Source organism: Aristolochia californica, unplaced genomic scaffold (genome assembly GCF_029961685.1).
Source record: "Aristolochia californica isolate CCGP_79_NKW_82.1479 unplaced genomic scaffold, dmAriCali1.0.hap1 SCAF_14, whole genome shotgun sequence".
NCBI classification, from domain to species: domain Eukaryota; kingdom Viridiplantae; phylum Streptophyta; class Magnoliopsida; order Piperales; family Aristolochiaceae; genus Aristolochia; species Aristolochia californica.
In genome coordinates, this window is record NW_027181815.1 from 8743787 (window position 1) to 8803300 (window position 59514).

Sequence of the window (59514 nt, forward strand, 5' to 3'; positions counted from 1 at the left end):
CGGCCTCCTGGCTTCTCTTCTCTCTCGGCCTCCCTATTTTCTCCCTCTCGGCGCACCGTCGGAGCGTCGCCTCCGTTGCCGTTGCCCGCTGCCATCGCCGTTGCCAAGATCGCCGCAGAGGAAGACGAAGACGATATTTAATTTTTCCTAAGTTAGGAAAAATTAAACATCGTCATAATTCGTTTAATTATCCAATTAATTAAACCATTAGTTTTTCATTTTTTTTAAATATATTATTAATTAATAATATTTAAAATGTATATTATGTTATTGATAAATTAATATATTTATTTATTATGTATTTATTTATTTTTATTAAAATAATGAGTTTTAATGTTAAACTATATCTTATGTTATTACAGAATAATTTATTTATTTATTATATTCACTTATGTTATTTTTAACTTTTTTATTTATTTTAAATAATTTATTCTAGCCACACGTAATTAGTATATTAATTTATAATAAACTATAATCATTAATTGGTTTAATTATCCAATTGTTATAATTAATTAAACCATAATTATTGTTTTAATTTATAATAAATTATAATTATTAAGTAATATAATATAATTTTTCATTAATTAAGATATTAATATATTCTAATACTACACGTTAAATCACTTATAATTGTAGTAACCACGCTTATTTTTGTTAATTATATGTTTTGATATATGTTCTATTTAAGTATATTATAAAATATTACTTATTCTCTTTTTTATATCATATTTTTCATTTGGGGGCACTAACACTGGAATCTGTTTTCCAGCCACTTGAACTCATCTATACTAACACCTAAACATGAATTGAAGTGGAAGCAATTCATCTCACTTCAATTCAATTTTCCACTTCATTTCCACTTCATTGTGGACTAACCCCCCCCCCCCCCCCCCCCCCCAAAGTGGGACCCACCATGGTTGCATGAGCTAGTGGGACCCATCATGAGAATGAGAGTTGCCAAGAGGAGTCATCACACGAGCTAACATGAGTTGAAAGATTTTAAGATCAAGTAGGACCCACAATGATAACCACGAGCTGGCATCTTTATCATATGGTCACGTCCTCATAGAAGAGGTTGAGTTTGAGTTATGTTAATCTTCTAATTATGTTGAGTTATTTTATTATGATAGACTTATCTTTAAGAGTTATAGTTTGAATGTAATTAGGAGAAGGTAGTTTAATTGTACTTGGACTCTACTACTTTCCTCTACTATAATTGTGCTTGTACTCGGAAATAAATCATCAAAGTAATGTAGTTCTCCACTTCTCTCTCGTGAAGAGTTCTTCTCTTGCCTAAACTCATTCTTCTCTTTTTTTCTCTTCTCTCTTGTCTACCCGAGAGTTCTCTCTCCCTTTCCTTTTTTTCCCTCTCTCACCTTGCTCGAGATATTAGTAAAGGGGTCCTAAATTCAACATGGTATCAAAGCATCAAATTTAGAATCCCTGAGTCAAAGGAATGCTCTAAGAAAGTATGATCAAAGCTACTCATAGAAGACTTTTTATGACGCAAAATTGAAGCTCATGAGATAAGTTTCTTTGTTTTTTATATTATTGATTCATGCTCTTGGTTTTCGGATATTAGAAGATGGTTTAGAGATGTTTTTATGACTCTCTTCATCTTATGAGATTATGGAAATATATACATCTCGGATTAGAAGAAGTTACCAAATCAATTTTATTGGTTTGGAATTTTTTTTTACCAAGACTAGTTTATATTGAGATTTATGCATAAACGGTTATAATTTTGTTGGAACAAGATTCCCTGATAAAGAAGATTGGTATTCAGCCTATTTATGAGTGATTTTCATTGAATTTCAGAAATATGATTACTTGGCTTTTATGCTCAAAATTGAGTTGGTTCAAGAAATCTACTTGGTTTTTTTATTGTTATATTATTAGAATTTTTTTAAAATTGAATTGCCTATTATGACTGAAGAAGTCACAAGAGTGATATACTCAAAATTACTATTATACCCTTACGAGGGGTATCAATTTCATGAGCTAGTCCACATCGGTACGCAGGTTTCTTATAACAAAAGACCTTCTGGGTCACCTCACCAACCGTGGACTACCTATTGATGAAGATGATATTTTTTTAACATGTGGTTAAAAATAATACTTGGGTTATTAGTTGGCTTATCAACAACATGGAAGAACATGTCTCCAACAATGTTATTCATCTTGATACTGCTAAACAAATTTGGGAGACATGTGCTAAGTTGTATTCTAGCTCCGACAACTTACACAGGCCATATGATATTCACCAAAGAATGTTTAACACTAAACAAGGAGAAAATATCCATAAATATTTGGCTCACTTTATAGGTCTTCTTCAACAATGGAAAATAGCTCAGTCTACCTCCACGGATGTCTCTGTCCAAGACAAACAGAATGAAGCCTTAGTCACTACCATATGCCTTGCAAACATTAAACTGTATCTCGAAGTTGCTACAAGTCAACTTCTTAGCGCTTGAACTATTCCCCCTTTTGATGATGTATGTGTCACATTACTTCGTATTCCAGACACTTCTTCTTATACTATTGAAGTATCATCCGCTATGTACTCCAGGAATAGGGGAACATCATCCGTAGCAGCCGAGGTCGTGGTAGAAATTATAAAAGAGGACGAGAAAGAGGGTGCAGGAATGGTTCTGTCAGAACAGATGACAAGGAATGCACTAAATGTAGGAGATATGGCCATACTATAGATACGTGCTATTACAAGGAATGCACCTATTGTGGAAGATATGGCCACACCATAGAGACATGTTAGAAAGTACATGGCAAACCAAACTAGACGAAGGCTAATCAAGCCTTAGTAAGTGATACAAAGGAGGATCGGGCTACTACATCAACATAAAAGAAAACCCTTACCGATGAGGAGTATGATTTATTCCAAAAATGAAAGCACTGATGGGTTCTGCTCCAAATTCCTCCTCAATTGTTGCTGCTACCACCGCTTCAGGTATGCTATCTACCTCCTCTTCATCCTGCGTAATTGATTTAGGGGCCTCCGAGCATCTCTCAGGTAACAAAAATTTACTACACTCAGTTTCTCCTTGTCTCTCACATAAATTTGTTACCATAGTTGACGACTCTCAAACCAAAGTTCAAGGGAAAAGATCCACTTCTATTACACCATCACTTCCTCTCACATATATTTTTTTTGTTCCTACTTGTCCCTTGAATCTTTTATTTGTTAGTCAACTCACAAAATATTTTAATTGATCCATCACCTTCTCACCCCATTTCTTGTGTGTTTCAGGATCTTATAACGAAGCAGGTGATCGATGGAGGCCGTAAACAAGGGGGGTTCTACTACTTGGCCTTGCCTAAAATAAATATTATTTCAACTAGTGAAACTGAGACAAGTCTACAGCACAACCTGTTGGGACATCCATCTGCACAATCTCTTCATCGTCTTTTTCCTACTCTTAAATAAAGATCAGAGTTAAATTGTGGAGTCTGTCAACTGAGCAAACACTAGAGGACTACATACTCACCTCATCTAAAACTTAAAAGTATTACTCCTTTTTCATTGATTCATACAGATATATGGGGACTTTTGAGTGTCTCAAATATTTCCCGAGTTAAGTACTTTATTACGTTTATTGATGAATGTACTCATACCACTTGGTTATTTCTCTTTAAAGAAGATTATGAATTATCATCCATATTTAAATTCTTTCATGTTATGGTACGCACTCAATTTGGTCAGAAAATAAAAATACTTCGGTCTGATAATGCCAAAGAATATACTTCTAGAGACCTTGACTCCTTTTGTCAAGAGAATGACATTATCCATCAAACATCATGTGCCTACACCCCTCAACAAAATAGTGTAGCAAAACGGAAGAACCATTATCTTCTTGAGGTAGCTAAAAATTTACTATATACCATGAAAGATCTATACTTTTATTTGTCACAAGCTATTCTTACTGCATGTTCTCTTATAAATAGGCTACCCTCTTCCGTTCTAGGTAATAAATCTCCATACTCGTTAATTTTGCCACATGATGATCCTTTTTCACTTCCCCTTGAAAGTCATCGAGTGTCAATGTTTTGTTCATATTACCTCCCCACAACACAATAAACTTGATCCCAAATCTATCAAGTGTATCTTTTTAGGATACTCTCACACAGAAAAGGGTTATGTTTGCTACAACCCTACTCTCCAACGTTTATTTGTGTCCTGTGATATCACTTTTTTTAAGACTCTTCATACTATTCTGACAATGTTACTCCAGGTCTATCTTCAGTACCAAATTCTCCTTGACCAGTTGTGCCTCGTGCTTCGAAAACTGCTCAACCCCCAGACACGTTGGTTGACACCACACCTACAGTGTTTACGGATCCCACCGAGGTAAGTACATCTTCTCTAGTTGTTTTTGGCCCACAATAGGATACTTGTCCCATTGCCGCATGACAAGAACCCATAACTTGCATAAGGCCCTCTGCTTCTCACCCCATATCCAATTTTGTGTCTCACCATCGTTTATCCCCTTTATGTTGTCAATTTCTTTCATTTATCTCCTTCATATCAGTCCCACAGTCCTATCAGGAGGTTCTAAAAAATCCAGGGTGGTGGCAATGGCCGAATAAATGCATACACTATATAAAAATCAAACATGGGCTCTAGTCCCTTTTCCATCAGATAAGAAACCTTGTTGGAAGATAGGGCCCAAGCCCACACGACCAAGGAAGACCCACATATCTAAGAGTATTATAAGATGAGCCAAATGACCAAGGAATGCCCACAAGATGGGCCCAAGAACATAAGAAGTAGTACCCACTATGATTACCACAAGTTGACATTCTTATCACATAAGTTGGAAGATCAAGGATTCACAAAGGCATCTTTATCTTATGATCACGTCTTAGAAGAGTTCTAGTTTGAGTTATGTTTGTCTTTTATCTATAGTGAGTTATTTAATTATGCTAGGATTTATCTTTAAGTATTAGAGTTTGGGTGTAATTGGGACAAACGTAGTTTTATTGTAGTTGGACTCTACTACCTTCCTCTATTATAAATAGAGGTTCATGTACTTTGATTATGATAAGTTAATGAAGTCAACAAAGTATTTCTCTTTTTTCATAAATTCAACATGGTATCAGAGCTAGGTTCTGTGAGTTGACTTAGTCAACCCATAGAGATAATGAGATCCTTTTCTCTAAACCCTAAACCCTAAGTCTAGATTCGTAGTTATTTTTTCCAGTCTCTACACCTGTAGTTCGCTTTGCATTTTCACCTCTATCTTGAGATTTTCATATTGCAAATTATATATTGACGAAAATATATTTGATTTTACTTTCCAAGGAAAATTGATTTTTTTTCAATCGGAGTCATCTACAACGATAAATCTATATTTGAATGAGCGAAGGTCAGATTGCAAAAGAGGTTTGAGCAACAATAGATAACTTAAAGTTCCAAGGTACTTGATGCCATCAAGAACGAGAGTTTATATGGAGATATATAATATATATATATATATAAAGAAATATATGTAAGTCTATTCTCTTACATATTCAACCAATTTTCAATCGGATTTATCTATAAAGATAAATCAATATTTGAAGCAACGAAGGTCAAATTGAAAAAAACGTTAAGCAACAGCAGAAAGCTTCAACTTTCGAGGTATTTTATGCTATAAATAACGAGACTTTATATGAATAATTATATATCAAAAGAAAGATATGTAAGTCTATTTTCTTACCTATTTAACCAATTCTCGATCTGAGTTCTTTATAAGGATATATTGATCTTGAAAGAATCAATGGTCATACTAGAAAAAAAGGAGAAACAATGCTTAATTTGGCCAGATGACAGAGACCGAAATCTATCAGATTATTTATCTTCTGAAAATTATATTTTATGAAGAGAAGTTATAATTGGATGAAAGGTATTTAATTTTAGTTTCAGAATGAGAAAATTTTATGTCAATCTGATCTATATTTAAAAATATATTCGCATTGGAAGAATCAAAGGTCATGCTGGTATTCTGTTGCATTGAAAAATCCAAATTTAAGCCCATTGTTTTGCGTCATTTTTTGAGTTGCTATATTAGGAAAATATCTCACTTCTCCCTGGTTTGAGGGCTTATTTATACATCTATGTTATTTGGGCTTATTTATACATTTATGATATTTGGGCTTATTTATACATCTATGATATTTGGTTCAAGTTGGGATCATTATCATTACCTCCCAACTTGAGGGGGAGAAATAGAATAAGCACAAGAAAGAGGTATTTTACTCTATATGTTGTGGGTATGTTTATGTAACCAAAATATTCAAGGAAGGGGGAACCAAAAAAGATGAGGTTTATGCATCTAAGAAGAAATTTTTATATTGGATTATTTCACGGGTTCTTTTACAAAGTTTATTATTTGGTTCGTGTTATATGTGTTGGAAGATGGTCGTGTTATATTCAGCTACAACTATTATGTTTCTTTGGGGACATTATTATTGAAGAAGAGGTGGTCTCATACAATTATTTATTTGTCCCCATAAAAAATATAAAAAATGTCAACGGTTGGGATTCCATGACGGAGGAACTTATTACCCCGTTAAAAATATAAAAAATGTCAATGGTTGGGATTCCATGACGGAGGAACTTAATACCCTGTCAAAAATATCAAATGTCAACGGTTGGGATTCCATGACAGAGGAACTTAATACCCCGTCAAAAATATCAAAAATGTCAACGGTTGGGATTCCATGATGGAGGAACTTATTATTACATCTATGTTATACCCCCCCTGAATTGGCCAGCTGGACCTCATGGAAGAAAGCACCAGTGTGAGGGGGAGTGTTGGAAGATTGGAGGATTGTCATTTTATATAAAAAGATTATATACATCATTTGTAACAAGCTAGAAGTTCTTGATGTTCTCTCACCCCCAGCTTGAGGGAGAGTATTGGAAGATAGGGCCAAGCCCACACGACCAAAGAAGGCCCACATATCTAAAAATATTATAAGATGGGTCACACGACCAAGGAAGACCCACAAGATGGGCCCAAGCACATAAGAAGTAGGACCTACCATGATTACCACAAGTTGACATTCTTATCACATAAGTTGGAAGATCAAGAAGGACTCACAAAGACATTTTTATCTTATGGTTACGTCCTAGAAAAGTTCTAGTTTGAATTATATTAGTCATTTATCTATATTGAGTTATTTAATTATGCTATGACTTATCTTTAAGTATTAGAGTTTGCGTGTAATTTGGACAAAGGTAGTTTTATTGTAATTGGACTCTACTACTTTTCTCTATTATAAATAAAGGTTCAAGTACTCTGATTATGATAAGTTAATGAAATCAATGAAGTATTTCTCTTTTTCATAAATTTAACAAACCTGTCAGTTGCAAGCAGGTTTTTATAATGAAACACAATCTAAACGGGTCCGTTGCTTGCCTCGTTGCTAAAGGTTATATACAATGTTATGGAATTGATTATGAAGAAACAGTCTCTCCAGTGGTCAAAATGAACTCGGTACGTGTTTTATTATCTTTGGCGGCTAATTCTTCCTGGCAGGTATATCAGCTTGATGTGAAAAATGTTTTTCTTAATTAGGATATCAAGGAAGAAATTTATATGCCTCAACAACCTGGTTATGTGGTTGAGGAGGAGTCAGTATGTCGATTGAAGAAATCCCTTTATGGTCTGAAACAGTCTCCTCGAGCATGGTTTGAAAATTTTAGCCAAGCTCTCATACGGGCTGGATTTCACATATGTTCGGTAGATCACTCTGTATTTATTAAAAACACACCTAAAGGCAAAGTAATTTTGGCAGTATATGTTCATGATCCCCAGGGCATCTAGGAAACCAAGGAAAAAAATGTGCAGAATTCAAGACAAAATATCGTAGACAACTTAAATATTTTTTGGGTATTGAGTTACTACAGTCCAGACATAGGATTGTACTTTCTCAAAAGAAGTATGTCCTTGATCTACTGAAGGAGATATAAATTATGAGGCGTAGACCAGCAGAAACCCCTATGGATTCAAATACAAAATTATGTGCAGGTACTGGAGAAGATGTAGATATTGGAAAATATCAAAGAGTTGTGGGAAAACTTATTAATCTTTGTGTAACAAGGCCAGATATATCATATGCAGTAAATGTGGTAAGTCAATACATGCACAAACCACAACTTAGTCACTGGCAAATCCTAAAAAGAATATTACGACATTTGAAAGGAGCTCCAAGAAGAGGGCTTCTCTATAAGAACCATGATCACTTCAACATAGAAGGATTCTTAGGTGCAGACTGGGCCGGATCCCCGGATGATAGAAAATCTACTTCGGGATATTGTACAATGATTGGAGGGAACTTGGTTACATGGAGAAACAAGAAGCAAAATGTAGTTACACGGTCTAGTGTAGAAGCAGAGTACAGTGCCATGACACACACGGTTAGTGAGCTTCTATGGATCAAATCCCTCATCATTGAACTGAGATTTTATAAAGAAGTTCATGTGGATCTATATTGTGATAATTAGGCAACAATACATATCACATCAAATCCAGTCTTCCATGAGAGAACAAAACACATTAAAGTAAATTGCCACTTCATATGAGAAAAATTCCAAACCAGCATATTATCTCTCAAACATATATCTTCACAGAGCCACCAAACCAGTCACTCTTAAAATCTTGTCCACCATCTGCAACAAGTTAGGCACTTATGATGTTTTCTCACCCCCAGCTTGAGGGGGAGTGTTACAAATTGGGACCCACCATGGTTGCACGAGCTGGTAGGACCCAAATGAGAATGAGAGTTGCCAAGAGGAGTCATCACACTAGCTGACATGAGTTGGAAGATTTAAAAATCAAGTGGGACCCACAATGATAACCATAAGCTGACATCTCTATCCTATGGTCACGTCCTCATAGAAGAGGTTGAGTTTGAGTTATGTTAATCTTCTAATTATGTTGAGTTATTTTATTATGATAGACTTATCTTTAAGAATTATAGTTTGAATGTAATTAGGAGAAGGTAGTTTAATTGTACTTGAACTCTACTACTTTCCTTGACTATAAATAGAGGTGCTTGTACATGGAAATAAATCATCAAAGTAAAGTACTTCTCCACTTCTCTCTCGTGAAGAGTTATTCTCTTGCCTAAACTCTTTTTTTTTCTCTTCTCTCTCGTCTACCCGAGAGCTCTCTCTCCCTTTCTTTTTTGTTTCCCTCTCTCACCTTGCTCAAGATATCAATAAAGGGATCCTAAATTCAACAAAAGTGAATTAGATTACACTATCACTTGATCCGCATGCGTTACTACACCACCAGGTGCCAGTTCAAGTGGTTCATCCACTTGAACTCACCCATGAGTAAAGTGAGCGAAATAAGATTCCTAGTGAAATCCTGGTTCATCCACTTGAACTCGCGTCTCTGCTCGTGAAAGTGAATCTCACTCTCGCTCTCGCTCATTATTAATTAGTGCACCAATTAATTATTACGTGTAATTATTGTATTAATTTAGATTAAATTGTAATTCATTTTAATTAATTAATAAATTATATTATTTAATTAATTAGTATATTAATATATTTTAATACTACATTAAATTACTTATTAGGGTAGTAATCATGTTTGTTTAGGTTAATTATTTGTTTACCTATATGATCTATTTATGTGTATTATAAAAAATAACTCATTCTCTTGTTTACACTACTTTTTTTTTATTTTGGATACTAACACAGGTAAGTATTTTCTAGTGCATTTTACATTTACCACACTAACACTAACAAGTGATGATCACTTTCACTAGCACTAGGTAATTCACTTTGACTTACATTAGGTAAGTGCACTAACCCACCATTAGTCATTTTCATTACTCTGTATAAATTAATTAAATTGATATGCCCTTACATTTGGAAGACATGAACTGGTGTTGGACAAAATGATTTTTTATTTTTGAGAGGGCATATTTTATTAAGGCTCGAATGCAACAAAAATACGTTCACGAAAGGGGGGTCATTAACAATGAGAGATTAGAGGGTTATTTTCTCCTTGACTAGATGATCCTGCTTCTTAAATAAGCTGGCTTGGTCGGTCTTGCTTGTACCTACCTTGCAGGCCAAGTTTCCCAGGAAGTTCAAGTGATCGGTGACTCGACTTGTAGTCTGACTCGTAAAATCGGGACCACGAAGTATAAATGAGTTCTTTCACGCAAAGAATAAAAGAGTTTCTTTCACGCAAAGCATGGCAAAGCATGGAGTTGTTTTCCCGCTCCAAAAACCTCTAGTTTTCCACACTACGACCTCCACTGGATCTCGCTTCCGTTCTCTGATACACTCGATGCAATCGTTGTCACTTTCCTCCTCATCGCTACGAAACGTTTTACAGGTAATGTCCTCCATGTCCGAATCCGCTTCTCCAACGCTTAGGACCGTCACCATCTCGTTTCCGGAGCTCAAGGTATTATTCCGTTGGACGAAAGAATGATGAGTTTTATTAGCCTTTTTTTCTGGATTACCAATGCATGTTTTCTTCGAGGAGTCCGATCATTCTCATAGTAACTTTTTCTTGAATTAGGATAAGGACGAAGATTTATCGGAGAAGATCGAAAGGGGGTTTGGACCTGATGGATTGGGGATTATATCTATTTCAGATGTACGTAATTGAGTTTTTCATCAGTGTTCTTGCCGCTGGGATTCGTAGGTCTTGTCGTGTTTGTTGTTGTTTAATTTAGTTTCTTCATGAACATCCAAATAACGTTCTTACTGATCGTTGACCTCGGGTTTATTAGTTTTCAATTGTCACTGTCAATACCAATGTCAACCATTCATATTTATGACATAGTTTAAAATTTTTAAATGGTTTTGTTTGTATGTATTTCAAAGATTATTGCGGAATCTGGACTTACGTATTTAGAAAACTTAGACTGAAGTTTCCCGTTAGCGCATCAAATTGCTCGTGGTTGGACTTCTGTTATGTCATTTAATAATTGGCAGACTAGCAACTGTGGGCATTTTTTTTCTTCAAGTTGTTGATCTGAAACTTGTACTTGAAGGAAACAGTGGGGTATCATCCCTTTAATTTGCTATATTAGCTTTCTGATTTAGCCCTTGGATGGAACTGTTACAAAATTTTGTGGCTTCTGGAGTTGTCAGATGAGGTTATCCCTTTATTTCAGTTTTCTCTCAATTTTATTTTAGTTTAATAAGTAGAAATGTGACAGTGGTCTCATTTCCCTCCTACCTTTGGGCAGATGACTTTCATTATTCGACTTACTATTTTTATTCCAAAACCTATATAAATTTTTTTAAATATTGTGACAATGAGAGATCGAGAGAAGATGGAATAGTCTGGCTTTCATATCTGAGTCTCAGAAATATAGGCATTTTGAAGACGTCCATCAGATTATGAAAATGTTTGACTCCTTTAAAAGGGCAGCTAGCTTGTTGCAGCCTTCTCAGAGCACTTGGTATATAATATCTTAATAGGTTCGCAACAACAAACTAATTTTACAAACTTAGCTTATGTCAACTATGAATGAGTTTATGAAAATAAGTGTGCAGTATGTGAATGATTCCTTGACAAGGCCAGCTAGCTCGTTGAAGCCTTGAATTGGGCACTTGGTTCAGAATATCCAAGTAGGTTTTCAACGACAAAGTAATTTTATGAGCTCAGTTTATGTCAAGGATGAACATATATATTCTTTCCTTAATTAATTGACCTTGTGACTGCTGTGCCTATATGCTTCTATCTTGAAATTTCTTCCCCTTGCTTCATGGTCTTGTCACATGGACACATTAAATTGACAAACTATTCTGGGTTTCTGTTGTCACACATCTCTCCCTTTGGTGTAGGTTCCTGGTTTTCCTCTTTTACGTCAAAAGCTTTTACAGCTCTCCCCAAAGTATGCATCTCCAGTTTTTGTTCCTAGATGATTCAAAACTTAATTCTGTGTCTGTAACGCACTGTAAAGATGTAACTCTAGCAGTTTTGTGGGTTTTGATTCAATGATTTTATTTACTAGATTAGCACATCTTCCAGAAGAGGCCAAGAAAGAGCTTGAAGATCCAGACAACAGGTAACTATTTATTTTTATCACTTAAACCTAGAATTGGCTGTTCTGATCAATCCAACTTCTGATCTTCAGCTATCAACAATCTCTTGTTGTTTTGGGGTGCCTTAAGTTCTGTTCTTCTCTGTTTTGTTATAATCACATCCTTCTAAAAAAAAAATTCTGATCTTCATTTGTTTATCTTGTAATCCCTTTTAACCTTAATCAGAACAATGCCAAGGGCCTGCTTATCCAAAGGGGCAACCATAGTTTAGCTGAGACAGTGACATGAACATGGAACAAAGTGGAAGATGGTTGTGATTATAACAATAACAAGACATGTTAAGGCAACTAACATGATATTCAAGTTCAGACATGATTTTTTGAACATTCAGGCTGAATTTAGGATTCAATTAGCATCCAAACTTTTCGTGGTCGAGAATTTTGAAAGACTGCTCGTAGAGCTGTTTGTTATGTTTCTCGTAACATTAAATTTTGTGAAATTAGAAATATATGCTGATCTTGAACTTAATAGCATAGAGCTTGTTATGTAATTTTTTAGTACACTTCTGGGTGGTGTATCCTTACTTCTTTACCTTTGTAGGTATAATTTTGGATGGAGTCATGGGAAGGAGAAGCTTGAATCTGGTAAACTAGGTAGGTTTTTCTTTGTTGCTTCAATTTTTTGTTTTAACCAAGTTCCTGGTATCTTGTGAAGGGTTTACCACTGTTATGAAGTTAGATTAAGATTAGAATTGACTAACTTATGGATATCGATAGCATGTTACATGTTATCTTCTCGTGTAAATTATGCAGGTAACTTCTGCATTTAATTTTCTTCAGGGTAAATCTCAGCCTAAATTCAGACAATTGTATCTTACCAAGAATCATGGAATTTTCCTGTTGAGATAATTATTGATTTTGGTGCTACTTTGGTAACTTTGAGGCTGGGTGTCTTGCGAAACCAAGATATCATTTCTCAATATACTGAGAGACTGTTGTGAATGGGTGTTTTATCATAATTATTTTCCTAACTTACTTTTTTTTCTTCTAGTGAAATGTTTTCAAATCTTAGCAACTTTGCTTACTTCAACTTAACAGAAAGAAGTAATAAAATGATTTAATTTTTTGCATATGGTGCTTTGAAGTACAGATGTTTTCAAAGGATCATATTATGCCAACCCAATTCTGGACATACCAACAGCTGAGAATTCCCTCATAGAAAGGTAAGCTCTGTTTTATCTGCATTCCTAGAATAGATCTAATTTGGTTTTCTTTATGTTATCTTTTCTAATCAGTTTCCAATTTATGAATCCTTTTATGTTTGTTCCTTAGTGTTTATGGATTTGGCAAGTTTAGTCTTCTTTTTGTGTTTTTTCTTTTCCCTCCTTACAGTTGAAGTTATGGTTTCTTTTTATGGTTCAGAATGGTTGGAAGATTGGGAAAGGGATATAAATGTGGCAAAAATATTGAGAGCAATTGCTAGTAAGTTGGGGCATACTCTATTATGATACATATAAATAAGAACTGGAACCAGGTTCTAACATTTGTGATACTTTATGCTAAACCATCAAAATAGATCAGAAGAGTGTGTTTCTCATTGAGGCTCTATGAATGCATAGTTACCAATGTTTTTTTAGAGTCTTTTGATGTACTCAGATAATTTCATCGAGGCACTCCTGTTTGAGAGGGGTTTGGCAGTTGTTTTCTGCTAGACTTCTAGGGAGAGGTTCTCTTCCTCGCACTTCACATTTTTGGCAAGGTAGAGGACTTATGTAGGATTATATCCCTCATAGTATTCATGCTTTTCAGTGCCCATACCCTGGCTGCTTCCCTCGCTTGGGATGGTGTTCCCCAACAAGATCTTATTGCATAAAATTCATATTCATTAGATCTGTTTATATGTCTTACTTTCCATTGCCCCTTTTCTGGAAGGTTTTTTTATCCTTTTCCTCCATTTAACGAAATCTCTTTCTCATTGTGTGCAAGAAGAGAAAAAGAAGTTTCTTCATAATAATCTCCTGCTCTTGTCCCTATAACATTCAGATCACGTCTACTTTGCCTGCATTCTTTTTGGCAACTTCTATTTGCTTCTTATTATGAATAAATCACGGGCACTGTTTTTTGAATTTTGGGGTGAAACCCAAATTGAAGTTTCCTAATGTGGGGTCATTGCTTCAAAATCCCCATTCATTTTTGTTTTTATTTTCTTCTAAAATTTGACCAACTTTTGTGTATTAGCATCCAATGGTGTATATCTATATATTTTCAGTCAAATGCAGCTTGCCTACAGAAAATGATCTCATTTTGCATGTAAACATGTGCATTTTATCTTGATGCATATATGATTATTCATAGCAGCTAACCCGGTATCTGCTATTTTGGTCTAGGTATCCTTCATATTGTCGCCCTAATATATGGCCTAGAAATTCTTTGCCTGAACTTGAAGTGGGTAAGTGATCTTCTATAAAGAATTCAATACATGCATCAAGCAATGACATCCTGCTTTAATAACAAAATTATTTTTCATATTCACATGATTTAGTTCACTGCTTGAAAGATGCATTTTAACCTTTCAGAAAGGAGTTCTGTTGAAATTCTGTTGTTTCCCTCTCTCAAGTGTATAAGGTGTTTTCTGTTCATCACTACCAATTATTTGTTGTGGTTGTTGATGTTAAAAAATTAAAACAAAGTTCTATGGAATAACCATAGTTTCTAGAGCGGGTCACAGAGATAAGAAATGTGACATGAAAACTCATGAGAAGCACAAAATGTTTTTGAATGTTCATGAGAAACACAAAATTAGCTGTCAATTTAGGTACAAATGAGAAATAACTAGAATTTTTCTATTTTTTTCTTTCTGTCAAAGAGGGTCTTCCCTCCCTCTTTAATTTTCTGTAGTTTTTTTCTTTTGTCTCCTCTTTTGTGTCCCGTGTTTGCATTCCTCCCCTCTAGGGTCCCCCTTCTTAATGAATTCTCCTTTCACGCTTGCCTTAAAAAAAAAAAATACTATGAATTTTAAAGAGTAGAAACCCATTCAAACATCATGAAAGGATAGGGCACGTGAAAAGGGAACCTTTGGAAAACTTGTAAGGGATGATGAGAAGCACAAGGAATCTTGTAGAATCTCATATATTTCTTAAGTGATTAATTTTGCTAGGACATGGTTTGTTCAGAATGTGTTGTGCTGGGAAAACCGGTATTTTTGTGAAAAAAATTAAAAGAGATTTTGAGGTGATGAGAGGGTTCAGATGAGGTTTTTCAGAAAGAATGGGAAAAAGATATGGAAGGAAGACTCTCGACTTTTTTAAAAGGGGGTCAATCGCCTTTAGATTTTAGCCAAAGTGAGATTTAATGTTCATTACCTAATTTCAAAGAGCAAAAAAATGCTACCCTTTGTTGCCCAATTTGCCTCATCTGAAAATATGCCTAAATTTAACTACACACCCCTTCTCGTCTATAATTACCTCTTTACCTCTTTAACAATTATAAAACACCCCTATAGTCCCTTAGCCTGCGTATTATCCTAGCAAATTTTGATTTTGATTGGTAAGATCTTTTAAAGAAAAAGCCAGATACAAGAGAAGAAAAAAAATAGTACAATACCTCACAGAGGTCAGATGTCAACATCCTCTCTTGCATGCATCTGCCTAACATTTGACAGGGCAGGGGGTGTGAGTCCTATAAATAGCTAGGTTCCTGCATTTAAAGTTAAAACTGGTAAATACTTTCAAAGATTTGTATATGTATCACTAAATTCTCTTGAATCTCTAATGATTTGTATATGACCTTCCATTTTGGGTTGTGCAAGAGGCTCATTTCAGAAAGTGTTTGTATGTTATTCTGATATTGGAGGTTATCTTCCTTCAATAATTAACTTAAAACTCTACAACTTTTATGTTTTATTTTAGGTGTGAAAATGCTTAGCATAGGTAATTCCTATTTTTCAGTCATAAGAAAGTTATTCTTGGAATGATTTCTCACTTGGCACTACATTCAGAGTTTGCAAAACCCCTCCCCCCATCCCTAAGCTTATTTCTAAGCATGGTCATGTTTGATGATTATGAGTCCTGCCATTATTGGTTACCAATGTCTCTGTCTCAAGCTAGTTATCTAAGATTGAAAGCTGTTGTAGAACAATAGTCTCACATTGGTTTGGGGTTGAAAGGATCCTATGCTTATTGTTTGGGAGGAAAACTCCTATCTTTGGTTAGACCTCTTTGTTTGGGCTTAGAAAGATCTTATGCTTCAGCTGGTCTTTTTTGGAAGGGACCTGCCCACGTTTAATCAATGGAATAAGGGCGAAGGGGCATTCTAATTGTTGAAAAATGGGTCTGAGAGAATAGAGAGAGGTTTGGAAAAAAAGACATAGGAGAAGAAGAGGGAGTTCGTGGTAGAAAGAATATTCTGGTTTAGGGGTTGGGCACAGCCCCTGATCATTCTTTATATCCTCTTAAAATGATAATAGTAATAAATTACAAGTATGCCCCTCTCTCTCCCTCTCTTAATACATATTCTCACTGATTTCTAAGTGTAGAAAAACAGCACATAAAGTTACTAATTTTTGAAACGGTGATGATTTTATTTCAAAACAAAGCAAGAAAATACATCAAGGGAGGCCTCTCCTAACAACAAGAGATTGAAGGGAAGGTCCCAACTTACTAATAACACAGCTATTGGATCCTCAAAAGTATTAGGAGAGGGGGTATCCTTCTAAAAAAACCTAAATACCCATATTAAAAACAGAAAGTTACCCCTTGGTCTTTACACTATTTAACACTAATGTTTGGTAGGGTATTATAGTTGTTTGCCTAAGCATGACAGTTGGACTGATATCTTGGCTTGCTTTGAAGTTTGAGCTTTGAAATCAATTATTTCAACATTTTGGATAAGTTATCATAAGATGATTGAAATCTTTGGATTAGTTGGGCATGCCAAACCGGGGTTCTTTTAATGTGACGTGTTGCTTTCAAGTTTCACAGGTGTCTAGGTATTTGTGTGCTGTGTGTGGGTGAAATAGTACTCTGTTTTGTGTTATAAATTTGCATGGGTCTTGTGATTTGCTATAGTCTCTTCTCTAGATTGGCATTTAGTGTTTCATGCTGCGGGCATCCAGAGTTTTCAGTAGGATAGTTTTGAAGGTTTTGATGTATCAAATGGATCGACAATATATATTCATGAACTCCTTGGAAATTGTGGTACGCATAATACTAATAGAAATCTTGATTTCATGCATGCTAGATCTAAGCTATGGAGTACATAATTGATACTAATTATTGAAGCAGGCTTGATAAATAAATCGAATTTTTCAGTATGGAGTTTATATAATGGAACCTAACTTGCACAAATCGTGGTCCTTACTCATTGTTCAGTACATAACAGCTGTGAATTGTCTCTTTCATTTAACAGAGGACCTCAAATCAATTGTCCCCTTTTGTATGTTCAGAGTATTTAGCATATTCTACTTCTGTAAGGGTACTTTGGTGATTGGGCTGTTTAAAGTTGAATACTACTTTTCATTAAGATATCACTGTAAACTTGCTTTGGTTTTTCTTAATGGTTTTCAGATATACGAGTTTACCTTCAAAGTGTAGCTTTGTCAGCATTATTCTTGCAACTTTTGCTTATTTGTGGTTCTTCATTGCTCAACTTTGACTAATGACAGTGTTGGTTAAATTTGTAATATTGCAGCATTTAAATCACTTGGAAAGCTGATGGTGGAAGTTGGATTGATGTTGGCTTATCATTGCGATCGGTATGGTATGTTGTCCTTTATAGGCTGTCCTTTATAGACTCGCATCATAATGAAAAATCGAGTTGTGATTTGAATATGTTACCGTGTCCCATAGGACACCCCAATAAATTCATTCATCACAACTTCTCTATTTCTTTCTCAAGTTGAAAACTAGAGTTTGCCAAGTTTCTGTTGTGCGTTTTTTTATTTTTATGGAAAATCATTTTTTAAAATATCATTCTCATCTTTAATATAACTCAGCACTATTTAAAAAAAAATATTATTCTTATCTTATATCTGATATCTGTTCCAGAAATGATACTAGAACCTCTGTATTCTTTGTCACATGCAAGTGTCTCTGATCTTTTCTCAATCTGCATTGAAACAGTAAAGAAACAGACGAGAGTGCCTAAGAGTAAAGGCCTTGAACAGATACTACAAGATTCTCGGTGTCATAAAGGGCGTCTTTTGTACTACTTTCCAAGGCTACAAAGGTATAGCTAGTTTTCTACTATTTTATTGTTGTAAAAGTGTATTGGCTTTGTCTGTAGGAATGAAGAATGAACAAGAAAAGGAAAGCTGACAAGAATAAAAAAGTCTTTTCCTTATGTGCATGTTCATGCCAAATTTACCTTTGCAAGTAGTTTGACTGTTTGTCTTCAGTAATGAGCTTAGTTTTTAGGGTTCTTAATTTCCACTTGGACAAGTCATCTGACCTTCTGCATTGGTTTGCACCCTCACTGCAGCGATTTGGCTGAAGATTCCACTGCCCTTTCATCATGGTGTGGATGGCATACTGACCATGGTTCTCTCACAGGTGATATATGTAATTTGACTTTTTTCCATTCTCATTATCTGGGAGTGTGACTCCTAGTACGCAGTAGTTAAAATAAGAATGAGAGAATCAGTGAGTACATTAGTTCAATTGGGCTTTTAACTCAATGGTGGAGTGGTGTTGGGATTTCTTTGTGTCAGGTTTTGGGTTGGAGTGGCTTAGGGTGTCGTATGTGTATCTATATAGCTATCACTGAAGAAAAAATAAGTCCATGTGTTGGATGTTTCATAGTTTTATTGATCAAATATTTTATCTAGGATTCTCTTTATTGAAAAATCTTCGAGAGTATGGATTGGTGGTTGCAGCTTCCGCTTATTTTCCTGGATTTGATCCCTGTATTTGAAGTAGCATGAGGTGTTTCCACTGTGCAGACAAGGACAGTTACGGAGGCATTATTTTCCATAGATGATAGAGAAACTGGTTATGCCATTTCTCTCCTTTTTCCATACTTCTGCTATACTCATAAGTTAGGCAAGTTGTTTTATTTAACAATAGTTGTCGCTGCTGGAAACAGTATGTCATATGTCTATATGGCACTTTGACCTTCCAGAGGTTGATCCTAATTTAGACTCTAAGGTCAATTAAGTAGTAAATTACTGAAGCATAGCATTCGAGAGCTAATTGTATTTCTTTAATGGAGTCTCAGCTTATTAAGTTTTCAGTATTTTTAGCAGGCATTGCTTTTTTATCAGCTGATTTCTCTTTCTTTCTTTCTCTTAGCTGTTCTAATATCTGGAATTGGCCTGAACTCACAGGTCTAACTTGTGGGCTGTTTACAAGAGGCTCTCAGAAAATAGAGTGCCTTGATAGTGATGCTGGACTTTACATAAGAACCCGAAGTGATGAGATTGTCAAAGTATAATTTTTTATTCTTTTTTTCATTTTTCGAATTTGTCTTTCGGGTGATGGCTATACTGTCTAAGAGTCCCTTGCTTGCTACCTTATTTATAAGAACTTCTCTTTTGGATGACAGATGTGAATGTTCCTTGTGGGATTTGCAACTCTATATTAAAGCAAAGATCAATCTTTATTTTATTTGAGTGTTGTACTCTAGATTCTACTGCCATAGTTAGGCTCTCTTAGATCACCATTATCATCAAGTACAATCTATAACCTTTCCCTACTTCACAATCTCTTCTCTGTTCTGCCTTAGGTTGTGTTTGGAGAAGATGAAATTGCATATCAAATAGGTGAAACAACTGAAATACTCTCAGGTGGACATCTTTGTGCGACACCCCATTGTGTGAAGGTGATTTTCTTCTTTATGGTTGTTTGTGGTTACCAATTTATTTGTTCTTTTAAATTGTTTCCAATCTTCAAATTGGATTGTGATTTACTTGCTAGATCACTCTTTTTCAACTTTTCTAGACCCCTGGACATATTTGAGTTAAAAAAACATAATTGTTCAGCTGGAGTTGAAGCATTTTCTACTTCTTAATTTCATAAATTTAATTGACTTTATGAATAGGCACCTAAGGGAGAGAAGACATTTGGTGTGGAACGTTCAACTTTTGCTCTATTTATGCAGCCTGACTGGTACGTGGGGTTAAACATTTTGATGGATGGAATAAAAAACTGATCTATTATTCTTTGAAGTTGTTCTACTTCTTCCAGAATTTGGTGGCAACATGATTGTGAGCATTAAACCCCCACATAATGTTTCTCAAAAGAAAAAAAGAAAAAGAAAATAGATTTTGTATCCTTATTCTTCTATGAATCTGCTTGTCATGTTATTCTCATAACCAAGTTCTTGTTCTTTCTTCTGATGCATATTTCGTAATGTTTCTTAAATTCTTTCACAGGGATGAAAAACTCAATTTTCCTAAAGAAGTAAATCTTCATCGAGAGGTATGCTACTTAAGTCTGTTGAACTTAATACTAAATTGCGGTCACATGTTTATTTTCAGACAAGAACCTGAGTAAAGGCATTGAAGTGCCACTGGCTTTTAAACCAGATAAGATGTCATTTCCTCAAGTGTTCCACCTGTTTAAGGTTAAACACTTTTGATTGGTTATGAGAAGAAAATCACTGTCATTTGCCATATTCTTTGATAGTGAGGTATCTTTTAGCACCTAGGAGTCACAAAGTCATCGTAGGAGATTAATAAAAATCTCGACCCCATTATTTCATTGTAATGCTCATGTTGTAGCTATGCCCAAATTTTTTTTTTACACTAACTCTTGCGTTTCACAGTTCATTCCCCCAGAAACGACAATTACTTTTGGGGAGTACTCTGAGAAGCTTATAAACAAGTATTATGGCCCAACAACATGAGAAATCTTTTCTCTGAAATGCCTTATCTGTGCAAAGGGGTTTGTTTCTCTCAGCTCTTGTTTGACCTTTTTAACTTGCCTTCCTACATTAAGAAACATGGTGCAATGGCCACTTCAAACTTTTTCCTTTCTTTTTTGTTTTTTTTTTTTTTTTTTTTTTTTTGTGGGCTAGCAATAAGACCTATTTATATCACTGTTTTACCCATTGAATCGGTTGTGCTCAATAATGGGAAACAATTTTCGTGACTCTTGCAGATTTGATTATTTGAGTATCATAATTTAATAAATTTAGTATGTGGAGCCTGACTATAGTAGTGAAAGGTTGTCCAGGGTCTTGAATTCTCTTGCCTTGGAACTCTGCACATGAGCCAATTAACTTGGAACTGAGAAGATTGCATATTTCAAACTATACCTTTAAAATTTATATGAATTTCTACTTATAAAAAATATATTACATTGAATATCTACATCATATTATGAACAGGTGGTGGTGGGAACAAATTCAATCCAAGCAAATAACTACAAGTGTTTGGAAATAAGAAAAACAAGAGCAACTCCAAAAAGTAATGGAAAAGAGAACTTGTAGAAAATAAAACTAATTTTCCTATGTCCTTAACTTTATGAGGAATAAGAGAAGTTGAGGTGAAATTATTTTCATCCGTATAATTGCCATGGATTTTGAACAAAATTTCAAATGAATTCTTCGTTATAATTTTATTATCACTGTGGTTGCACATATGCACTTAGTTTCTTGGTATTTGACCAACATTGTGTTTATTCCATGCCCTTTTTTTTTCAATTTACTTATTTAAAGAAAGTGGTATTCAAAAGTGTCCCTTTTTGTTATGGTAATTAGATAGAGGGAAAGGAGATTGGACTCAAATTCAGCTGACATTGGTAGTATCCAATTTTTCTTCTTTAGAAAAATTAAATTAATTGATATGTCATTTACCTCATAGTATTTACATTAATAGCATTTTCTTCATTTGACAACTTAAATTAAAGTCATTGGTAAAAAAAACTATGTTCTAGCATTCCCCATTATGTTGGAGCATAAATATCAAACAATACCACTTGTTATAAAATGGATCAAATTTCTATTTTTGTAAAGGCTTTTGAAATGAAGCTTCCAAGCTGTTCAATTGATCTTACATAGGGGTTACAAATTTCCCAGATATTAACTACATTTCTAATAAAACGACGATCCACTTCGATATGTTTAGTATGTTTGTAAAACCCAAGATTACAACTAATGAAAATTGCCACCTTGTTATTGCATCCCACCACCATTGGTTTATTGCTATTAAAGTGAAAATTGAAGAGTATTGACTTCATTGACTCATAAATAGTGTAAGTTGTAGTTCTTTGCACCAGGCCTCAACACTAGATTTTGTGACCACTGTTTGTTTTTTTTTTCTTACTAAGTTACTAATTAAATTCCCACTAATAAAGGTACAATACTTTGATTGTCCTCATGTCTAACTTATACACAACACAAAAAAAAAAACATCATAGAACCATGTAATGTTGAAGTGACTTTGAGATTGGTGCCATGGTCTCTTTCGTAGTGCTCCTTTTAAGTACTTCAAACTTCGGTGTTTGCCTCATTGAGTACATAGGAGATGTTCAATCTTGTTACAGTTCATAGATAGGTTTGTTAACTAGTCTTCCTTGTTGTGTTGTTTGTGACATGATTACTTCAATTAACTTCCATAAGAGTGCCCACTAGTTTGGCTACTAGCTAAGTTGAATCCTAAGAGACCATATTCCTATAACATATTAGTGGTTTAACTTCCATACTCGGAACAATGATGCCCAAAAAGTAGATGAATTGTGCTAAATTCTTGGTTTGAAAATGCTCTTTCAAGTGAGCCTTTACTTGTTCAATCCCTTTAGATTACAGCCAAAGATGGTTGTGTCGTCTAATATACTAATGCCGATTTTTACTCATGTCCTGGAACTTCTTGAAACATGCCCTCAAGCTCTATTTTCTAAGAAAAATGGCGAATATTATATATATTAAGAGAAGGGAGAATACAAATACAGAATCCCATACCAAGGACTGAAAACTAAACAGTTAACCAACAATAACAAAATATAGAACACAATGAAAAAAAACCAAATAAGCCACTAGGCAATGGCCAACCAAGAAACATTAAAGCTCCTAACAATCAAAAGGAATGTCCTTTGACATCCAGCCACATGACATCCTCTTTCTCACACCCACTCCTAAGTTGTCTAGCTTGTCCGCTTTGGCCATCATTTTCGGTATTTTTGTCTCTCTAGCATTTGCAGGAGGAAGACAATTGCACTTGAAGACATTTTCAAAAAACCAGACCATTTCATGTCTTGTAGAGTTTTCTTCTAATATTGCTTCAAGGAATAGGGAGAAAAAGTTAAGGCATAATTATTCTTAGGCTCTCACTTATTCCAAGTTCTGAAAGAAATTTTTTTGTCTCCTCTTCAAGATGTGAACTATTTATAGTTGTCCTTGATGGTATGAAAGAACTATCTATGGAGCAGGCTAGAGGGCTAGAGGATTCAAGGTAGAAACATAGAGTAGTTTAATGATGGAGGAAAACATTGAAAAAGCCGCACAAAGTGGGATAGGTTGATTATTGCACTTCCTTCTTTTCTTTCTATCCTTATTTTGATTTTCAAATATAGATGAATTTCACAAAATGTCTTGGATTTGGCTTCAATATTATGATTTGTTTTTATAGAGATCAAGTATCTTATATGTCGCCTTCTTGCGACATCTTGAAATCAATCTAGGGCTGGGTTGGTTCCTTTCTTTGTGGAATGGACTTAGAACAACCTCCTTATGTGTTTCTTTGAGTTGCAGTCTCTTAGTTTCTCTTTTATCTTGTTATCTTCTTTGTTTAATGGTTGTATCTTAAATGTTTGTAACACTTTTGTTTTCGTTGGCATTCGTCGATAAAAATCCACCTTAATTTTTTTTTTAAAAAAGCTTCTTTTTGGTGATTTTGAATACATTGAATATTTTTTATTTATTTGGGACTTGGCGGCAATTAAACTTAGTTTCCTGAGTTATAAAGAGACCTTGTTAGTTATTCTATAACCATTGTTTATTGTGGTTATCAATTTTGGCCTTTTGTCTCTCTGGCATCGATAAAAGTCAATTGCACTTGAAGACCTTTTTATATAACCTGACTATTTCATGTCTTGTAGACGAGACAAACAGTTTTCTTCCATCTTTCTATGATGAATTGGGAGAAAAAATTTAGGGTACAAATATTCTTAGGCTCTCACTCATCCAAGTCATGAAAGAAAATTGTTTGTCTCCTCTTCAAGACGTGAATCAGTTGCCCTTGAGGGATTTGAAAGAACTTCATGTAGACCGAGCTAGGGGATGCAAGGTAGCGACATGGAGTAGTTTTAGGATTGAGGAAAGCATTGAAGAATCCTATCGCGGAGTGGGGCAGGTTCATTCTTGTACTTCTTTTCTTTTTGTCCTAATTTATATTTCAAAGAAAGATTATCCAGTCCATCGAACTCGGTTGTCATGAATTTGTGCAAGATGTCTTGGATTTGGCTTCAAAATTAAGGTTTTGTTTTAATAGATATCAAGATCTTATATGTTGCCTTTATGCGTCATCCTAAGATCAGCCTAGGGTATGGTTGGTTTCCTTCTTAGTCGAGGGGGTTGAGAACCAACATCTTGATGTGTTTCCTTGAGTTGTACTCTTTTTGTTTTTCTATTTTGTCTCGTTTGCTTATGTTTTTCATGGTTGTTGCTTATATATTTGTATTACTCTTTTTTCTTTGGCATTCATTGGTATAAAATTCACCATGTAAAAAAATATATCTTGTACGACCAATTACTCATTGATTGATATAAATTATGTACACTACTCATATTCTATTGACACCTATCAATTCAGAATCGAATGTGGAAGAAATTCAAAAGCATTTCAAACAAAAGACTTGGGGACTGAAAATTCTTTTTGAGTATTGAAGTAGCAAGGAATAAGTTAGGTATTCTTTTGTCTCAAAGAAAATATGTTCTTGATCTTCTACGTGAGATTAGACTATTGGGGGCTAAACTAGTGGATACATCGTTGGAGGGAAAAGTAGACTTATTTGGCAATAGTTCTTCAGTTTTGAAAGATGTGACTTTGTATAGGTGCCTTGTTGGAAAACTCATATATGCAACCTAGACTAGACTAGATATATTATATATCATAATATTGATTAGTTTGATGAAGACTATGCAGGATCAAAGATAGATACAAAATCCACTATAGGTTTATATACTTTCTTTGGAGGAAATCTAGGGACATGGACAAGTAAAAAAACAAGGATAGTCATCAAATCTTGTGTAAAGGTTGAATACAAAGTCATGACTTATACTGCTTATGAGATTATTTGGATACAATATCTTCTTTTGAAGCTTGGTATAAAGGTGAAACTACCTATGTTTATGAATTATGACAATCAAGCCTCAATCTTTATGGTTAATAATCCGATGTTTCATGAGAGAACCAAACACATAAAAGTGGGTTGTTATTTTATCAAAGATCAAGTATTGACCAAAAGGACTACTACTCATATAAAGACTAAATATCAATTGGTTGATCTATTTATTAAGTAATTGCAAGGATTAGTACTCCTTGACGAAGAGTGCAAAAATTAGTACTTTTTAAAATCTTTTGTAACCCAGAGAAGGATAGTTAAAGAAAGACACAAGCGACCACAAGTTGCTCAAGTACATTTCTCTACTTGGGTAGCTCGGTAACCACATATTATTAGTAACTCTCTTCCTTTTATAGGTATGAAAGTAAGTTTGTAGACAAAGAAAGTGAACTCGTTAGGCATCTAAAAGGTATAAAAATGTTAGAAACTTCACATACAAACATAAGTTTTCTTACATTTTAATGTGAAGACCAACAATACAAATTTTGGCATTGAGAAAGTTTAAACAACAATCAAGTATATCACAATTGGAAGAATTGTCTATGCAAGATTTCTATTCCACTTTCAAGTAACATCAGTCAAAGATAACCGATCAATCAATTATATTACCACCTATTAACATGATAAGTCTAGTTTTTAAGTGTCGATTGAGAAGTATCATACTCTCATTTTAAAATCATTTTAGACTATAGGTATATATACTTGGCTAACAGAACATCCCCTATGGATGCCAATGAGGTTACTATGTACCCTAACGACATCAAGACATGAACTGAGTAATATGCCTGAAGTTCATATCCTGAGTCATGTTGACTAACCCCCCTCTTCTTGTTTGGATGTCCATGGAAAATTAGAGAAAAAATAGAAGAGAAATATAGTTTCTTGTGTTTGGATATACATGAAAAATGAAAAAAAAATATTAATATTTTAAAATTTTAATAATTAAAATTTTCTCTCAAATTCCTATTTCTTTTCTTTTCTCCCCAAATTCTATTATTTTATAAAAAAATATTATTAACAAATAATGTAAGTGATTTTTTCTCATATTTTCTTTTCTCTCCGTGTAATAGTATCCGTAGGTCCCGCTCCCGTCAAGCAAATATCAGATCGATTATACCTATCTACGCCGTATATTAAAAAAGCCCCTGCTCTTCTCTTTATTTACGCAAGATTACCGGTGCCCTTTATCGCGACAGGTGTACGGCCGGTACTGGGGGATTCGGAACGTTTAGTGCAGGTGCGCACTCTAGGGTGGAGTGACGCACCTTGAGTGTAAGTTAGTTGGAGGAGGGAAAGGTTATAAAACCCTGACTACGTGTCCTTCTGCTACGTTATCTCCTTTCTCTTTGCCCCTCGAAGACAAATTTATAAATCTCTTCTATAGTCCATATCATAATCGTCCTCACGCTTGGAAACCCTAAAAAATTCTTCACCTTATCCGACTGCATCTGTCGAGTTATTATTTTTTTTTTCATTTTTTATCACAAACCCTAGCTCCGTCACAAACCCTAATCTCGGAGACATTCGGAATTCCTCTTTGTCCTTCCTCCCAGGTCTTCTGTTTTTTTTTTTTTTTTTGTGTGTGCCGCTAATCTTCGAGTCTTGGTGCTAATCTGCTCGAAACTCTACGAAGCTTGCGTTGCTTTGTGGAAGCTCATCGAGGATCGTGGATTTGGTTATTAATATCAGCAGCGTCGATTTTCCTGAAACCTTGTATTTCAGGACTTTAATCCGTTGCTGGTGAATCCTGATCTCTGCGGCGACGAAGGAAATCTTCTTGCGGAAGTTTAGCTTTCTTCTTCTTTGACCGGTTTGCATATACTTTGTTTACGGGATAGCTGTGGCTTGTCTTTGGTATCATTAGCAATGGTTGGAGGTGGAAGCAGGAGGGACGATGGGTCCTTGGGGCTGAGTAGAACTAACGTTTTTGCTGCGCTTGAGACCTTGCGAAGAAAGAAGAAATCAGACAAAGAGCACGGATCGTCAAAGAAGGGGTCGTCGAAGTCTCAGGCAAAGGAGCAGGAGCAGGTATTCTGGGCCCCGGCTCCTCTGACTGTCAAATCTTGGGCCGACGTTGATGATGATGACGACTACTATGCCACTACGGCTCCTCCCCAGTCAGTTTGGGGTTCATCGGAACCGCAGGCGAACAAGGACAGCTTCCCAATAGAGGTGAGATTCCTTAATTTTGAGAATATAATGTTTTGCATTTCACTATTCTAAAAAAATTGCCGTTCCCTTCCAAAAAAATATCTGTTCGAACCAGTTCAATTTAGTATTTCTTAAATGACTTTTGCAACTAGTTTGTAAGCGTTTTGTGTATCAATTCACCTTCAGCATGTGCTTCTTGTCTGCTGCAACTGAGCTCTAATCTGTTGGATGAGTGGACATGTTTATTCTGTTCGGCTAGTTAATACATGCACTCTGGCTGGAATAGGTCTAGTTGTCTAGCCGTTACTCCAGGTCGACTTGAATTATTTGAAAAACACGATTTGGACAATGTACCTTCGAAGTGCGTCTAGTTTGAAAACTGACTGACACCTGGGGAGAAAGAAAGAGCTCTTTCTGTAATTACTGCTCTTGTAATCATTGTTTTCATTTATCTATCTTGTTATTAATTTTGTTCTTTCTTTTTTTTCTTTAGGACTTTTAAGTTTCTTTCAAAATAGATTTTTTAGGAAATATAACGGTTAGCTGGTTAACATAGTTTTCCCTTTTTTCTAGGTAAAATTGTGGTTTTTAAGCTTTCTGTTGGGCAGGCTACAAATTTCTTTGTGTATTTTTGTATCAATTGTAAACAGTCGATGAAATACAACTAATTTAACCAGTAAGTTAGTGGCTGAAAAGTTTTTTTTTATGTGTGCTTGTTGTTGTCTCCCTCGAATTGATCTTGAGATGCCTACAATAAGCACATATTGACATTTTAGTGCGTGAAACAATACATGCAAAAGTAGGTGGATGGGCTGTTTTGGATGTTGGTGTGGCTTTAGTGAGAATTGTTGTACTATCCTTTGAAGGAAAGTTGAGTAACATCATTCTTTAACTCTATTATTTTGGGTTTCCTATTCTGGTGAGGAGAACTTACTGCAACATTTTCATGTAGCTTTAATGTGGGACCATCTACTCTTTTTTTATGGCAGCTTATTTGCTTCTCATTTGCAGTTTAGGTAGACTCTCCTTTTTCTTTTTGTTCCATCTCTAACATCTGAGGAAATCTGGGTGGAAGGGGTTTATACTTCCAAAGGGTTGTCTCCTGCCAGTATGTTGTTCATCTCAAAGGTTGTGGTTGAGTCCACGTCATACTTGCAACTACTCGCCTTTATGGGTTCATGGCGATACAGACATTCTTTTAGACTGTTTCTGGGCAGATGCTTTATATCTTTGTCCGAGTCTGATGTGGCAGTAACCCCTTTTGAGGGTGAGAATTTACACTTTCATTTTCTTATCTTACAGGAATGTAGTGCATCAGTATGTTTGAGTCTCTCTTGATATGGTTAATGAATGAAATGGTCAATTCAATGTTTGTTCCTAGCTCAGTAATTTAAAGTTCATCTCTGTGAAGAAATGTTAGCCATATTTCACAAAACAATGCTTTTTTAAAAAATTAATGAAAGAACAATCAATAAACTTCAGATATTTACTCAATTCTATAGATAATACTTAATTTTCTGCTTGGGTAGTTTTAATTATTTTACACCAACTGTTCTGTCTTGTCAAATTATCCTATGAAATATTTACTCAATTCTATAGATAATACTTAATTCTGCTTGAGTAGTTTTTATTATTTTACACCTACTGTTCTGTCTTGTCAAATTGTCTTTGAGAGTCACTTAAGGCTCGTTTTACAGGAATCGTAAACCTTGAGAAATATGGATTGAGAAAAGGAACATTGTGAAATTGGCTGATCATGTGTTTTGTTGATTGTGCCTCTCTTTGGAGAGCATGTAGTGAGAAAGGTCAATTTATGGTTGATGGAATGAGATAGTGAACTAGAAATTTCAGCTTTGGGCATATTCCTATCTTTGATTTTTTATAGTTTATCTTGTTTCATTTATGTCCTGTTCTTCCTTAGAAAATTTCTTTGAAATTTACACATGTTTTGCAATGTCTCCAGTTTACCTGAATTTAGGTTGTGCAGGGCTAGTATTTGTTTAACTTTACATATTGCCCCTATTTTTAAATTTTTCTGTTCGTTTGCTTACTTGTTGTGATTAACTTTGTCATGTGTCTTTTCTCTTGGAACAAACTTCTATGTTTGTTTTATTAGAAGCATATGTGAATAATTGATTTGGGTTATTGGTGTATCTACTACCGATCATGTTTTATGTATCCCCATTGTCTTGTGGAAATGGTTTGGTGACTTTACCAGTAGAGGTACGTTCAGTTTTCTCTCCTTTTGAAGGAGCATTCCTGGGAATTGTATAATGTGTATATTTTTTTAAAGAAAAAATTGTATAATAATATGTTTTTATAAGCAAGCCATACTAATGGAAGTAAAATGGCGGTCAACTCTGGTAAGGAAGCTGCAAAGGCAATTTAATCAGTGCTTGGACCAAAATTTACTATTTTCTAAAGATTTTCCTATTCCTGTTTGATTTATGCATGTTGAGAACTATACGATTAAGACTGTCTGCGTCTTGGAGTCGTTAAGTATTTTTGCCGGCTAGCCCATGAGATGTTATTGTGTAAGCTTACATAATTATTTGTATATTATAGTCTATAATGTAATAATCAATTTAATGGGGACAAAAACTCAAGTTTTTATCTGATAAGAAAAGGTTGTTTGGGAAATTTGTTATTTATTGGAATTTAATGTGCAGGAAAGTGAAAGCGAGGAAGATCACCTTCTGGATGAGGGTGATGATGATATAGAGGAAGAGCATGAAAATGAGCCTGAGGTTCCAGTCCCAACTGAACCAGTTGTAAAGAAACCTTTTCCAACTTCTGTATCACAGAAGGATACAGAAAGGCAACTTTCAAAGAAAGAGTTAAAGAAAAAGGAGCTAGCAGAACTTGATGCTGTTTTGGCTGAGCTGGGAATTGCTAACAAGGAGACCAATGGTGAAGCTAATTCTCATGGTAATTGTTTTACCAAAAAAAATTGTTTTTCATTCTTTTTTCACATACACATATATGCTTTAAAGCTTTGAATTTACATATCATACACATAAAGGTGCCAAGGAGTTTAAAATGTTACAATTGCTCTTATGCATCTGGATGCTTAGGTCTATATAACTATTTCTTGTTATGGCTTGTGGCCTTTCTCAAATTTTTTGTGTCAGCTTATTCTCTTTTTGGCTTTTTAAGTTGTTGTTGGTTGCATGAAATTTTTTGAAGTGCATAATATTATAGGGTTCTTTCCAAGAATTAAAAACAAGGACAACCCTTGGCTACCTCACACGAGGACAAAAGTAGTTTGATTTATGTCTAGATTCAGTTAAGAACCGTGTTAAACTTGGTATGCCCATCTAAACTGTGTAAAATTGGTAATTTGGGGATTTAAATATGTTTTGTTGGCTTGACTATATAGCTGTTTAGAATCCTGAGATGATTTTTCACTAACATCCTCCAAATAAGCACACTTTTAAAAAAAAATTAATTACTGATGTTGCAGAGGAGAAAAAGCTGGAAGACTCCAATGGAGACAATGGAGACACAGATAAGAAGGAAAATCCCCCAACGGAAAGCAAAAATGCAAAGAAAAAGAAAGCCAAGAAGGAAAAAATTTCAAAGGAGGGTAGAGAACAACAGGATCAACATGCAAATGGGTCTGACAAGAGCGTTGCAGATGTAACTAGTGGAGGCACTGAACAAGAAGAGGAAGACTCATCCACTCTTGATGTGAAAGAGCGGCTAAAGAAGGTGGCGTCCATGAAGAAGAAGAAAGCTTCGAGTAAAGAGATGGATGCTGGTGGGAAAGCAGCTGCCATTGAGGCTGCGGCAAGGAGTGCAAAGCTTGCTGCTGCGAAGAAAAAAGAGAAGAACCACTACAACCAACAGCCGGTGCGGTAAGCAGCAATCCCAGCCATGCCTTTTTTACTTGAGAATGGTGATGGTGATTGTTACGAGAGCGTGTGTAACAACTCCGTCCTCACTTGTTCATTTGTTGGATGCGAAATAAACAGCGGTCTCTAGTTTCGCCTACTTAGGATTGATGACTTTGATATTATTGCTCTTGGCTTTTAGTCAACAAAAGAAGATCTTCTTGGCGTCTCAATCTTGTTCTACTGCCAAATGTTTATGTGAGTTGTGACATATATCGCTTCTATTAGATAAACTTTCTCTTTTATGCAACATTTGTGTATACCTTGGAGCCACTTACACACTGACCAATCTCCCTTCAAGTACTCTTTGCTTGATGTTCCTTCAACCTGTAAATGAGTTTGGGTAGTCTGCTATGGAGTATGTGGATATTAATGGGCAGTTTGCAATGTCGTGGTTGTGGTGTCTATGGAGTATGAGGATATTAAACCGGGAGTTATGGGTGGATGTTTTGGGTATCAGAAGAGTTCGAGAGGAAATTTATTCCATCATATCCCTAAAGTTGTTTTTGGGAGGTGGGTTTAGGTCCCTTTTTGTTTTTTTTTAACATTTTGGTAGGGTACTAGTTGAATTAAAATCGCATTGTATGTGTAACTAAAAATTATGCATAAAAGTAATTCAAGTAAATCAAAACATGCGCATACAACGGGGATGTTCCCTTAGTGGTAGTTACTAGCCAAAAACCCTTGTTTGGAAAATTTTACTATTTAAAAACTTTTAATAGTTAGAATTACATAAAAATATTTCAGCTCTCTTTGACCAACGTATAACTCAATACATGATTTGTACGAAACCAATCTCCCCAAGAGGTTGTTACTAGATTTTAGCTTTAGTTAGGGTTTTCTATCTAGATTAAATGGGTTCTAGATGAATATTTCATAAATACAAATAAAATAAAGGTAAAAATTACACCCTTGGAGGATACTGATCCTTGAGAGATTCAAGTTTCCTTCTCCTTTGTAGCACGATTGAAATGATTGAAGAAACTTTGACTATATGAATGCAAGGATTGGATGAAAGATATGTGAGATTTTTCAAAGTTTGGTCATCTATCTTTCACTCTAAAGCACTTTTGAAATATTTTACAAGATTGAGAATAATGTTTTGAAGTATTTGCTAATAAATGTTCACTAATGCACTGTTTGGCGGGGTATTTATAACTTCTCCAACTCAAACTAGTCGTTATTTACCCGTTTACGAATATTAGTACGTTGATTAATCATAACGAGTACTTTTCTATCAGACAATGACTTATTGATTAATGGACTGATAGATCAATATGTTATCGTTAGTCTAGAAAAATTATGTTGATTGATCATTGACAAGGGGATGATCGATCAAACAAAATTATTTCTGGTTATGCAATACAAATATTATCGATAAGGGCATTTTCAATTATCCATCATGTTTTATGTCCCTTAATGGAAAAACTTTGTTTGATCAATCAATCAGGTGGGATGATCGATCATTCCAAGTGAAATTTGCTTGCCTGGGTAGAATTGATCGATCAATCCAAGTTGGATGATCGATCAATTGACTACAATTGATCGATCATGTTGTATATTTCTGGCATGCATAGTTCTGAATGATTGATCATTACCAGTGATTGATCGATCATTCCAATGCTAGTTCAACAATGTGGACTATTAAATCATAAAGATGTTTTTTCTCTAAATGTTCTAGCATGTTCTAAATGATGTTTATGATGATCCTAAATATGTCTAAGTGCAAATTATGACCTAAAGTTCTGATTTCACATATGTACTTAAGGCAATGGAGTTTAGAATGCTCTCTTACAAAAGTGACTCAGTTTGGAAATTTGTCTATTACACTTGAACTCTAGTCTTCTCGTTGTCTTTTTCCTTGTGGGTGTTTTTTCAAGAGACATTCTTCAATTGTGCTTGAGGCCTTGAGTTTAGTTTGAAGCTTTACACCTTGAGATACATTTACTTTTGAAGGTAAAGTATCTGAAATACTTAGATTTTCAAGTTGTTAGATCAATTTAGTTTTGTTATCATCAAAAGCAATATGAGAGTCAACCTACGATCAACAAGTCTTCCCTTTTTTTTTCTTCTTCTCTTCTTCTCGTTTTTCCTCCTCTCTTACCATAGCCTCCTTCGACATGAGACAATCTAACACAAACAAAGAATCTTAGATTGTGACACAAATTTTTTAGACCCATTCATTTAAAAGCTAACAGTCCCTTATAACTTAAACAACCAAATCAAAGAATCAATTCACTACATCAAAAGTTCCTAATATTTGTTGAATAAAAACTATTGAACACCAAATGAATTGATTGAAGTTCAGAAACCCTAAAAAAACTAGAAGAAGAAAGAATCTTACTCGTATATGTAATCGGGTATTTAAGAATTTTATAAAAATTTAATTAATTAAATAATTATTATTATTTATTTACCTATATAACCAGTTGTTAATTAGGTAAATAAATAGAACCGGAATATATAAACCAATTACTCCTCTAATTAAAACTCAGTCCGGTCCGGCGTCAATTTGAGGCAACGTCCTGACCTTTTCCGGTTTTTAGATACATCCCATAAATAGCGACACGTAACGTCGCTGTTTCACCATCATGTGAGCGGTCTCTTTACTTTTCCTAGCTTCCAGCCCATATGTCACCTGTCACCACCGTCTTTCCCTCCATAACTCTGTTTCGCCAAAGAAAAGAATAAAGCTCTCCTTTCCGAAATTCCTTGAGGATCTCCTGTTTTATTTTTCATTCTACGAAGATCTCCAAACGGCGGGGCATCGAGAAGATTAATTCCTATTTCAGTGTCTTCGTTGGGGAGTTTTGATCTGAATCGTCAGGTCTTTGGACTTTGCTTTCTCAGTTCTGTATTAGAATTCGTTCTTTCTGATCTTATATGTCGGCTTCTGATGAGACTTTCTTTTTTTTTTTTTTTTCTGATTGTGTTGTGCTGCAATTAATCGATGCGATCTCGAACTATTCTTGCCTGTGTGTTTGGTTGATTCTTACATTATATTAGTTTTTTTTCAAATGTTCCTCATCTTGATTTTTTTTAGGTTGGAGCGAATTTAAGGGGCTCATCTTGAGCCAATTATTTTCTGTTGATGATTAGTGTTTTCTTTAACTGGATATGAACATGTAATATATTCCTTTTTGTCTAGGTGCAAAATTTCCTGTCGGGAAGAACGACTCTTGTATGATCTTCATAGAAATCAGATCTCTTGATTTTCGTGACTGATACAAAATTGAATTGTAGATTCTGCATGAGAAAAAAATATATTATACCCTTGGTCTAGTCGTAGTGATAACAAATTTCAAGCGAATGGTTGGATTTCGAGTGTTTTAAGTTTCTAGTTTTTATTCTTTTTCATTTTCTCTCTTTTTCTTGGCGTGAATTCCAATTTTTTCGTTCTACTATTGCTGACAAAGACTAAACCTTTTTTTTCCGTTCCCTTTTCTATTTATAGAGATAAGTACTAACTTTTAAATGTCAACCCAAAAGATTTGCCACTCAGAGGGTGAACAAGATAGTATTTTTTATTTTCTGGCTTGATTTCCATTCTTTGTCATTCTATTGTTGCTTTTCTACGATGGGAAATCACTAGACATGTTTTCTGTTTCTTTGACTTTCATATTGATCAAGATAAGAACTATCTTCAGCATGTCAACCCAAAAGTGACTTGTCACTGAGAAGGGTGAACGAGATAATCTGCAACAAACCACAGTCGCATGCTAGGAGTCCATGAGGTTGTTCTTGTAAAGATTATTGTTATTAGAAGGTTATGGCAGTATGGTACCGATTTGATCTGATGGGTGGATGTAACCAGGATGAAGTGAAAGTTAAGATAACATGTTTCAGCTTATTCCTTTCTAACTATTATATATAAATACTTTTAAAGAAAATATGTTTGTGCATGGATTATTTCTGTTGTGTGTAACTTCTATGGAGCCTAAAACCAAATTTTATTTGTTCTTCTCTTGATGCCAAAAACTTGATAGAAACCCAACTTCTACTCATGTACTTGCCGGGTGTTTCTCTTGTGCTCTTTTTCTGATCAGTTCTTGCTACCTGATATTATTAATTCTTATCATTGCCATTCCCTATTCTTGCTGCCTTATATTTCTTGCTTATGACATTCAGGTCTTAGCAGACTAGCTTTTTTATGTTGTTTCTGCAGTTATGTCTCTGCTCGACAACGATCCATTGAAGCCCAGAAAATCACTCCTCAATCCATATGCTGATTCATTTGTACCATTATCAAGACAGGGTGCAGGCAAACATAACAAGTCTGATGATACATCTGAAAATATTAAGGAAAGTTCCCAGGTTATGATGAGTGAGAGTGAAACTAGTAATATAGCATCTGGGATTGCCAAGAGTCATGTGGATGCTTCTCACTTTAACAAACTGAGTCTGGAAAATTCAACTCTGAAGAACCCTGATGATGAAACTGAAAGGCCAAATATTGTTGATGAATTGGAATATGATTTGGCATTTCTTGCTGCTACTTTTCCCGGAGTTTCCGATCAGTCTCTTGCTGATGTCTACTTTGCTAATGGTGGTGACCTGGATGCAACAATTGAAATGATGAACCAACTTGAGGTATTTTGATTTTGGAGTCCTTATTATCCATTTTCCCTGCAAGGATGATCCCCAAATAATTTGAGAGTTTCAATAGGTTCTTGGTGCCTAATTGAACAAACCTTGTGAATTATCTCTTCTTGCCCTCACCAAAGAAAATCTCTATTGCCACTGCAGCAACAAACCCATGCGTTGCTTATTGTGTAAATTATATCTGTCCTAATCTTTATTATAGATTAAAAATCTTCCCATCGTTTTTTTTATTTACAATTCTCATCATTTTTCATTGACTCTTGTAATTGGTACGAATCCCAGTATCTAAGAATCTATATAACCTTTTAACTGATAGAGGAACATGGCATAATCAAAAGAATGGATCAATTGCAAACTAAAGTCCAAATATCAACATATCTAGGTTGAACCATTAGCTCAATCGTCACATGGGGAGTTTCTACTTTCTAGTGTGGGATCTTGGGTTCTGCTCTTCCCTAGGGGTAGTGTGTGTGTGTGTGTGTAATCAAATATTCAATTCAAAAAAAAAAAAAAACTTTTGGTCTCCTATAGCTTTCAAAATCCTGAGTCAGTGATAAGGAATTAAACAATTGAAGCTGTTCATGCCAAGAAATGCTGCTTTCAGCTCCATATTTAATCTATTTAGTTATTTTTCTGCTAGAATCTGTGGACATTGTTATCTTCAAAAAAGAATTTAGTGTTTTACAAACTTCCTGTGTCCCTTCCCACAATCTTCGCAAAGTGGGAAGGGAAAAGGAAAGAAAAGGGAATACAGACATATCGCTACTACCCCTGTTACCTCCTCCTAAATTGCTGTTTAGATGTCAATTCTGAATTCAGTCTAGGATATTTACATTAGAAGCAGAAATAGCAACAAGAACAATTTTAATTTTGATTTGCTTCTTCTGGGATTCTCTGCATGTCTGCTTTGTTTTTCTTCCTTACAATCGCTTTGCTTTCTTAGAATATGAGATGTAAAGTTCTTCTTGTTTGGTTAATCTTTTGTTCCTTTTTTTTTTTTTTGGTCACTGTTGCTTGTCAATTTTATGTTTTGCTCGTTTTATTTATTTTTATTTTAAACAATTGTAGCTTATTCATACTTACATGCCAGTGATTTGAAATTTCCAGAATATGCCTGAAATGTCTAATTTTGACTGTTCGGCTTGCACCTCTGCAACACCGGACTCGACTTCCTGTATCTGTGATGAGGCAAGCGGTTCGTCCTAGGTCGTCAAATGCAATCTCAGGATAAGAAGGTTTGGATAAAGGGAAAAAAACTGTCAATACAGCATGCTTTCTGTTTGGAATTAAGAACTTTCGAGTGTGTGGTTTCTCCTTGATTGGAAGTGACTGCCTTTTGTCGATTGCCAATGTTGCAAGCTGTTGTATTTTCACAGATATATCTCTTTTGTCATCTCCATGATTTCTGTTCATGGGTCTCTTCCCTTGTACAGATTTACTGAAATGAAAGCGCATTTTGTTTTTGGCTGTAATCTTCTATATTCTGTAACTCATCTTTGATTCCTAGTTCTGAGACACGGCGAAAACTTTTTTATTTTTTAACTTTATGATACTCAAATTCAGCCGTTGGTTTGAATTTTATTGACGCTTCTAGAAAACAAAGTTTTGCAAGAACTCTATATCAAAGCTCGTAATAAGTTTTACAAGAATTAGGTGTTTTGATAAATAAACTTTATTTTTTATATAATTAATCAACTAAAAATTGTTTAAACGGTACCGAGACAACTTTTAAATATAATACTTTTATTTACCTTAAATGCTCTTTGAATTTTCTATAGTGAATGGGGTGGGGTACCCTGCGTTTAAAGCTACACTCAAGGTGAGTGAAGGGTCTTGCCCCCAAAATAGAAGGGCGAATTTGATGTCTCCACTCGACTTCAAACTAAGTCAGTCCTTGTGGTTAGGGGTCGCATTGAGTGGAGTCGAGTTGGAACCTGTATATATTCAAACTGGGTTTGATTTAAATATTTTGAATTCGAACTAGAGTCTAGTCCAGCCTCGAGCCTAAAATTGAAATCGAACTCGAGCCCAATAATTTTAACCGAGTTGAAGTTCAAACTTGAGCCGAGTTCGAGTTCTAACTTATATTTAAAATTTTGCATAAAATACATGTCAAATAAACCTTATGCATAATTTTTACATAAAATTGGATATCACCTCTACATAAAATTGGGCATGACCTCCGTACATAAATCTTGCATAAAATTGTTCATAAACACTGCATAATATTATAAATAAATTTTATTTTATAATTAAACACAAAAAATTAAATAAAATATCAATATCAAATTTACTATCACCCAAATAAAAACTACAAATCTCGTATATCCAATACCAACCAACAACCACGTGATACAACACACAACTGACACACTATCCATTCCCGAAACAAAATCAACACATAAAAGTTAACAAAAGATCCAAATGACTATACCCACACAATATGTATCCTAAAGTGCAGCTCTAAGAGATATTAAATTTTAAATGAATAGCATATAATCGTAGTAATAGAGTAGGTCACAATTCAAAGCATGATTTTGTCCCAGAAATAGTTCATATAGCCAGATTAATGATGTAAAAGGGTAACAGAAAATTTTACAGATTGGCTCCTCTCATAGGTCAACTAGAACAATATCTCACTCTTACAGAGATTTGACCATCAGAGACTACACCATACATAATAGCCACCCCACGGAGACTTTACCATCATCATAAAAGTATACTCACGTTAGCAAGTATTGTAATACAAATTCAGAAGTTGCAGATATATTCATAACAAACAAATGGTTCATAAGTAAGACTAATCAAGATCAAAAGATACTCTTCAATTTCCACATTATTTTCCACCTTTTCTTCTTCTTTTCTGTATATAACTTTGCCTGAAAGACATTTGTTTTTGTTATCTCGGGAAGTTTTTGGAGAAGCTCCTCAACTGTCAAGACTCTGCCAAAGAAGAACAAGGTTTATCTGCTCCTAACCACGTATCAAATATGCTTTTCTGGTGAAAATGAAGGAAGTGGGAGAGCAAGGTGAATGCTCTTTTGCAAACTTTGCAGCAAAAAGTATCATAGGAACTGCTTGAAGTCTTGGGCCAGATATTGAGGTTTTAGCTACCTCCTTTTGTTGTTATCTTGTCAATTTGCAGATATCAGTGTTCTTCCTTGTTAAAAAATTTGAACCTATGACTCAACAAGGTCGAGATCAAACTAGCCCCTTTTGTTCTAGGCAAATCTCTCCTCAACTCACCTTAAATTCACCAATTAGACTCACAATTCCCGGCCTAACCTAGGTTTAATAGGAAAAATCAGCTAAATCGCTCAATTTGTTCTGAAATCCTTAAAACCAAGTAAGGAAATCAGGAATCAGTAAACCTGTTAAGATAATTCTTACCAGATTAACTAGGAAGCAAATAAGACGCTGCAGGGATGGCTTTGGCAAGAAGGGAAGCTTCCTCCTCCTCTAGTCTCCTCTCCTCCCCACGCTGGAAGAACTCGAGAGTGCCCTGCTGCTTTCGCTCTCCCTCTTCCAGACTTCTTCGCGTGCTGAAAGTCGCTGCTACCGTCGAGCACGAAGAGATATTGAGTCTGCAACAAATCTCTCGACAGTGCTCATTCCTCCTCTAGCACTTACTAGGACGGAAGGAAGGTTAACAGCTTGCCTCCCGACCCGTTCCGGTAGAAGCCGAACCGACGTGAACCATATTCTACTCGGTCACCGTCTTCTTTCTTCTCCACTCTCAGAATCCTATCCGGAAAGCTCGAGCGGACAACGGAAGAGGCGAGGTTTTTTTCAGCAAATCCTTTTACGGTCTCAAGTTTTGCAAAGAAGGGTTCCACCACATGAAGACTCATACCCACGAGCCTAGCAATGACGCTCGGCGCCCGTCTCTGTCCCATCGCCCATGCTTCTATGACACAACCCATTCCTCTCTCACAAAACCGACTAACCCTTGTTTGACAAAACAAGGGGAAAAGAACATATACAATGATAGAGCGAACAGGAGAGATAACAACAACTCAACATTAAGATTGAATAAATTACGAACAAAAATCAAGCAGAATTGCGATGAACAGATAAAAACCTCATGGATCGAGCGAGGCCACCCCCGTGATTGACGCTTAACAACGCCATTAGTCTTCCTGGCAATGATGAATTTCTTCCAGGCAACGATTTTTGAAAGAGAGTTTCGGAGACTTTTCGTTTTCAAAATCAAAACGAAGCCCCTTCCCGACTCCCGTCGCTACCGAGTCTCAGAAGGCCAGGGTTTTTTATTTAGTAACCAAGCCGGCAGAATCGAGATGGTTCCAAACCGAGCTCGCGAACCGGCTTGGTTTGGATATTATAAAAGTAAGTATTTATTTAATTATTTTTTAGATTTAATTAAATAAATAATCTTATTTTAAAATTAAGTATTTCTATAAAAAAATACTCTGTTTATTTATCTTAAGATTCTGTCTCAAACAAAAAGTTATATTAAAAAATAAAAAAATTATTAGAACAATAAAAACACGAAATTTCCATCGACGGCGAGTGCTGATACCTGTCAGGCTGTCACTGATGCTAGCTGCCGGTGACGCCCCTGCGACAGACAGGTGAGGGTCCCGATGCCAATCATCGACCTGGAAAGATATTGTTTCAGCGTCTCCTTCATCTCTCACCTTTTCAACGTCCAAACGGACGAATACTCCTCCTGTTTGGTCGTCCCACTTCCCAGATAAGCCTAAAAAAGGGCTAGAGTATAAATAGCCGAGTCCGTTGCAGAGAATTCTTTCATGATTTCATCCCCTTTACGTGCCAAATTCGAGACATTTCCTTTTGAGCAGTGTCAGATTTTGTTGAATATCTCAGCGGCAAATGTCGTTTTTGGAGAGATTTGATCGGCTAGTGTCATAATTCCTTTTTTTTTTTTTTCTTTTCTAGCAAGTTTATTGAGAGCTCGGAAGATTATGAAAGGGACGTTGAGTCTTTTTTTTTTCTCACTTTGTGTACAGAATTTCGAGGAAGCTTTTGTGTATTGCGGTTTGCTACGTTTTTCTTTGACAGATTTTTAGATACTGAGAAAAAAAACTTTGTGGAGGTTTGAGTTGTTCATAGAGCATTTTTCAGAATTCATGCGAGTATTAAATGCATTGCGGAGGTTCCGTACCGGATCGAAATTTAGAGCAATTTAATGTTCCATTTTTTCCTCTGATCGGAGATCGGAGATTATGCTTGGACGTTTTGTTGGTGGAAATTGCTGAGAGTTGAAAGCCTGCATTGTTGATCGATTTGGGTATATAACGTTTGATTTATGTGGTTTTAATTGAAAAGAGGGGATCGGCATGGGCGTGGATTACTACAACACATTGAAGGTAGAACGGAATGCCACAGATGAAGATCTCAAAAAATCGTATCGGAAACTGGCAATGACATGGCATCCCGACAAGAACCCCGACAACAAGAAGGAAGCAGAAGCACAATTCAAGCAGATCTCTGAGGCTTATGAAGTAAAGCTTCTCTTTTCTAGCTTTTAATAATTGTGTCATCTTAATTTTTTTCAGGTCGAAAATGGGAAAAGTCTTTGGATGCACAGCAAATGGATGGGTTTCTTGGTCCAACTTGTTACTGATAAACACCATTTTTGTTTCTTCAATCCGTTAAGTTAGTATTACTCGATTAAAATTCTCTACATCGAGTAAAGCGATTTCATCTTCTCATCTTCAGGTTTTGAGCGATCCGAATAAAAAAGCAATCTACGATCAGTATGGAGAAGAAGGCCTGAAGGGTGTTCCAACTTCTGGTTCAGGGAGCGGGTTTCCGTCGAGCAATGGCAAGGACTTTGGATTCAATCCTCGGAATGCCGAGGATATTTTCGCGGAATTCTTCGGAAGCAGTCCCTTTGGATTTGGGATGTCAGGGATTGGCAGGTCGACGAGGTTCCCATCGGACGGCGGGATCTTCGGGGGATTTAGCGGTTCTTACAGCGAAGGAATGGGAGCAAGCCCTAGCCCTACTCCAAAGAAACCACCCCCTGTGGAGACGAAGTTGGCTTGCAGCCTTGAGGAGCTCTACACCGGATCTACAAGGAAGATGAAAATCTCCAGGAACGTTGTCGATGCCCATGGGTAGGTAATTCTTTCAATTCCTTGGAATTTAAAATATCCACATGTCAGTTCTTCTTCATCCTCGCTCAATTGAACATCTTAATTTCAAACTAATTCACCAATCATTTTTCTTCCCTGATGGAGACTTCAACTGTGCTCAATAGTGCTACAGGAATTCCCTTCGATCTTGCTCTGAGTAGTGGGTCTTCCTCTTATTTAGATTTTACCATCAGAATTCAAACTATTTCTAAAAACAAGTAAGAACCCACCTATTTTCATGGAGAAAGCTTCCATTTTTCCTAAAAATTTCTACTAAGATGCATTCAAGGAGAAGACCCAGTAATCTGTAACACAGTACCTACGATGGATTGTTTGATGCCTTCCATTGATCCTAGTATTCTTACTAATCTTCCTTTTTTGTTTCGAATTTCTTCCACAACACACTAGGCACTCACAAACCGAGTCGGAAATTCTAACAATTGATGTGAAGCCCGGTTGGAAAAAAGGCACAAAGATTACATTCCCTGACAAGGGAAATGAATCAGTGAACCAGCTTCCTGCAGACCTTGTCTTTGTCATTGATGAGAAACCCCATGAAATCTTCAAGAGAGATGGCAACGACCTCATAATGAGCCATAGGATTACACTTGCAGAGGCACTTGGAGGCACCACTGTGAATCTATCAACCATTGATGGGCGTAACCTAAGTATCCCACTGAATGATGTGGTGAGCCCTGGGTTTGAGTATGTAATTGCAAAAGAAGGAATGCCTGTGGTAAGAGAACCAGGGAAAAGAGGAAATTTACGTGTAAAGTTTGATGTCAAGTTTCCATCAAGATTAACTCCTGATCAAAAGGCAACTGTTAAACGCATTTTGGGAGGGTAACATCGTTTGATGACTGCTGATAATGGAGTTTTTACTTCTTCTTTGGCTTCAGCTTTCTGTCGTGATCAATTATTATATTTTCTTGTTTTGTTTCTGAAGTTGGCGAGGTGTAATTCAAACACAATGTACAATGGATATTGATATTTAAGGCGTCTCTTTCTTTCTATCCTCCCATTTATTCTACTGTAATGTTCTTGAATGGGAGCTGTAGGTTTGGAAATATTTTGCAAGGTGTTGTTTTACTGCCTCAATTTCTTTCTTATCTCTCCATGATAAGAAACTTCTCAAACCATGCTTTAGGACAGTGTTTAAGTCCATAAATTGGCTCCTTGGAGCTGCAAAACCTTTTCGGTTTTCTCTTGAGTAATATACCCAAGAAGTTGCTCCATATATTCTTTTCTAAATCTTCATATAAGAAGACATTTTTAATATCTAACTGAAGCAAGGGTCATCCATGGTTAATTGCATCCAACACAAGTATCTTAGGCATATCTTAGGAGAAGCAAATTGTTGATACCTAGATAAAGATCATGAACTTGGAGGCAAGATCTGTGTGAGAGTGGCCAAATACTATTTGAAATTGGTAAAGTATGCTAGATTTCACCACAACTCCTATGGACGACTTTGTTGTTATCTTGGGTATAGCTTTCTTGAGTTTAGCAAAAGCCATAGTAATGTCACCAACAAGGATGGTGGGCATTTTGGATGAATCAAGACCTTATATGGTCCCAAAGGCTAGAGTTATCCAAAATAAGTGAAAGGATGCAATGTTATCAACCTTGTTGGTAAAGGAAGAACTCACCAAAGGAAAAACCAACTTGTTGTTTTGTTAGTAGGAGAGAAATTTAGGGTTGAAGACAAACTTCTACTATTCGAGGGTAAGCAAATTCTTGACAAATCAAAGATGCATCGACTCCTGTGGAGGGGGTGGAACAACAAATTGACCTAAAGTCAAAAGTTAAACCACTGGTTATTGCACATATGGATTAATACAATTGAAACTAGAAAAAAATTTGGAAGCACTGGGGGGCTATTAGACCATGGCATGGGGTTTGGAAATAAGTTTGGCAAGAACAATAGAGTAATAAATACATTAGCCAAAAAACAGAATTTGTTATTGAAAAGTTTTTTATTTTTTAAGTAAGTGGGTGGGGTATGAATATTTTTACTCCAATTTTCTTATTATTTTAAATTTTCACACAAATACATCTACTAGACCAATTTTTTTATTGTGGTTGACAATCATTGTTTCAGATTCCTAGTCCACTTAGGGAACTTTTGCTTTGTAATGAAAATTTCCAATATGAACTAACTAACAACACCTACAACAATGAACCATTGGTTCAAATTTATAACACCTGCCCAAAACACACGACTTACGATCAATAGAACTAGGTGCAACCTCCTAGACCCAAAAATGGGTTTCTTACAACTTTGTCAATCTAAGACCAAATTGATCTTAGTGCAAAAGACATTTGGTTTTCAATGAAGTGCAATTGTCTCTTAATTAAACAGATATAAAAATTAGCACAAAAGAAAATGTTACACTTTATTCCTAGGTGAATAATTAATATCAACGGCTTTAGAATATAAAATAAAATGAAGCTAACTAAAGAAAGTTTTGAGTTTGAAAACAATAGTATGAAAATAAATTCATGAATACTTAGCTCTTAAGATTAAAACCTTGAAAAGATACTTCCTACTTGGATTTGAAAATCGAAGAGCCTTGGGAGAGGCTTGAAAGAGCTAGGGAAACTCGAAATTTTGTGTATCCAGTTTCATTGATTTGGCTAGATAGGACTTGGGTATATGTAGGAGAAAATCCAATTTTGAAAAACTAGTCATTTATGAAACTTTAAGTATATTTCTAATCCTTACAAAAAAAATGGTGGAATGAATTTTTTTAATAAAAATCTATTTGAGTTGTCGAGCTCATGGTTTGTCACTTAGATCATTTGGAGTCATGTAGTCAATGTTATGGCCTTAGGAAGATTTTGAATTTCTTTATTTATAGCCTAGGATAAAATTATTTATTTTGGGGTCAGATCCTTTGTACTCCAATGACTCTTTTGAGGGGTCGAATCCCATGCCTTATGTCTCCTTCTTACAGGGTCAAATCTTCGTTGTTTATCATCTTCAACATGGGTCGAATCCTCTTGATGTAGTTGAATATTAATTTTTCTTATAAGGGTCGACTTTTTAACTAATTCGAAATTTATTTTACTGTAATGTTTTTGAACGAGAGTTATAGGTTTGGAAATATTTTGCAAGGTGTTGTTTTACTGCCTCAATTTCTTTCTTATATTTCCCTGATAAGATGATATCATCAACATAAACAAGTAATACTATAAAACAAAAAGAGAGTGACCACAATGACTTTGAGAGAACCCAAAAGATTTTATTAATTGGCCAAACCTCTTAAACCATGCCCTAGGACGGTGTTTAAGTCCATAAATTGTCTTCCTAACCCTTCAAAACTTTAATGCACGTTGTCACGGGACCTAGGCCCACTGTCTACCCATTGGGCCAATTTGAGGATACATAGAGGAGGTTCTAGTCCAAGCCCTCTATGGATGGCCCAACTCATGCTCTAGAAGGAAGGATCTCTAGAAGTTCCCTAGAAGGTCCCGCACATACACCAAGTTGGATTCGGTATATGTACTTGGGCATACACCCTTGTACTGTATATAGGAGTCTAGAAAGGTCCATAGTTAGATGGTAGTGGAATAGTCTAGAAGGATCCAACCCATTGGATCAATGACAAGTGTACATAATCTAGAACATTCCTTGCTCTCCCTCAAAACTATAAATAGGGGAGAGTCTCTCATTTGTAAACAACTCATTGGAGTGGAATACAATCTCTCTTGAGCAAGTCCCTTGAGTCCTCTTCCATTCTCTTATTGCTTTCATCGGGCGAGTGAGTGTAGCCCTTGCAAGTAAGAGTGAGAGTTAGGCTGACTTGTGTATTGGCAAAGGAGTTTGCACACAAGTGCCGCACGGGTTAAGCAAAGGAGTTGCGACCCCGTGACAGTTGGTATCAGAGCTTCGGTTCGAGAGGGGGAATTGCTGAGGATTGTTGCTGCGTCATGGCCAGCGATTCGCAAGTGACCAACGTGCCGGTGGAAGGCCAGTCTTCAAAGACGAAAAGAGATAGGTCAAGGGACCGAGGTCGGGAATCGTCGTTGGATGCTCGTATGTCTATATTGGAGGCTCGGGCCGGTAAGTTCGAACAAACTCTCTCTGAGTGTTTGAACAAATCGAACGCTTTTGTAGATGCCTTGCATAGTCTTGAGGCCGACATGCGAAGTGCAGTAGAGGTTTTCAAAACCTTGAATGAAAAGACAACAGAGAGGGTTGAAAGCATGTCGGAAAAGCTTGAGACTATGGAAGGAGAAATGACTAGCCTCCGCGAAGAAGTAGCTGAGCTCGAAGATGTCAAAATTCGATTGACCCTATTGGAGAAGGCGGTAGCTTCTGGGGGAGGGCTTGGACCGAGGGAGTTTTCTCCAAAGGTCAAAGTCCCAGAACCTAAGAGCTACAATGGGAAGCGAGATGCCAAGGACTTGGAGAATTTTCTTTGGCAAATGGAGCAATACTTAAAAGCCGCTAAGATTTCAGAAGAAGCCTTGAAGGTGGATACAGCTACTATGTATCTCACCGACGATGCAATGCTATGGTGGAGACGGAGGTACGGTGATGTGACCGAAGGCCGTTGCACTATAGCAACGTGGGAAGATTTCAGGAAGGAGATCAAGTCTCAATTCTTCCCAGAGAACGTGGAGTACTTAGCCCGGAAGGATCTAAAGCGGCTAAAACATACGGGGTCTATTCGAGAATATGTCAACTAGTTCACAGCCTTGCTGCTAAATATATCTGACATGGCTGAGAAAAACAAGCTCTTCTTCTTCATGGACGGTTTGCAACCTTGGGCGGAGCAAGAGTTGCAAAGGCGGGGAGTTCAAGACCTGGCCACCGCACTCTCAACAGCGGAGAAGTTGGTCGAATTTACAAAGAAGGTTGAGGGCTCAAACAAAGACAAAAGGGGCAAGCCTAACCAAGGCAAAGGCGGGGGAGACAAACCGAAGTACCAGAAGGAAGAAGGCAAGAAAACCAGCTATGATCAAAAGGGCAAAGGTAAGTTCGTCCCTCGTCGCTCCGGTTGTTTCATTTGTGACGGAGACCATAGAGCTTTTGAGTGCCCAAAGAAAAAAGCTCTCAATGCCTTGTTGCTGAACATGGAAGGCCATGAGGAGGAGAGCGAGAATGAGGAAGAGCCTAAGATGGGGGCACTTAGACTCCTCAATGCCATGAAGGGGCAGGCTCATGTGGAAAAACCTGCTGCCCATTCAGTCAAGGACCTCATGTATGTAGACGTGTGTCTAAATGGCAAAAACACACGTGCTATGATTGACACGGGAGCCACTCACAACTTCATCTCAGGAGAAGAGGCCAAGAGGTTGGGTCTCAAGTTGGAGAAGGATGTGAGTAGGATGAAGGCGGTCAACTCTGAGGCTAAACCAGTGATTGGAGTTGCAAGGAGCATCGCCTTTAAGGCAGGAGATTGGCAAGGCACCATTAACCTGACAGCAGTGCCCATGGATGACTTCAAGGTCATTCTTGGAATGGAGTTCCTTAGCTCGGCCAAAGCCATTCCTATGCCATGCTTAGGTGTGTTAAGCTTTCTGGATGAGAAGGCACCTTGCATGGTCCCGGTGTTGAAGGATGGCAAGAAGATAGGAAAGATGTTATCGGCTATGCAGTTGGTCAAAGGCCTCAAGAAGGGTGAGGTAACCTACTTGGCCACTTTGTCAGAAGAGAAAAATGGGATGCCCATGCCACGAGAAGTCGAGAAGGTCCTTGGTGATTTTAAGGACGTTATGCCGCCAGAGCTGCCCAAGAGATTACCACCAAGGAGGGAGGTCGATCACCAAATCGAGTTGGAGCCCGGCTCAAGACCCCCTGCGCTAGCCCCATATCGGATGTCGCCACCTGAGCTGGAGGAACTAAGGAGGCAACTACGAGAGTTGCTGGATGCTGGATTTATACGACCATCGAAAGCCCCTTATGGAGCCCCGGTATTATTCCAGAAGAAGCACGATGGGACCCTTAGGATGTGCATCGACTACCGAGCACTCAACAAGGTAACCATCAAGAATAAATATCCGATTCCGCTCATAGCAGATTTGTTCGATAGGCTGGCTGAGGCACGATACTTTAGCAAACTTGATCTACGATCAGGGTACTATCAAGTGAGAATTGCTGAAGGAGATGAGCCGAAGACTACTTGCGTCACCAGGTACGGAGCTTACGAGTTTCTAGTAATGCCCTTCGGTTTAACAAATGCCCCAGCTACGTTTTGCACTTTGATGAACAAGATCTTTCATCCATACTTGGATCGATTCGTGGTGGTCTACTTGGATGATATCGTGGTCTACAGTCAAACGATAAAGGAACACTTAGACCACTTACGAATTGTTTTCCAAGTACTACGCGAAAACTCTCTCTATGTGAAGAGAGAGAAGTGCTCTTTTGCCTTGAAGGAAGTCTCATTCCTTGGGCATTGGATCGGAGATGGGCGGATCTGGATGGACAAGGCCAAAGTCCACGCTATAGCAAAGTAGGAGGTACCCACGAAGGTGACAGAGCTACGGAGTTTCTTAGGCCTTGTCAACTACTACCGAAGGTTCATCGAGGGATACTCGCAGCGTGCTGCTCCACTCACAAATTTGTTGAAAAAGAACGTTTCATGGCTATGGACGGAGCAGTGCAAGGAGGCGTTTGAGGACCTTAAGGGCGCAGTAATGGCGGAACCAGTGCTCAAGTTGGCGGATCATTCCAAAACTTTTGAGGTACACACTGACGCTTCTGACTTTGCCATTGGAGGGGTATTGGAACAGGATGGGCACCCTGTTGCATATGAAAGTCGGAAGCTAAATGAGACGGAGCGAAAGTATACGGTTCAAGAGAAGGAGATGATGGCCGTGGTACATTGCCTAAGAACGTGGAGGCACTACTTGCTTGGCTCTCGCTTCATTGTCAAGACGGACAATGTGGCTACAAGTTACTTTCAGACTCAGAAGAAGTTGAGTCCAAAGCAAGCGCGTTGGCAAGACTTCCTGGCCGAGTTTGATATGGTGATGGAATACAAGCCTGGACGGATTAACCATGTTGCGGACGCCTTGAGTCGGAAGGCCGAACTTGCCACCATGAAGCTCGAACATGTAGCCACGGTAAGCAAACTTAATGAGACCTTGCCAGACCGTATACGGGAAGGGCTTGACAAGGATGATGTGGCCAGAGGCATCATTCAAGCTATCGAGGGTGGAAGGACAAGGAGATTTTGGAAAGAGGATGGGTTTCTCTACACCAAGGGGAACCACCTCTATGTACCAAAGTGGGGCACCCTCAGAAGAGAATTGATGAAGGAATGCCATGACATCCTGTAGGCTGGCCACCCAGGACAGAGAAGGACCCTTGCTTTGTTGGAGACCAGGTACTATTGGCCTCGGATGGCAGACGATATAGACGAGTACGTGAAAACCTGCCTAGTCTGCCAACAAGACAAGGTTGAACATAGAAAGCCGGGAGGGCTGCTGGAGCCATTGCCTATGCCGGAACGACCATGGGAAAGCATCTCCATGGATTTCATATCAGCGTTGCCTAAGATGGACGGGATGGGGTCTATCTTAGTTGTGGTAGATCGGTTCTCCAAGTATGCGACCTTCATTGCTGCTCCAACAGATTGCACTGCAGATGAAGCAGCCCGGCTGATCCTGAAAAACGTGGTGAAGTATTGGGGAGTCCCTAAGACGATTATAAGCGACCGAGACCCTCGGTTCACTGGGAAGTTCTGGACGGAGATGTTCAAACTTTTGGGGACAGAACTTTGCTTCTCCACAAGCTTTCACCCTCAAACAGACGGACAAACAGAACGTGCAAACGCATTGCTGGAGGAATACCTAAGGCACTTTGTGAGTGCAAATCAGAAAGATTGGGTGAAGCTGTTGGATGTGGCCCAGTTTTGCTACAACTTGCAAAAGAGCGAGTCAACAGGCCACAGCCCCTTTGAGTTGGCCACCGGCCAACAACCGCTCACACCATTGACGGTAGGGACCAGCTATGAAGGCAAGAGCCCTGCAGCATACCAGTTTGCTAAGAATTGGCATGAACAAGCTGACATAGCAAAGTCTTACCTACACAAGGCTGCTAAGAGGATGAAGAAGCACGCGGATAGAAAGAGGCGGCCACTTGAGTTCAAGGTGGGGGACCTAGTCATGATAAAGTTACCACCCCAACAGTTCAAGGCTTTGCGCGGTAAACACAAGGGGTTGGTAAGGAAATATGAAGGGCCCTACCCCATCATCAAGAGAGTAGGAAAGGTTTCATACCAAGTCCAACTCCCACCGTCCCTCAAGATTCATCCGGTCTTTCATGCAAGCATATTGAAGCCCTACTATGCAGATGCGGAGGATCCCTCACGTGGAGTTAGCAAACGTGCACCACCGTTGATGACTTCGTCATTTGACAAGGAGGTGGAGTACATCATTAGCGATCGCGTGAAGAGACGAAGGGGAGTCCAGCCTAAGACTGAGTACCTTGTGAAATGGTGTGGATTGCCAGAAAGTGAGGCTACATGGGAAGAAGCTGAGGCGCTGTGGCAGTTCGAGGACCAGATCACAATGTACAAGGAACGCAACGAGGACGTTGCATGAATTAGGCGGGGGAGAATGTCACGGGACCTAGGCCCACTGTCTACCCATTGGGCCAATTTGAGGATACATAGAGGAGGTTCTAGTCCAAGCCCTCTATGGATGGCCCAACTCATGCTCTAGAAGGAAGGATCTCTAGAAGCTCCCTAGAAGGTCCCGCACATACACCAAGTTGGATTCGGTATATGTACTTGGGCATACACCCTTGTACTGTATATAGGAGTCTAGAAAGGTCCATAGTTAGATGGTAGTGGAATAGTCTAGAAGGATCCAACCCATTGGATCAATGACAAGTGTACATAATCTAGAACATTCCTTGCTCTCCCTCAAAACTATAAATAGGGGAGAGTCTCTCATTTGTAAACAACTCATTGGAGTGGAATACAATCTCTCTTGAGCAAGTCCCTTGAGTCCTCTTCCATTCTCTTATTGCTTTCATCGGGCGAGTGAGTGTAGCCCTTGCAAGTAAGAGTGAGAGTTAGGCTGACTTGTGTATTGGCAAAGGAGTTTGCACACAAGTGCCGCACGGGTTAAGCAAAGGAGTTGCGACCCCGTGACAACGTGCTCAACTTCTAAGCTGGGTACTAAATTTCTTTTTCTTGTGCTCGACTCCTTTTACTTTTTGAGATCTCAGATATCGAAATTCAAAATTCAATTGTCTCTTCTTGCACATGAACTCAACCCCTTTTATAAGTTCAACTCAAAATCAACATTTTTTTCATCTGTTCATTAACCATTTAAGAATTAAATGATCAAATACCTATGTTTGTTATCATCAAAATCTAAGTGAATAGAAGAATTCTAAGATTCTCCTTCCTCAATTGTATTGAAGCTATATGTTGTAATCTTTTTTGTTTTGGGAGTGAGGCTTATTATTGTATACAAAACTGGGATGACCAAACAATAAAGACACGATAGAGAATGACAATACTCCAAGGCTGGAGGTCTCACTTGTAAGCATTAGAGAGATAACAATGATGACCGATGCTTACGTTACTAATGCAAGAGTTTGACATGAGGGTGTTGTAGCAAACCTTGTAAGTTACATTGTGGGCACAATAGGATGCTTGCACATTGTCGGGTGTCTAGGCATAGAATAGTACAGGTGGTGCACACATAGATAGCCAACAATGCCTACATGCACACAAAGTTGAAGGATTTGACTTGGGTATAATATATGGTATTTGATATTATGTCTACTACATGTACTTAGGGTGAGTCAATCCACTCAAATGGGGAATCTCTTGTCTATAAGAGGAACAATGTATTGTTGGAAATGTCCTGAACATAGTAGATTAGTTGGTTTAGTTAATTTGTTTATTTTGAAGAGAGTGTACACTTTTGAGGTATGAGGACAGTTGCGTGACACTGACACATGCAAACTAACCTTGATTTGTTGGGTACCGCCATACAAAATATGATGGAAAAATCATATTTCTTTGATTAATTTTCCCATTACGAAATATTTCTATTAGAAAAAATTCCTGTCGATTAGTTTCTTTATCTATGCTGCCATAGGAAACAACATGAAAAATAATTGTAGCATTTGTGTGTAAAAATATAGAAAAAAATAGACAAATCTATAGATAATAAAAAAAAAAAATAAGTAAGTGGTAAGTGATCAAGAACCATTTAATACTTTTTGGTTTTTTCTTCTTTGATATTCAAATTAAATAATAAGAAACTCATCTTTCTATCTTTTTTTTTTAATATTTTGATAGACAAGAAGAATCAAGACAAATCAAGTACAAATTTATTCCTTCCTTAAAAATTTGACATAAACACTATAAATTTTGATAAAACAATTTTTTTTAATTCCCTTGTTTTTTATTGGGTTGAGTGTAGGGGTGGGCGACGGTCGGGTTGACGTTGGGTTTACCAATATCTAAATTCGAACCCAATCCCCGACCAAAAACCCAAACCCAGAAAAATCAGAAATAAACCGAATCATCAAACTTGACTCTGACCCGATCTCCATCCCCGCCCTATTCCCGAGTTAAATTTGACCCGTTTCATTGCCAATTTATATATCTGTCTCATCTGTAGGTCTGGGCTAAAAAACCGGGTTTTTTTTCAGCCCTATCCCCAACCCGATCGGTAAAAATAGGAACCCGAACCTGAGTTTTAAGGGTCGGGTCAAATTATCCGTAAAACCGACCCGATGCCCACCCCTAATCGAGCGGAACGTTTCTTTCCTACGGGGTGGATGATCCGGTCTTCGTTTCTTCAAATTTAATGTAGCTCGCGCCTCTTCCGTCCTTTCCCGCTATTCTTCCTCCTTACTGCCGATTTCTCCTCTCCCCTGTCATGGAATCCTCTCTTCTCGACAGATTGGAAACCTCAGACTACGCCGGCCTTCAAATCCAAATTGCTACCGTCCTACGCCCTTTCAACGATATCATTTCCTCCGACGAACACCACAAAAAGAAACTAAACAACTTCAAATCGAAGCAGAGTAAAAATTCCCTGGATCCGAAACTTCTTCGCCCCCTAGCAAAGCAGTTCCTCCCGTTCCTCTCGAGCCTCTTGAAAGTCCTGCCCCATCGCCTCTCTGAACGCCGAAATGGCGCCTTGGAGGAGGCTGCCCACGAGCTCTTCGGCATTTACAAACTCGCTCTCGATTGCCTTGAGTGCATCTCTCCCTGCCTTGCAGGAAAACCATATTCTGCCCTTCTGCAGAGAGTTCGATTTGTTCGGTGTTTGGAAGGATGGGGTCGGTACATTGACGCTGAACGTGAGGGGTTTGATCTTCTGGAGAGGCTCAAGCCTATGATTGGCGGAGAACCTTCTCTAGCAAATAGTCACAAGGGGAAGAGAGAGAAAGATATTTGCTTCGTGCTCGGGCCTCCGCCGAGGGATGCTGAACTGGAGCTTGCGTTATCAGTTGTGGAGCTTGTTATAAGCTTAATTACTTGTGTTCATAAGAACGAGATCAAAGAAAATCGGATTTACAGTCGGATTTTAGCTTTGGCGGATCAAGTTGCTCCATGGCTTCAGTATGCTTTTCATCTCAGCTTAACTTCACAGTTAATTGGTTAAGCTAGTGTTACTAAAAAATATACACAGCGTGGAATGATATTGTTCTCTTTGTTTGATGCTGTTTAGAGTTTTAGATTCGAAGGAGTTGGAAAAGTTCCACCGTGCCATTGTGTGTGCTCTGTATAGATGTGGTCAGGTTTTGGTTGAAAACTCGGACCGTTTTGATGAACATCTGGTGCACCGATTCTGCATGACAGTATTAAGAGAGTGTTTAAAGTCATCTAGGAAGGATCAACTTCTAAAGGTGCAACAGTATTTTAAGTATCTCATGCTTTGCAGTTGATGCTATTTTTCTTAATTAGCTGCTAATCAATTTGCACTAATTTTGGAGTTGAAGTTGCAACTTGCAGATGGCCCAAAAATTCTGTTCTTGTGTGGAGTGGGAGAGCAAACCCTCACTTGTGCTTGATATACTGAAGTGCTGTTTGGAATCACTTATCTGTGAGTGCAAGGTCAGACAAGCTTGTTTCACTGACTATCTTGTTCTTTTTTAGATATTTGTACTCTGGATCCTCGTGATAAATTAAGTCTGGAATCAGATAGCTTGCACAATTAGACTGGATATGATATTTAAAGGTTCCCTTAAGGATCAAGCTAGAAATTGTATGATGTGAGCTTGATCTATAGTCAGGTATTTTTATGGTTTTTTCTACTAAGAAGATGGGAGATTGGGAATGGCGGGAACCGGGTTCATGTTTACCATGGACTTACTAACTCACTACTCATTTATATTATTAGGATTTGGACCCTTTCATCACAATGCCTCTTGGACAGAAACCTCTCCCTCAACGTTTGAACAGATCACCCTTGTTTCATCCAAATTCTATAAGAATAAGACACAAAATCATAACGGTTTTAAACAAAAGCACCAAATTAAGAAAAAGATCAATGTGATCAAATCAAATGGGTAATGAGTAAAATAACCACTCAAATTTAACTGTTTCCACTGACTAGTGCTCCTGTTGGGTTCCCAACATTCCTTAGTGGTATAGTTGATTCTTCTCTAGGCAGCTTGTGCAATTGTTCCTTGTTGGAAACCCCACTATCACCTTCACCGAATAAGACACAAAATCATAATGGTTTTAAACAAAATCACCAAATTAAGAAAAAAATCAACGTGATCAAAGCAAATGGGTAATGAATAAAATAATCACTCAATTTAATTGTTTTCCACTGACTAGTGCTCATGTTGGGTTCCTAACATTCCTTAGTGGTAGAGTTGATTCTTCCCTAGGTAGCTTGTGCAATTGTTCCTTGTTGGAAACCCCATGATCACCTTCACCCTGAGCAGTTTCTTAGTTTCTTCATTTTCTGAGATTGGTGACTTGGTGAGAACCGAGAGCCTGCCCTCACAATTATAGCATAATCCTTCAACTTTCCTTGAAGCCATCTCCTTCTCAACTAGCCACTTGAAAGGATGTGATCTATTCAAAGAAGCTTCCCCTCACCAAACTTCATTTCTTGCTTTACTGACCTTGTTTTCTGTAAGCTATTGCTATTTGTGGAACTTGTTTCCACTCTTTATTTGTTTTCTTGAAACAATGATTTTAGCTGGTTCTTGGAAAATGTTGAGTGGGAAAAAGTCCCACATTAAGAAGTGTTAAGAAAAATGATTAGCTTACAAGTTATCTAAGTGGCTAGTCATTTTGGGATGGAACAAGGCTGTAGTAGTATCAAAGTCAGGTTATGTGTGTGGGTCAAGGCCTAGTAGATTCTCCCCAAGTTATTTTTTTGTATGTTGTGGACATGTCATAGGCCCATTATGTGCAAGTTTGGACATGAAGAGGGGTGTTGAGTGAGAAAGTTTCATATTGAGAGTGTTAACAAAAAATAATTAGGTTAAAATGTTGAGTAATAGGTCTCCTAAGTGGCTTGTCATTTTGAGATGGAACCGGGCTCAACACAACAATAGAACTTCGTCGGTATAAAAAAAAGTGCTCAAGCGTGGGCTTCCACCATAAATTGTCCGCATGTAGTGGGAGCCAAAAAGAAAAAGCTTCACACGTGAGGGGGAGTGTTGGAAAGAATTGTCCAACATGGAAAAACAAGTAGAAATATTTTAGGTTTATTAGTTGGAAAAGAAACTTCCTAACTTGGCTAGTCATCTTGGGATGAGCTTTAGACCTAACTTCACATGTTATCAGAGAAGGTTTTGTGAGTTGATTGGTCAAAGAACAAAGATAGTTCATTCTTTTTTTATCTGTCATCTCTATTAGTTTAATTTTGTTTTCTTTCTCATTTAGTCTTCTTATTTCACAACACCTGTTTTTCCTTAGAGTTCGCACCTTTATGCCACACTTTTCAATTTCAAATTATATATTTTTTTGGAAATATCTGCGAGTCTAGTTTCCAATGCAAATTTTTTTTTGTCAATCTGAGTTTCTATAAAGAGAAATTGGCATTTGAAGCAACAAAGGTCAGGCAATAGAAAATATTCGTAGTTCATAAAAAAAAAAAAACAGAAAATATTTGTACGAAAATAGAAAGCTTTGTTTTTGAGACATTTTGTACCATCAAGAACCCAAATTTATATAAAGAACTATATCTCAAACGAAAGCTCTGTGACTCTATTTTCTAACCTAACAAACCGTTTCTCAATCCAATGTTTTCACAGAGAGATATCAACATCGAAAGAATCACAGGTCATACTGGCAACCAGTTGCATATGGAATTTTGAAATTTAAGCCAAATTTTTTCTTCTCTTTGTTGAGTTGCTAATTTTATTTTTCCCAAGTATCCTATTTGTTTTCAAACTATTGTGCAAGTCTTTACCAACATGAATCCTTTTTTGCCAGTCTTTTAAGTTGTTTATCCCTTTTTTTGTGTCAAGATTGGTCACTGTCATTAATTTATTGATTTGATGAGCACCTCCTTATTTGGAAGTATGAAATGTTGCTATTTTTTTTATGTACATCCTTTAGTTCATGTTGTATTTCTTCAATTTGTCATTATTTCTTATTATCACTTCAGAGCAATACCTATAGATCCACTATTTGCAAAGAACAGGAGTGCACCCAACAATTAGTGTGAGTCAAGTCTTTTTATTCACCCAAGTGGTGATTTTTCTTGAGCTACCCTTAAATTGTGAATAGGCTTTATTTTTTGTTTTTTTTGTGTGCCCTAAAGATGGAACCTTTTTTCTGCCTTTGAAATTGAGTGAATTTTTTTTCAAACTTTGATCCTCTTTTGACTGGTGTATGTAGTTTTGTCGTTCAGCCAGGAGTAATTTTTCTTCTCCCATATTTTTCTTATCCAAGCTGGGTCATTATGCCATTCTTATCCTTAGTTCATGGAGGAAAAGTAGAAGAGGTACAGGAAAAAAATATTTTATTCCACATATTGTGGTAAATTTTATGTGACTAGAATATCGAAGAGGGAGAACATGATAAATAAATTTTCAGCTCAAGAAGTTTGAAGATCAAGTATGAAGACCAAAAATTTTGCAAGTTGCAGTTACACACTCCAACTTAAGGAGGAGTGTTGAAGAACAAATATGGAAGTCTTACATGACTCTCATGGAAAGGAGTCTCATGGGTAGAAGGTTCAATCAAGAAGAAATTTTAGTATTATTAGACTTTTATTTTGTTAGTGTTATTTAATTATTGTAGGACTTATCTTTTAAGAGTTGTACTTTGGATATAACTGGGATATGGGTAGTTAACTTTAATTCAGGTTCTATGTATTCTCTTTATTATACATAGAGACCCAATGTACTTAATTGACAACAGCCAATGAATTGTTTTCTTTGAATTTCATCCGAAAGCTTGGTTGAGAGTCTGAACTGTCTCATTTTCTGAAGTAAGCATCTCTCTGTTCCTGCACTAGCTTCTCATTATGAACTGTCACTCCTTTTCTAACTCATTTGTTTTCTCAGTAAATTTGGCCTCAAGTTCCAGTCTCAGGTCTTCGTTTTTTTTCTCTCCTTTTCATCATGAAGTGATCGGTTGTTTACCTCTTGTTTTAACCCTAAAAAGGTCTAGAAATCCTTGTTGACCCAGCTAGGAAAGTATTCCTTCATGCCCAAAATTTCCTGTCAAACTGTGCAAGTCCCTCTTTATGCCTTGTGACTCGGCGCTGCAATTTAGAAGCCAAATTTTCTCTATTCCTTTGGGAAGGTCTTTTGCACTTTCCATTTGACTCTGGAATCATTGAGGAAATTCTCTAAACACCAGGAATGCTTGTTTTAATAGGCACTCTTTACCACTTCTCTCTATGTCCCTAAGCTTATAAATCCTTCTGTTACACCAAATTAAGATCCACTAACATATGTGAGAGATTATTGACATTTTGAATGCTGTTATTGGTGCCGAATTCCTGTGTCTTCTCTGTTCAATGCCCCACTTGGAGAGCAGATCTGATATGCACTGAATAAGTTTGCTCCTTCATTTGCTACTTGAGTCCTTGTAGCTGCGGATTAGCCCAGAATTGGGTGCTTTGATACCACTTTATACTACTCTGATCTAGAAAAGAGGTATGGTACAAACTGGGGTTTAGATTTAAGGAGAATATAGAGTAGAAAATGTAAGCATGACACATGGTGAGGGAGAGAAGGAATAGGCTTTGCACATGATCGATAACTTGTCCTCTCGATGGTCAATTGCTCTAGAACATATCAGAAATGAGGTGCCTAGGTAATTAGGTGGCCCGGCTAGGTGACTCACATGGGTTTCTTACTTAGTTGGTTTCAGTTCCTTTAGTTTATGAGATTTTAGGTTTTCTTCCAAAACTCCATTCTACCCTCTCTATTTAGACTGTTTGTCTTTTTTTCTTCCTTCCTCTTTCTTTCCTTTTCATTTTTTTGTCTAACTGTCAAAGCAGACCATCCAATAGAAGGTTAAAGACTCTGTCTACTGCCCATGTACGTACTGTTGATTTATTTTTTCTGTTATTTTCTCTTTAATTCAACGCTTCAACTTCAACTTCTTTGATTTTTTTTTCTTATTTCTTCAGTCTTCATCTAGAGACAAGAAGACAAAGACCGTAATGACATGACCATTCTTTCTAATGGTATTCATTAAGAAAGCTTTTAGTCTTGTTTATCTATTCTCTCTCTCTCTCTCTCTCTCTCTCTTTTTTATGAAATAAGATTTTATTAAGAGAGCAAAGAGGAGGAGCTAACTCCTAACAACAAGAGCTTGCAAGGAGGCTCCTTGCTTGGCTAAAACATCAGTCACATAATTTGTTGATCTCGGAATGAGAAACCAAAAACAGTCAAAAAGATTGACAAAATCCAAAATTTCAAAAAAGGTATCCCAATGTCACCACAGAGGCGCAGAGGCATTCTCACACCAACCAATCACCAGCTTGGAGTCTCCCTCAATCAGGATAGGCCCGGAGCAGTGATCTCGAAAGACACGAAGCCCAGGCTTTGAAGCTCGACCGCTTTGAGCAGTGATCTCTCTCTCTCTCTCTGCTTTTAATCGTTTTCTCCTATTTTACTCAAGAGAGTAAAGAACACATGACATTGAGGTCCACTTGACAATTTCTCTTGCATTTTCGCTTTGAAATGAAATTTCAACTTATTAAAAAAAAGGTCCCCTCACTCCAACACCTTGTTGGGGAGGAAGGCCTTCCTCCCTCTTTTATAGTCTTTTTTTAAAAAAAAGGTCTGCATGACATGGCCTATGATGTCTTCATTTGAAGTTTTTTACTTCTTTTACTTATTATGACATGGCCTATAATATCTCTCTCCCTAGTCCTCTCTTCTCTCTACTGACGTGAGTGACTAGTCTCGTCTCTCCCTTGTCTCTCCCATATCAAATTTTCTCACTTTTATATTTTACCATCGCCATGGCTGTGCAAATGCATGCTATGTCCAGGTGATGTCACTCATCAATCTTCCCTTTTCTC

At 37.0% G+C, this 59514-nt stretch overlaps 5 protein-coding genes across 6 annotated transcripts; all 5 read left to right on the top strand.

Annotated features, from left to right (window-relative positions):
* Positions 1–10223: 10223 nt before the first annotated feature.
* On the top strand, positions 10224–21103 carry LOC137950708 (uncharacterized). Of its 2 annotated transcripts, XM_068797309.1 has the most exons (15): positions 10224–10430; positions 10548–10625; positions 11825–11874; positions 11995–12048; positions 12626–12678; positions 13175–13247; positions 14412–14473; positions 17713–17781; positions 18144–18249; positions 18502–18572; positions 19346–19446; positions 19744–19839; positions 20059–20126; positions 20393–20438; positions 20785–21103. In XM_068797309.1, the coding sequence occupies exons 1-15, from the start codon at positions 10311–10313 to the stop codon at positions 20863–20865; spliced, it is 1128 nt and encodes a 375-aa protein (XP_068653410.1). In that variant the 5' UTR covers positions 10224–10310; the 3' UTR covers positions 20866–21103. The 2 variants fall into 2 exon arrangements, with proteins under 2 accessions (XP_068653410.1, XP_068653411.1); XM_068797310.1 differs by lacking the exon at positions 11825–11874.
* A 5556-nt stretch (positions 21104–26659) lies between these two features.
* On the top strand, positions 26660–31595 carry LOC137950809 (uncharacterized). Its single transcript, XM_068797436.1, has 3 exons — positions 26660–27473; positions 30122–30380; positions 30916–31595. The coding sequence occupies exons 1-3, from the start codon at positions 27168–27170 to the stop codon at positions 31311–31313; spliced, it is 963 nt and encodes a 320-aa protein (XP_068653537.1). The 5' UTR covers positions 26660–27167; the 3' UTR covers positions 31314–31595.
* Positions 31596–33989: 2394 nt separating this feature from the next.
* LOC137950153 (polyadenylate-binding protein-interacting protein 5-like) lies at positions 33990–37419 on the top strand. The gene is made up of 3 exons (XM_068796536.1): positions 33990–34172; positions 35511–35935; positions 37055–37419. Exons 2-3 carry the CDS (start codon positions 35513–35515, stop codon positions 37151–37153), a joined length of 522 nt encoding a protein of 173 aa, XP_068652637.1. The 5' UTR covers positions 33990–34172; positions 35511–35512; the 3' UTR covers positions 37154–37419.
* A 3201-nt stretch (positions 37420–40620) lies between these two features.
* On the top strand, positions 40621–43072 carry LOC137949806 (uncharacterized). Its single transcript, XM_068795993.1, has 3 exons — positions 40621–41433; positions 41651–42051; positions 42478–43072. Exons 1-3 carry the CDS (start codon positions 41269–41271, stop codon positions 42914–42916), a joined length of 1005 nt encoding a protein of 334 aa, XP_068652094.1. The 5' UTR covers positions 40621–41268; the 3' UTR covers positions 42917–43072.
* Positions 43073–52932: 9860 nt separating this feature from the next.
* LOC137949358 (separase) lies at positions 52933–54220 on the top strand. The gene is made up of 4 exons (XM_068795431.1): positions 52933–53621; positions 53731–53908; positions 54015–54105; positions 54159–54220. Exons 1-4 carry the CDS (start codon positions 52933–52935, stop codon positions 54218–54220), a joined length of 1020 nt encoding a protein of 339 aa, XP_068651532.1.
* The last annotated feature ends 5294 nt before the right edge of the window (positions 54221–59514 follow it).

What these genes read in the sequence shown, in the direction of transcription:
- LOC137949358 (XM_068795431.1), top strand. Translation starts at nt 52,933, where the DNA reads ATGGAATCCTCTCTTCTCGACAGATTGGAAACCTCAGACTACGCCGGC. An exon ending in CAAGTTGCTCCATGGCTTCA is followed by an intron (nt 53,622 to 53,730) that starts GTATGCTTTTCA and finishes GATGCTGTTTAG; the next exon opens with AGTTTTAGATTCGAAGGAGT. An exon ending in CTGTTTGGAATCACTTATCT is followed by an intron (nt 54,106 to 54,158) that starts GTGAGTGCAAGG and finishes GTTCTTTTTTAG; the next exon opens with ATATTTGTACTCTGGATCCT.
- LOC137950708 (XM_068797309.1), top strand. Translation starts at nt 10,311, where the DNA reads ATGCAATCGTTGTCACTTTCCTCCTCATCGCTACGAAACGTTTTACAG. An exon ending in CTTTTACAGCTCTCCCCAAA is followed by an intron (nt 11,875 to 11,994) that starts GTATGCATCTCC and finishes TTTATTTACTAG; the next exon opens with ATTAGCACATCTTCCAGAAG. An exon ending in CTTGAAGATCCAGACAACAG is followed by an intron (nt 12,049 to 12,625) that starts GTAACTATTTAT and finishes TTACCTTTGTAG; the next exon opens with GTATAATTTTGGATGGAGTC.
- LOC137949806 (XM_068795993.1), top strand. Translation starts at nt 41,269, where the DNA reads ATGGGCGTGGATTACTACAACACATTGAAGGTAGAACGGAATGCCACA. An exon ending in AGATCTCTGAGGCTTATGAA is followed by an intron (nt 41,434 to 41,650) that starts GTAAAGCTTCTC and finishes TCTCATCTTCAG; the next exon opens with GTTTTGAGCGATCCGAATAA. An exon ending in AACGTTGTCGATGCCCATGG is followed by an intron (nt 42,052 to 42,477) that starts GTAGGTAATTCT and finishes ACAACACACTAG; the next exon opens with GCACTCACAAACCGAGTCGG.
- LOC137950809 (XM_068797436.1), top strand. Translation starts at nt 27,168, where the DNA reads ATGGTTGGAGGTGGAAGCAGGAGGGACGATGGGTCCTTGGGGCTGAGT. An exon ending in AGGACAGCTTCCCAATAGAG is followed by an intron (nt 27,474 to 30,121) that starts GTGAGATTCCTT and finishes TTTAATGTGCAG; the next exon opens with GAAAGTGAAAGCGAGGAAGA. An exon ending in TGGTGAAGCTAATTCTCATG is followed by an intron (nt 30,381 to 30,915) that starts GTAATTGTTTTA and finishes CTGATGTTGCAG; the next exon opens with AGGAGAAAAAGCTGGAAGAC.
- LOC137950153 (XM_068796536.1), top strand. Translation starts at nt 35,513, where the DNA reads ATGTCTCTGCTCGACAACGATCCATTGAAGCCCAGAAAATCACTCCTC. An exon ending in AAATGATGAACCAACTTGAG is followed by an intron (nt 35,936 to 37,054) that starts GTATTTTGATTT and finishes TGAAATTTCCAG; the next exon opens with AATATGCCTGAAATGTCTAA.